The sequence below is a fragment of the Macrobrachium nipponense genome, chromosome 21, assembly GCF_015104395.2.
Source record: "Macrobrachium nipponense isolate FS-2020 chromosome 21, ASM1510439v2, whole genome shotgun sequence".
Taxonomy (NCBI): domain Eukaryota; kingdom Metazoa; phylum Arthropoda; class Malacostraca; order Decapoda; family Palaemonidae; genus Macrobrachium; species Macrobrachium nipponense.
Window position 1 is genome coordinate 64,920,700 of NC_087212.1, and position 72,089 is coordinate 64,992,788.

Below are 72,089 nucleotides of genomic sequence, written 5' to 3' on the forward strand. Positions count from 1 at the left end.
TATTGTAACCTTTCAGTCTCTATTCCGATTCAATGCATTATGCTTTTACCTTATACAATAGAAGTTAAAGTTAAATTCTTCAGAAGAGTTTATCCTATTCAGAACGAATGCTGTTCCGTTTTCTGTAAAAGTATTGCGCGTTATAGAACATTTGCATGGTAAACAAAAATATATTTCATCAACATTGTTACTTTATTGCTCTCAAAAATATAGCTAATCGCATGTTATTGTGACAATTAGCGATACCTATGATAAAAATAAAAAAATTACTTTCAGATTTTTCTTATATTTAGATTGGAAATTTCATCATTCCAACTAGAAATTTCTTGGCATGATTTATGTGACAGACTAAGTTTTAGGTAAAGCTTTATAGGTACCTAGTACTACTAGGTAGTACCTATACTCTGTTTTTTTCCATCTGTCCACCAGCCTGTGTTGTTTGCGTATGGTAACACTGCGTCCCGGGCTTTAGATAGTTACACTATGTGTAAGTTTTAGGTAAATAAAAGGATATCTGGGTGTACATTTGCAACTGAAAAGTGTTTTAATAATTTACGGTGTGCGAATTACACCGTTAATTCGAAATAGGATATTGTTATCATTGTTGAATGTAAGCTGAATGTAACTATCAAAAGCCCGGGACGCAGTGTTACCATACGCAAACACCACAGGCGGGTGGACAGATGGAAAAAAACAGAGTACCTATAGGCTATACGAATACGATCACTCCAGTCTAAGGCTTATTGCAGTACGCCATTACAATATAAAGAGGTTCATGGAGGTATCAGATCTTCATAAATATGGTAAAAAGACAGAAAGTTTTGTCTATTGTTAAACGAAAATTATAAATGAACTGCATGAGTGCTCTGGGTGACTATTTGTATGATATAGTTTTATGCATAAGTGAGTATTTTAGTAGTCTCAATTGTGCATTATTAATCAGTCTCCATTAACGGTCAATTTCCATGATTCGCGTGCTCCTCACGAGTTGCACTGTAGGCATTACTAAGTGGTGTATGCAGCGTCCCTTTGCCCACTAGATGGTCCCACTTATTAGCCTGTATATACGTATATCTCGGTTCCTGCTTCTTTACTTCCAGTTTGCTCTGCCTCCTCATCTAGTGCTGCTTCGTGCAAATGTCTGGGTTTCTCCCAGTTCCCCCTTTAGAACCTTGTACCTCATTTTTATCTCTTTATCTTACTGTTCAACCACTCCAACTCCATTTCCACACCGTCTTCAACGTTGAATGGCCAGAATTTCCCAGTTGCTTTGGTTGACAACCTAAATTTCATAAAACCAAATCAAACTATCAGTACTATGCATTAGACTACTTTATATTACCAGCCCGCGTGCCTCTTTGCTTACGGGCCAGCAGACTCTGTCCGTGGAAGAGCACAGAACTGACGCTTATAAGGTTAGGCTACACGCATGATTTCGCTGGCACTTTGGAATCGTTTCAAGCTCGAAATCTATCAATCCCTTACATTCAGTTTTGATTATTCTATGAAATAGAGTTTCTCGGTCATTCCTCCCACTTCAACCATTACTTATCATAAGTCCAAGTTTGATCTTTAGCAACTACATCCGCAATTCGGTCAAGAAAATCATGCCACTATGACCCAGGATCCAATCCAAATAAAAAGTTCTTATATTTCGTGAAACCATTTCAACCGCATCGGTCTTACCAAGTACTGCATTGAGAGAGAGAAAAAAAAACTGAATTTCTTGGCAGAGATATGTAATTTAGAAAATATCAAATTGAACAAACGCCAGAGTCAACATTTCTACATATCCCGTCCTGTATAGTAAGGTGGTGCTCTTTGTTGGTGGGCACCACCGGGTTCTTTGCAGCGTCCCTTCTGCCCTTAGCGGATCTCACTTTTAGCCTAGTGCTTTACCTCATTCCCTCTTACATTCCAGCTTCCCCTTTTCTCTGTCTTAAGCTTTATAGGCTAATTCCTGCAAATCAAAACTTTTCTACATTTAATGAGATATAGGATCAAATCGTGTCCAGACTTGCATATATCACATAAAGAAGCAAATAGTGTCAGGTTTTTGAAGCAGTGTTCAAGGTTACTGAAGAAGGTTTTAGAACATTTGACGACATATCATCTCCAATTATTATTGTATGCTCAGTTATAATTTTTGTTTCCACCCGAATTTCCAAATGTTATATGAGTCAATATCCCATTAAGATAATACTCTATTAAATTACGTAGGCGCGTTGAAAATGACAACGCAGAGTTGGAAACCTCATATATCTGAGGAGTTACTAGTTTCGAGACGTATTTTCTCTAAAGCTGTCGCCTACATGATACGGCTTCACGTTCACCATTTTACTCAGCATTAAGTACTATAGTTAGACATGCGTGCGTCGCGTCGTCACATTTCAGAGTCGCGTCATTTTAATTTCCAGGAGTGGAATGAAATATGAAATTTAGGCCAAACGCCGGGACTTATAAGGTCATTCAACGCTAAAAAGGAAATTGAAAGTAAAATGGTTTGAAAGGTGTAACAGGATGAACACCTCACAGTTGCATTTTGAACATTTGTTAGGAGAGGGTGGAAAGTAAGATGAAAGATAATATGATAAGAGGTACAGCAAAAGAAAAGAAATGAAAGTGGTTACGGCTCGGGGCCGAAGGGACGCTGCAAAAAGCCTCAAGTAGTCAGTCCTTCAGCCGCGCGAGGTGCACTGGCGGAACTAAGCGTCACCTTCCCCCCCCCCCCCCCCCCCCACCCCCCCCCCCCCCCCCTTTACGGGCCCCATTCCATCAAGAGTATGCAATGGATATCAGCACATCAATATGGATCAATACTTTCTCCTAAGAGGTGTGAAACGTAATGAACAACCGAATTAAAAGAACCATTATCCAAATTGATTTTTGTGATGCTGAAAGAAGTGTGCAATTTGTATGAACAGGGCAGCATAAATCTACTTCTAAATATTCCCTCTTATGATTTTAATATAATCTTCATAGTCTCGGAGATCGGATGGAAGTGTAAAATAAATAAATATATACTGCTGTGACTTTTGGAAAAAATTTATTTTACTCATTTTATTGGTTTTATGTTATATATATATATATATATATATATATATATATATATATATATATATATATATATATATATATATATATATTGTAAGTCGTGGCATCTGCAGCGCCGAAAATTTATCAGGAATAAAATGGAGAATGGTCTGTGTAGCATTTTTAGTTTATTGGCCATTTTTCGAAATATTATCAAATCTCATTAGTATTGCTGTAAGATGGTAAATAATATACAAAAATAAAGTAGAAGCAATGTGATGGTGCTCTTTACTTTGGTTGAAATCACAGATATATTAGATTAATGAAAAATAAATGTAGATGGAAGCAAGACTTGTAACCAAACTTTGATATAGTAGCTGTACACCGAGTGATATCTCTTTTTAAACTTAGGTTGATAGAATATAAGTATATAGTATATAATATATAACTATATAACACTATTTGTATGTATGTCTGTGTATGCTTTTTATTACATAAACAAGTATCTACATGTGTATGCATACACACACACACACACACACACACACACACACACACACATATATATATATATATATATATATATTATATAATTATATCTATATATATAAATATTATAATATATATAATAGATCGGTAGATAGATAGACACGAGAGTTTGTTACAAAGTAAAATTGCAAAACCGTGAGCAATTCTTAAGTGGCGGCATTTTTGGAATACTTTGACAATGCAAGGGTTATCGATAATGGGAATGGCGTTGTTTCGACACACTCTTAATTCCGTTGTCAGGATGTCTTGAGCAATTGGGATAAACAGCAGGAACGCGGTGAATCAATATTTTCATGAAAATGTCCGATAGGATTTCAGCAGAGAATCAAGCCAGTCGAGAAGGTGCCAAATGATATTTGCATTTTTCAAAAGGACGGTACAAGAAAAGAGACATTTATGACCATTTTGAAAATAGAAACATTAAGAACTTTTACACTTATGTGAATATCATATGCAAAGATTAGAGTGTATTAAAAGGAAATATTGTAGTATTATGAAAAAAAAGATGGCTCTCTGGCAGACTTTGGCAAGAAACGGTAGAGCGCATGCGCAGTCTGTCTGCATAAGCACTCTGCCTCTCGCTGCCTCTTTAGACTTTGCCGTTGAACAGCGTTTGTGGACTCTAAAATTTTTCGTGTTGTGTACTAGTGATGTCGGACTCGGAGATGTTAAGTGTGCCTGTAAGTATCTCAAAGAGTACCGTTGTGCGTTTGATGTGCTTATGGCTAATCAATGATATCCGTAGGGCCTGAAAATGTGATAATTATACTTGTGTTTTTCGTTGCTTTGGTGAGTTTGAGGGAGATATAAGATGGCTGCTGCTCTGTGGGGCCCGGAGACTAAGTCCATTGAACCCGTTTCCTGTCTTATGTAGAGCAGCATTTGTTATATAAATATGTATGTTTAGTTAGCTTAATGTTCATACTATGGAACAGACTTGTAATAAATGTCTTATTCTTTGTTCCAGAGCGGTGGAGTGGATGGGTTGACGAATGGTGAGTGTAATTGGTGTTCAGGGGGAAAATGAAGCGTCCAGAAACAAAGTCCCCGAGTTGGCTGCCTCGTGCAAGGGACTTTGTTCTCAGACCCGCTCTCTCCTCACTCCCTTCTCACTTTACATGTTTTATCTTTGATACATACTCCTATTTTAGCTTCATTTGTATGTATTTTGTATTCCCTGAGGTCGTTAGATTGCAGAATTCGAAATTCAGCATTTAAATGCCATTGTCGGAGCTTTAAATCGGAAATGCCGGGTCTATTCTTGGACTTTTAACTGTGAATGTAGGGTACTTAAGGTAAAGTCTGACTAGATTAGAAACTCGGTTCGCATCATTACGTAATTCTACATACTGAGAATTGAACTAGTGAAGGTAGTTTTACCCGTAGATAGTTTTTATTTCCCGGCATTTAGACAATTGAGAGCCAAGTTGGGTCCATTGGGTGTCAGTCATGCAGCGCTGGTGTATATCATCCGTTTATTAATAGCCTTATATGGTGCAACGTATTATTGAGTGAAATCAGGATGTTGTAGGACTTGCAAGTTTACTCTAATAAAGTTGTAATCTAAATTGGAAGGGGCCAGTCTAGAGGAGGTAATGATTTTATAGCTAGAGATCGCGTGGCTTGCCCAGACTAAGCATTCCCTCCCTCCCTCCCTGTCCTTGGTGACTTGGTCCCTCCCTACCGAGCCATCGCACGCCGATGTTTAAACCTTTCGCTTTACTGAGAATTTGGTTTTTGTGCTGCTTCTGGATTTATTGATTTTTAAGGGTCACGGTATGCTGGTCCTCCTCGATGAGTTGTAGGGCTTTTCTTGAGGATGTGGTCGTTAATTCTCTTGGTCTCCGATTGTCAGTCTGTCAGTGTCCTGGTTGGATTAGCAGGCGTCATTGTATTTGTCCCAACCAACCCCCCCGGCCCCCCCCCCCCCGGTCCTCTAGTCTTCCCCCGTTATCTCCGGTGCACGGCACCACAACGTGAAGCAGTGTTTGGAACCAAGTCTCAATTCGTGGGAGCCCTACGTTTTAAATGGCTTAATTATTTTTTTTCTGTACCTATCATCGCGTAGCGTAGTTTAGCTTTTAAGCAGACACTGTGCCTGATGAAAAAGATTAATTTTTAAAAGATTAGATGTGAATTTTTTGCCTAACTATTATCAATTTAAAATAATGACTTTTGTTCTCTCTCGAGTTAGCGTCTGCAACACTTGTGGCAACCCACATATGTAGCCGGTGCTGTTATTACGATTTATTAAATATATAGTTATTGGCTTACCGCTGTCAGGCCTTGGCCATCGGTGTGTCGTCACTCTGACGCACATGGTGTCTGGTATAATGAATTAAAAAAAAAAATAAGTCCATTTAACCTTCCTTTGGATATCGTTTCTCCCACGTGTTGTGTATCTGGTACCTGTATGGAGGCAGATTTCCCTCGCAAGTCATTGCGGATCTTCTGTGATTCATCCTTCTTCCTCTTCTATCCCCCCCCCTCCCCTTACCCTACCTGTACCTCGACCTTTTTCTTCACCTCTGGCCCACCTCCACCTCCCGCCGACCCCGGGTAGCGTGCAACTTGAAGTCTTGGCGTGTCGCCCATATTGCCAATTCCTTCCCCCTCCCCCTCCCGTCATTCCCGCTCCGTGGTCGTTGTGGGTGGTGTGCTCTCATGCATCCCACCCCCTCCCCTCCCATCCCATCCCACAACACCGCACCCTACCCCATTCGTATCCCTCACCCAGTCTGCTACTGTCTGCAACTAGGATCGCGGCACTGATAAAATGGAAATATGACTCTCTCTCTCTCTCTCTCTCTCTCTCTCTCTCTCTCTCTCTCTCTCTCTCTCTCTCTCTCTCTCTATATATCTATATATCTTATATTATATATATATGGTTTTGTAATCTTAGGTTTTAATAGTTGTATACCTATCTATTGTAGATTGCATAGAGAATCTTTGTTTTTTTTTTTAATACATTGAACAGTGTATTTTATACACATATATGTGCACAAAGTAAATTTCAATAGAACATAGCGTTCAACACATTTAACCTATACCACCTGGATACCGGTTGGAATGAAAATGAATCATGTGATGTAGTTGTGTGTTCGTTACTCGGACACATCCCCTTGCTGCTCGTGTTCACCATTGCCCGCCGCCGAGCTGCCCGACAGCTCAAGTCGACGTTATGATTTTATTCAGTTGGGGAGGTAACGAGTTACCGTCGCCGTGACATGAAAACTAAAACTATAATATATTGTCCGTGACTGCAACCTTATTTTAGATGTATTGATGACTGTGGTAATTGACATTGGCCATTGTTGCATATTTTGAAACTGAACGATGATTGTGTACAAATACAAATTTCATCGAGCCATTATTTTGTGCGATAAACAAGCTTGAGAAAATTCCCACTTACATATTATAATAGTTCACTGGTATTCATGTTCCTATAAAGTTATTTTTATATATAACGCTGGATCTAAAAGCCTCTTGACTTACAAAGTTCTTTTGAGTGACGCCTATTCTTTACCTTGAGCAACCGGAAAGTGAGACGAGGTGAGTCAGGAAACTAGTCATTGGCCATCCGTAGGAAGCTTCGCCATCATGCCGGCTTTTGTACTGTTCAAGTCTCTTGTCAGACGCGCATAAAATTTGGTTACAGTATTTAAAGGAAAATCTACCGTCTCTGAAGGTGTTCAGTTTACGTTTTGTCGCAAATAAAGTTTTAGTTGGCAACTGTTCGTGAATACTCGGTAATGGCTCGTCGTCGCTTGGCTGGCAAGAATAAATAGTACTAATTATGCCGTGCTTCTGGTGTTCATGTATTTAATGTATTTTGATAGGTCGAAATGTATCTTTATTTGAATAGTTTGCTTATAATGCCGAAAACGTAGAAAGTTTAGTACAGTATAAGTAGTAGTTCGTCCTGTGATAGTGCAATGTATGTGTAAATTGCAGAATTCATTTGTATATGATTTAATAGTGTCGCTCTCCATTAATTATCTGGCAGGTGCACACGAACATAGCTCATGTCGTTGAGTCATTGCGTAATATCGCTGGCGCAAAGCGCGCCATGCCCCATTATTTATAGTGCGGCCTTTTAATTGAGTTCCGACAATGAAAATGCACACGTGGAATTTGGCAGTGGTTCTGAAGTCTGCTGCAGAATCCGGTAGCTGCCGCTCTCTCGATCCTCTTGAGTTACTTCCTTGGGGAATGCCCAGGTCCGCGCTTGAATACGTTGGACCATTTTCTACAAAGCATCGTGGTTGTTATTGTGTAGAGATGACTTGGCATTCGAATGCGTTCACTAATTTACTTTGATTATACTAACGCAGTTGTGAGAGTGGCAAGGGCCAAGCTTTCTTACCCTTACCAACAGAATACTAGTATAGCATTCCCAAACCATATTGTCGTTTTGGGCAGGGCAGGGGTAGGGAGTGGCGCTGCCATATCAAACATTGTTAATGAGTTTGGCTAGTGGCTGAATGCAATACAGACCTAAAACGTAGATAATGATAAGTGCTACATTTTCTTTTTATCATATTGAGACCCTGAGTAATATTTTACACTAGATGAAGAATTAAGTAATGCTTTTTTTTTTTTTCCTTAAACGTGGCTCAGATTCAGAGCTACCCGGCCAGTTCTCTTGAAGGACTCTTGTCCAAGCAAAGCTGCCCTTGGGGCGTGTAGAGGTCGGATTGAGATATAAGGAAATGAAGAGTGTGAGAATAAAAAAAAATCTCCAAATGAAAATATTACAGGGTTGTGTCAAGTATTCTAGACAACGAAATCACGTAGAGAGTGAACTGTGGATACTTTCATTTTTGTGGGAGAGTTAAATACCCTCAGAAACGTCGAAGGTCTGGACGACACAACGCGAGAAGAAGAAAAATCTTTAGTCTCGCCTTCGTAACGACAAGAAGGATTGGAAATAGTTACAGCAGTAGATTATGAATAGTGCATTGGCTTTTTTTTTTTACTTTGGAATAGGGAAGTTCCTGGCAGCTGCTGAGTTTTAAATGTCTTGATCTGTATATTTTTTTGCCACATTCCTATGATTTAGTGTGTAACTCCGAGGTTTTCGGTTTTCCTCCTGTTACACCTGTCAGACCTTTTACTGTCGATATCCGTTTCAGCGCTGAATGACCACAGGTGTCTCGGTGTTTGGCTCTCTCTCTCTCTCTGAGCAACATCTGACATCTGTTAGTTGTGTATCTTATTCATGCAAATCCTCATATCTTCTCACGTCATTTGTTTCTCATTCCGTCCAATCCGTTTGTAATAGCATTGGCTCCCTGCTGACTCTGTGATCCCATTTGTGAATTTTGCATACTCCTTCAGCCACTGGTTGCTAGACTACTGAGAGTTAGATTTGATAGAACTTTGTCCGGTTTATACTTGAATGGGCTGTCACCAGGAAAGACCAGATAGATACCCTAGTTCAAAATTCCCCCAAAAATCCAGAAATAGCCTTGAAGTAGGAAGTAAACTTAGCCATTGGCTTAGGAACTTGTTCTTAAAGCACTGGGTGGAATCTCTCTCTCTCTCTCTCTCTCTCTCTCTCTCTCTCTCTCTCTCTCTCTCTCTCTCTCTCTCTCTCTCTCTCTCTCGTTATGAAGAGAGTAACGATTGTGCGTCTCCTAAAATTCAAGTATGACTGTATTAACCAAAGCAACCTTAAGCAATACGTGTATGTATGTATTTTGTATATTGATATTTTATTACGTATATATCAAGTCTAAATCACTAAGAGTCAAAGAAAGAATGTTGTAGGAAGTGTAGCATTGCTCACGACAGCAGTCTTCTATAGGAGTAGGGGCTAAAGGGAAAGTTTAGAAATCTTGGGTAATTACTGGATCCTGCTGTTAAGCTCAAGTTTTCCTCTTGACGTACATCGGTTCGTTGTGACTGATTCTGGGATGTACGTAAACTCCGCGGACAAACGCGCTTTTATTAGAATTGTCGGTAAACATGCGAGATATATATTAGGGAAAACTGTAGTGGAATGACGTGATATAGATAGACAGCTGGCAGCCTGGCTTAGAGTTCATGGTGACATACTTGTGTATAGCCAACCCACTAAGGGAAATCAGTATGATAGTGCGTGAATTTTTGTTTTTATTTTGATATGATTTAGATTTCGTTCCTCATTTATTCTCTTCGTTGGTGTAGGTTGTGGAATTATATCTGCCTATTTATGCTTGGTAATACTTAGTTTCATTTGAAAGTCAAGTTAACGAAAGAGATTTCCAGAAGTGAAGCGAGGCCGACCGCTCTGTAACAGTGCCAGGCAAAGAGATGATGACGCATCAAAATTGAGTGGCAATCTTGTTTGATAGACGATTGATTACTTTCTGTAATTAGGTTACTGAATAGTCCGTGTGGACCGTGTTGTGCATCTTGTAATTAGGTTACTGAATAGTAGTATGGACCGTCTTCTGCATCAAGTACTACGCGTCAAACCTTTAAGGACGTCATACAAAACTGTTTAATGTACGTATGTTCCGTGGTCGTTAACACAAACTTGTGCGGGTCGCTCCCTCATTCCCGAAATACGATATTTTCGAATCCAAATCAAGTCGGTAGTCTCTTCGGACTCTCGAAGGTACTTAAAAGGATTTTTCCCTGGTTAAAAGTCATGTTGGTCGAGTCATGGTCATAATCTGTGGTCGGACGTACTGATGCCAAGTAGAATGGGAAGGGGAACCGATGAAGGGGTTTAAAGGGACCAACCGTTCCTTCAACACCAACGCCCTCTTTCTTCGCTGTCAAGAACCACTTTAATCAACCCTCTTCCTGTTACCCGTTTTTTTCTCTCCACAGGTTAGAGCTGCTGCTTTGTTATTTATTTATTTTTTTTATGTTGGGTACCACTTGTGTAATCTTTACATTAATGCTGTATGCTTGTGTGCGTGTTGATGTGCAGGGAAGAAAAACGTAACGTTAAATGTCAAGCACAACACTCCCAAATACTTCTCTTCTCGAGCCTTCCAAATTCTAACTCCCCTGATCAGACGATCCAATTCTCTTGGAGCGACAAAACATGTCGTTTATTTGCGTTTTTGTTCTCTCTTGGGATTTCCATTTCTCCCCACGAACACTTCTTACTGCCACAAGTATGGATTTGTTCAGCTAACTGTTGTTTAAACAACTGCAACCCTTTGCGCGTCTGTCCCACAATTTTACCCGAGTTTGTTTCCCCTTGCTCACAATAATTATCACTTCTCTCATTCTTCTTTCATCCGTAACATTATCTCCCTTGTGTATAAGAAGAGAGTATAGTTATTCTTTCACCATCCATACAGATTCACTCGCCCCTGAAATCCATTTGCTGTGAAAGCCTTACTCTTGCGCACATTGTTTGTTTTTAAACTTTCTCTTTGACAAACATTCACTTCTGTTTTTAAACCTTCTCTTTGACAAACATTCACTTCTGACTTTCGTCCCTTCCACTCCTTTCATCCTTATCGGTCCGCATTGGATCTTTTCATTTCGATCGTGAGCTCCGCTGTCTTAATGAACGTGAATTTGAACCTCACCACATCCTCATCTCCGCCCTCATTGTTCTTAAAAAATCTTTAGATGGGCCAAGACATAGCGCAGATTAAGCAATCACTGATTTGATATCGTGTGTCTGCGGTGGGGTGGTTGTTTTATCGGTTAGACCAGGCTCTCGAGTGTGTGTGTGTGTACTTGTGTGTGTGAGAGAGAGAGAGAGAGAGAGAGAGAGAGAGAGAGAGAGAGAGAGAGAGAGAGAGAGAGAGAGACTCTCCAATATATCACTAGGCCAAGTATTGTGGTTATACTGCCGAAACGTCATTAATTGAAGGCTTTTGTGCATATTTGCTTCTGCTTGGAATTCGTTTTGAAATTGCCTAAATACACATTGGCGTTAAGAAGTGTGAGTGTGCATTCAAGATCTCACCCACTGCTATGTTCTAAGGGCAATAGACCTGAATTTGTCTTTTTTCTCTCTCGTAGGAAAGTGTTTGGGATTCTATAAAATGAATCACATTTGTTACAAGTTGGTGCATTTCCGTATCCATTGGAGTTAACATACCTCTACTTCTCCCAGAAATTCGTTAGTAAGACTTCTTGTTTTTGTTGTTAGGCCAACAATAAAAAATTTTGAAGACATGGACATCAGCCATGGTCTTGTCAGTGATCACAGCTCCGCCATGTCATCCAGCTAGTGTGCAACTTGCAAAGAAGTCTCCGACTAGTAAGACTAAGATCATCTTATATTAATAAGCTCCTTTTCGATGGCGAAAGATACCGAATATTTGTTAGTAAGCCAGAAATAATTTAGATTGAGAAATACAGTAATTGCGTTTATATCTTCTGAGGAGCATTATGATGCACTTAATGATTGCCGTGTGTGGTGCATGATGGTCTATTTCTTAACCTGATCAAGAGATTAAGAAATAGATATAAATACCTCGGTATTCAACTTGAGTTCTAACCAACGAATGCATCACGCTCTTTTTCATTTTAATCGTAAAGCAATGTACGACCAGAGGCAAATTATCTAACTTTTTCCGTTTTATGGAAATCGGTCAGTCGATTTTGTTTGCGCAACAGCAATGCCGAAATTAATGTCCTCCAGTTGAGTAACTGAAATTGCCCTGTAAATATAATCATAACATCTTTCATTTCAGCGTAGATAAAAAAGAAAATGCTCGTTACAGTCTGCTAAGTATGACGACGTTATCGAAAGTATATCCATACGTAACAGTAAACTGTCGGTTTGAGAAACTTTGGAAGTGACACGCACGGTGATACGCACTGAAGTATTTACCGTGAGCAAGCGAACCCAGCACAACGTTTGTTTCCAACATGTAAGCTATTTGGAAAGGAGCCAGTTTTGAGGCGCTTGGCTTCGGTTTCTCCTAACTTCATCCCCATGTGGTCGTGTTTGCACAGCCAGTGGCCGCCAACTTTTAATTTTATTTCTTCTTATTTCATACATATATTTCACTCACTACTAACAATTCTATAGCATATATTTTTCAAATTAAATATTACATGCCACTTGTTATTGTATGATTACGTCGGTATTTGCATTTAAAAAAATTAGATTGTACAGTTTTCATATATAAACGGCCGCCAGGTCTAGACCTTTGGACTGGTGGTCGGTGGTGCCGACTGCTTGTGTCGTTTTTTCTTCTCAGATTGCTGTTAGGATAACGAATTGTCATCTTTAGAAGCGACAGGTTCACGGTAATAAGAGTACTCGAAGTCGAAATTAAATAAACTCGCAATGAAATTGGTAAACCCCCTGATATGCTTGTGATTGCAGAGGTGACAAAATGAAACTACAATCCCCCCCCCCATCTCTCTCTCTCTCTCTCTCCTACCTTTCTCCTCTATCTCTCTCTCTCATCAATCTCTCTCTCTCTCTCTCTCTCTCACACCAGCAGCAGCTGCTGCTAATATACTGTATTCATTTCCTTCATTCCAAAACGTTTCAGTACTAGGGTTTTATGGCGATTTCGTTAACAAAACGTTGATATAAGTAGTTTTGACACAATTCTAACGCGTTATTCCATTTTTATTTTTCGACATTATTATTTTTCAAAGTTTCTCTTGTTTTGGGTGGTGGTTTCGATTTGATCTGACAGACGAAAACCCTCAATTTAATATTTTAATTTCCACTTGAAGTTTAATTAAATGCAGGTATACTTTTGTAAATACTGCACTGCTAGTGGGCTTGAAATCAAGAGTATTTGCCGCCATTTACATTTGTAAACGGTAACAAATTGTTGTCATTTTAATAGCAAAGACCAGTTCCCGGGACGTCAACAATTCTGTAACCTGTTTCAGCGCAGGCCTGAAGAAAGCAAAGGATGAATGAGGAAGTAGGGAAATGTTCAACAGCAAAGTAGGGTGAATGTGCTTATCTCTCCCTGTAGGGGGATAATGCCGTCAGTGCACCTCATTCGGTGCAATGTAGGCGTTACTTTCATTCCTTTTAATGTACCTCTGTTCATATTCTCTTTCTTTCATCTTACTGTCCACCCTCTTCTAACAATTGTTTCACAATGCAACTGCTTTGAGGTTTCCCTCCTGTTACACCTTTCAAACCTTTTTCTGTCAATTTCTGTTTAAGCGCTGAATGGCCTTAGTTGTCCCAGTGCTTGGCATAATGCCAAAAATCTATATAAATCAAATAAAAAATGTCTCACTCTTGAAAGATGGGACCAGAAAAACAGAAGCAGGAAGCAAATTCCCCAGCTTCAACCTTAAAAATGAGGCATTCACTGAAGCATTTAATTTAATGGTTGCAAATTTCCAGAGTAGTTGTAGGATGAAGTTAGAACTGTAACTGAAATAACTCAACATTTTAGAGAATGCAATAACTAGTCTCTTTAGGGTGGGGGAAAAGATAATTGATTAATGAGATGAGTAGAAATATTGATAAAATGAATGTCCTGTCAAGGAGGAAATTTAAAGAAATTTCCTTCAATTATGAGAATAATCCCTGTGCTTTAGACTAGGGATGAATCTGTTTAAAATAATGTACTGCAATTAAACTATAAGTCCATATTTTTGGAGGCATCTTTAGCAGGTGGGGCAATTTAATCTCTTGAAGATTGTAATTGAATGCAACTTTTATTTCTAGACTACTGATAGAAATAAAAATTTTCACATAAATTTTCATCAAAATGATCTAAAGTCTGGCTGGGAGAGAGAGAAATTTCCACTTGACTGTCCTTTTTATGGCGTGCTTATGCCTCTTGCAAATTAGTAATCAGGAAATGAAGAATAACAGTTTAGTATTCTAGTAGTATTTGAATTTTTCACTATTTGTATTTAGTATAATATGTGAGAACTTGAAGTCTGATATGAATGCATATTATTTAGTGAAATTATTGTTGCTCATTACAGTAAAAAGTCTTCAGTTTTTAAGGTAATTTAGTACATGTCTCTTATTCCCTCATTTTTTCAACTGAAGTCTTACACTGGACTATCATTTTCTTGGAATGTATACCTCCCCCACCTTTTTGAAACCTAAAGTTATACACCCTTTCTCTCATTCAGTTTTCATTCTTGAAGCCGGTTGCTTAGTGGTATATCTGTCACCCTCTCGCCCCATTTGTGTTAGTTGCTTATTCATACCCTGATTTTTTTTTTTTTAAACCTTCATTGGAAAAATAAAAGAACATTTCCCTGAGTGGGGCTGCCATCTGTTTAGTTTTCTTCATACTATCAAAGCGTAAACTTGTGCCCTACATACAGTACATTACAATTTCAGAGTAATTCTTATTAGTATTGAGTTCATCTATGATTGAGGTGATTTTAGGAAAAGAACAGTGCAGTTTCCAGCATGAAATTAAAGCTTCAGTAAATGTGATACTTAAAAATGTTTAAACTGAAATGTTTAAGATTTATTTTTTTTTTTTTCTTCCCTTTGCAGGAATCAGCAATGGAATATCTAACGATACCTCAGAACACAGAGAGCATAAAGAGCACAAGCACAAACACAAGGACAAAGATCGAGATAGGGAAAAGGATCGGCATCGTGACAAAGACAGGCACAAAAGTTCCCACAAGGATAAAGATAGGGACAAGGACAGAGAAAGGTCTAGTCACAAAAGCTCCCACAAGGACAAGGAACATAAAGACAGAGATGACAAGCACCGCGACCGTGATAAGGACAAAGACAAGCACAGGGATTCAGACCGTGACAAACACAAACACAGAGAAAGCAGTGATAAGGACAAGGAGAGGAGACGTGAGAAAGAAAAAGAACGAGAAAGGAGTGACAAAGACAAACACAGGGACAAAGACAAAAGCCGAGAAAAAAGTGACCGGGACAAGGAGCGCTCCGACAAAGATAAATCAAAACATCGGGATGAAAAACGCCACAGCAGTAGTAATGAGGAGAGGAAGGATAGGGATAAAGATCGCCATTCTAGCAGTCACAAGAGTTCGCACAAAGATAGACACAGAGATAAGGATCGTGATAAAGACCGTCACAGAGATAAGGAGAGGAATCATGAGAGAGAAAAGGTAAGATTGATTAATATGATTGTAAAGTTCTAGTGGACAATATTTTAATTTTTTTTTTTTTTTCTACAAAATTTGGTATAGTACGTACTGATTCTTTTACCATATTTTTTTTCATTCTTGTCACAAAAAATGAAAACAATAGTTGCAAGAAATTCAACTGACAACTTGAACGTTTTACACAATTAACTGACAACTTAGACGTGTTACACAAGTAATTATCTGCTAAGTAACTTTAAGGGAAATTTTTTATAATAGTTTGGTTAATTCAGCACAAGAAGTTTGAAAAATGTATTTAGTGAACAGAGTTGCAATAATATACCAGCAACCCTCGAGAAGATGAAACATTTTTGGTCTCACATGGAAAAACCAGTTTATTTCCTTTTTATTCCTTTTCTGTAAAGTTTATCAACAGGATATAACCAAACCAAAAAAATGTTCTGGTAGTAAACAGATTTTTGATATTGTTTGCCTTACTGGTTCATACTGTTGCCACATGGTTTAAAATACTTTCATTGAAGGAATGCTCTGTTTAATGTTCTTTATGAATTGGTCATAAATTACACTGTCTTTGGTATTAACACCCAGAAAATTCCCTGTAAGACTCATTGCATAGAAAATGTTTATAATTCATCCTGTAGCTATTTGTAGCGAGGTGCAGTATGTTAAATGAAGCTTCTGTTGCAGACCATTTCATTGGATGTATAGAGATAACATTGATTCCTCAGTATACTAAAAAATCTTGTACATCATTGTGTCAGGTAAAGGCAGAGGTTAAAGAAGAACCAGCAGAAATGGAACTCCCCACAGAGGCTCCACCGCCAATGGAGGATGTAATTGTGAAGGAAGAACCTATGGAGTCTGAGGAGGAAGACAAGCTAGTGATCAATGAGCCAGTCAAGGAAGAGCCCCAGGAAGAGGATGAGGAGGAAGATGACATTCCGCTGGTGAGTAGGGTTAAGCAAGAACAGCACGAAGATGAGGGAGGAGAGGATGAGGATGAGGAGGATGATGATGATGTCCCATTGGTGAGTGACTTGTCTTAATCAGTGTAGGTACTTTATTGCTTCTAGATGGATGATGGCTGTACTGCTCATATCTTGGAAGTTTGTGGCATGCATATGAAGAAAAAACTTTTGTATAGTTTGATCCTCACTATCAGTTGCCTTTCTGGTATAATCTTTCATTTGCCCACATCTGATGGTGAATTTTGTGAATGCTGTAGCATATTTATTCTGATGTAATGATGTTCAGATTGGTGCTTTCTGTAAAATTATGTAGAATTCTACTTTCTCTTAGACTCCTAGACTCCAATTTTGTATACTTGTAAAAATGTAGTGATTAGGACCAGTTATCCATTTTATTTAATAAATGTAGGATAAGGAATTAAGGCTGTTAGGGAGGTTTGATGTTGGTTATTAGTTCTTCATTATGTTTTAAGGCCAACATGTTTATGTTGTTTTTTTTTATATAAATTTTTTTATGCCATTGCTCTGTTTTAGAAATGTCTTTATGAACTAGTTTTGCCTGAAATTTCAGTCTGCTTCTTCAGGACAGCCATGCATGAAAATACTGGGTTGGGAGGGGGGAAGAAGGAATTATTGAAAGTAATTATAAGAATATTGTTAAGAATTGGTCATATTTCATGGGAAGCAGTGTATGAAAAACTTGCCAGAGCTGTAGATTGCTTTGGTTGATATTCTTTGAAGGCACACAGTGGGATATGAAGTATGCCTAATTTGATTAGATATGAAAAACCCTCTGTATTTTGGGATTAAGACAGGCATGTATTTTGGGATTAAGACAGGCAATTTGTTTACTTAAATAGTTTAGCCATATATAGCTTGTACCTAATATGCTTGTACAATGATTGCTATGATTATTTAAAAGCATAAGTAGCTTGTCAAAAGATAATAGGACCAACTGTTAGGAAATAAGCAGAGATTTTAATAATAATTGGTGATATAACAAAGGTAATGTGAATAAATTTAAAGTATATTTACTTTGCAAAGGAGAAGTTTGGTAGAAATTTGAGTAAATGTGCCAGGAATGCACTGTGGAAAGGAGAAATTTGTGGAAAATTTGAACAGCTTTAAGGGAACTCACTCTGGAAAGGTGGTGTAGGTGAACATTGTATACATACTGTTTAGTTTTTCGTGCATAAATGCAAACATTCAGTCTTTACATTGAATTTAGCGAGTGGACGCAAGCTAAATCCTCTGTAAAGACCTTTTAGGTTTGAAAATTAGGAAAAGTACAAATTACTTTTAAAAATTTGCTATTTTAAATTCATGACGTACTGTCTTAGTTGAGTTTTCATTTTGAAAACCTTATTTATTTTGTAGTGCATTTGAATGTAGTAGTGTGGTAAGAAATGGTATTCAGAATGCAAATAGCATGACCTATTATGATATTGAATGTTACTCTTGTTTTATTTATTTTTAAGTATATAATGATGTCTTTAATATTTTTGTTTAATTTGCATGGTAGCTCTTCGGCATACGTTTTTGTTTTGAAGTTTACATCGTATCTCTTTCCTTTTGTATAATTTAGTGTTTTGATATTTGATCAAAATAAGGTTTTTTTTTTTTTTTTTTTTTTTTTTTTTTTTTTTTTTTTTTTTTTTTGGGGGGGGGGGGGGGGATCATCATAGTAGGAAATCTTGATTTCAATGTTTAGAAGTATTCATGTTTGAAGGTTAAAGGTGTAACTGAGGGTGTTCATGCCCAGTTTTATATGGTGCATAATGCATGTTTTCCTTGCGGTAGATTGTGTGAATTGTATAGCAGTGGTTATGTAGTCTATAAAGAAAGTAGGAAATTTGGTTAGTTATTTCTGTATGTAGATGGTTTCCCATAATTTTTAATGTTGATTGATATTGTGAAATAGTGAATACTAACTTAACATTTTGTGTTTTTCTTTTTCATTCTAAACTTCTCATTACATATTACAGTCAGCTAGGAAGCGTATGAGACAAGAGGTAGATGATGATGACGAAGATGACAAACCTCTTTCATTTAGAATAAAAGGGAAGAAGCCAGACGCAAAGGAGAAGAAGAGAAAAAAGAATAGGGAGGAGGATGACGATGATGAGGACTTTAAACCAGTAAGCGTGGGAAAATTTACATGTTTTTGTGTTAAGGAAAAATTGCAAGAACAGATTTTCTTCTAGGTCTTATCTGTTCCAACTCATTTTAAACCCTTGTAATATTTTTGTGATATAAATGTTTTTCTAATAGTGGTGTTATGTTGTATTGTCTCTAAATATGGTAATTGTATAGATAAGTGATGAATGTGTTGGAATTCATTCTGTTGATGTAATTGTTTGCCATAAAACATGGAGCACGAAAGCAGTTGAGAGAGAGAGAGAGGAGAGAGAGAGAGAGAGAGAGAGAGAGAGAGAGAGAGAGAGAGAGAGAGAGAGAGAGAGAGAGAGGATGGAATCACAGAAATATACACTTGGGATTATGTTTTTGCCCAGGAAAAGAAGAAAGTGAAGAAAGAAAAAGAGAAGAAGCCCAAGAAACCCAAAGCCACCAAAATGTTAGCATCCCCTGTTAAATCAGAATCTCCTACTAAGAAGCCGAAGAAAGAAGAGGAACCTGTCTGGAGATGGTAAGCTTGCAGTTCTTTATATTGTTGAAAAACAGTTTGACATGAGTCAAGATATTCCTGTGTACATTTTTCTGTGAGGAACAAAACATTCTTGGGTGTTGTAATGTGTCCCCTGTATTGTTCAAAAGCTCCCTCCATATTTAGTTCGAGGAATCCACCACCAGATGTCACTACTAGCAACACTCAGCTGTTTCAAAATGGCTGCCTCCATGGTTGCTCTGAGTCGGATGTATTGTTTTGGTGTGAATATTGTGTATTGTAGAGGATCCTCAGTGTTTTTAGTCAATAGCATGAGAAAAAATAGAAACATGGTTGTTGTGGAGAAATATAGACAAAGCACTTTAGGGTGTTGAAAGATGAATGTACCGGCAAATTGAGATGAGTTGTTTTTGAGGCCAGCCTAGCCCACATTTAGCTAACATTGGAAAACAACATATTAACGGAGCAGTTATGCAGTTGTTAGGTTATGGCAGGTGTTTACTTGCCAAGGGCATCTTCCAGGAGTTTTCTACCTTTCCTCCATTGTCAGTTGTGGCCCACCATCTCCGGAATGCCAACTCCTATTCCAGAAAGCGTAAGCATTTGAAGAAGTGAGTTTCGTTGTATACCTATGCTAGCCTATGCTTTCATGTACGGCATAGTTTCCGGTGTATAGTGATCAGTTTAGTGAAAAATATGCCAAGTTTTTCTCTCTCTAGATAGGAAAAATTTACGACTGCTTAACCTACCTTTTGAAGCGCTTACCCGGGGGTGAAGCAGCTGGCGGTAGGCTAGGAATGTTTTTTGTTTTATTATTTATTTATGCGCTGTGACTATTTCTTCGAGACTTGTGGATAAATCTTTGATATTTCTACAGAAGCAATCTGCGGTGGCTTAGACTATGTCAATTGACCTTTTCCTGTTATTTTACCCACTGAACAAAAATTTAAAGTAATATTTATTCGGACGACTGTAATTAACTCCCAAGGGCCAGTGCTAAACATGGTGACTCGACCACCGACCGAAATCGGCGGAAGAACACCAAAACCAATATGGCGGCGATACCAAAACAACAACAAACAAAGTAGGGAGCGACTACATATCAGCGACGATCAATTTATGTGTGCTGTCAGTAAGGCCGTAGCGGAACGGCGCTTCCCGTTTTATCCGCATATTTAAAGATTCTTGGCAAGCATGGTAAGTGTGGCAAGAGGTAATGTTGCGCTGCACGCGCTAGCCACAGGGGTTAAGTAAGGCTACTTACCGTGGCGGATCACACCTAAAGGCGTTCCTGTTGTAGTCGATCCGTAGTAGCTCCACAACACTCGTGGTTTTTTTGCTTTAAAATGAAATTATGTCTTTGAGCATATTCAATCACAACTTCTTTACCACCACTAGACAAATAATGATAAAATTCACCGTAACCCACATTGCACTGCAAACAGTTGGTAGGAAATCAAAGGTCTGTCAAAATTAATGCCAGAAGGGCCAGCCACTGACTCTGCCATAGGTACAGGAAGACAAAATGCCATTTTTTGCTTCATTATTCGAGTATTCAGTCAAACAAGGATACCAGTGGACACTGGACAGGTAACTTTATTACTCCGCTGAAATCCTAGTGAAACTTAGTTTTCGACTAAAGTCGTTCGTAATTGGTTATGAAACCCATGACGTCATAACGATGTCACACCTCTCGGCCAATAATGAGTAACGAACTGCTTTTGTTTGCGTAAGAAAGTAAGTTAGAGGGCTCATTAAAAGTAAACATTACAGTAGAGGAAACACCTCTCCCGACTTGGGAAAAATTTGAGGTAAAAACTTATCAAGCTCATTTAATTCCACCATGTTCAATCTCTCATATAATGACTATACTTTTTATATTGCTTTTCACATGCTCTTTCCATGTAGGTGATTATTTATTTTAATATCAAGTGCGGAGTGCTTCTGAAATATTACCTTTAGTACTGGCCCCTTGGGGTTAATTAGAGTCGTCCGAATAAATATTACTTGAAATTCTTGTTCAGGAGGTAAAACTGCATAGAAAAACCGCAACTGCCATACTTTGGGCCGCCACGGATAGGTACACTAGATCTACCAAATCTTGTACGAGAGATTGTTTACGATGAAGTGAATAAAGCCAGGCCTTATTCACTCGATATTTAATTGGCGAAACAAGAATTCTATTACAACTTTAAGCATATTCAAAAGATTAAAGATTGTTAACATAATGTGATATATGAAAGCCCCATACGAACTAAAATAAGCATGTGAGCTCTTCGTAAAATATGTTTTCAAGGCAGTTTTGAAATCCAATATTTGAACAATGTTAGCGTATATATGTAACTTTTATTGATCTTACTCAAGATTGTAATTATATATTCACACTTGGCCCCAGTGCCTGGGCTTTAGCCCTAAATATCATACATCCATCCTATACACATTTTGTTCATAATTAACTCCACATTTCACTTGAACCACGTTGCGGTTCCTGGTTCTTAAGTACTCACTCCGCAAACACAGTTACGAGCAGCAGACGACAACACTGATTATGAGGTGCAAAGCTTTATTCCCTTAATTGTGTACTTTACTCATCATTTAGTTCAACTTTACTTCTAAACGTTTATTTAATTCATGTCTATTATCCCTTTCTTCTAAACGTTTATTTAATTCATGTCTATTATCCCTTTTTTGCAACCAAATTAACCCCGAAAAGTTACAAATATTTTGGATGCATACTTACAAGCAGACGACACGAGGAAAAATTACTCATCGTTGCCAATCTAGTGGATCGTCACACATACGCCGATGCATTTACAAACTGTTTCCATGAATTCTAATTGTATATAGTAATGCATTAATGATAAAATGTATATATACTACAAGTAGGTACGCTAAAAATAGATACACTAATATCACTTATTTTCCCGGTTTTGTGTAAGTTATACCCAGTTTGGAGGGTAAACACATGCCAGTTGTCAACACTGATAAACAATTGAAGAGCAAAAAATGCCGTAGTCCCCTTCGATAAGTACGTAGTCCCCCTCCATAAAAGTGCTGGTTAGAGGTGGGGTGTACGATTGTTGTGATGAAAGTGTCCCAGTGTGTATGGATACAAGTGGTGTGCGGATTTACCACAGGAAACGGGAAGTTTTTGACGCAAGCGACTCCGCAAACATCGAGATGACATCAATCTTTTTAAGTGTTTTAATTGTGAGTAAAAATTTTGAAAGCATTTTGGGGTTGTGGATACAGTGGACCCCCCGTATTCGCGTTCTCCAGATTCGCGGACTCACACATTCGCGGATTTCTCTGGGGAACGTTTCCCTGCATTATTCGCGGAAAATTCACGCATTCGCGGTATTTTTATATGATAAATATCCACAAATTCCGGGTTTTTTGATGAATTTCATCATAAAATGCACTTTTTGTGATAAAACTATTAAAAAAACCAAGTATGAAAATTTTTAGTGGGTTTTCTTCAGTTTTAACTAACAAAATAGGCTGTTTTTAGCATTTTCATAGGGGTTCCAAACATTCGCGGGTTCTAACTATTCACGGGGGGGTCTGGTACGCATCCCCCGCAAATACGGGGGGGACCACTGTACTGCGTTGGCCACTTTTTTCATTACCCTCTGTTTAAATCTTAAAATATGCCCTTAATTTCAAACTTTGGAGAAAATACTTACTTCGAAAGGAGAGTAGAGGTCTTGCGCTCCTGTTACCACCACCAACAACTCATGACTGATGACCTTCTCCTGAGGGTGGCCAAAACCTCGGTAGTCGGTGTGTTGGCCAGTCCGCTTGGTTGTTTGCCCTATCTGGCACATGCACAGTAGCTGGTGGGCAAAAGCGAACAATAGGTAGTAGATGATGCTCTCATCTAATTTAACTTTTATCGAGTGTTTTGTGCACACTGTACATGTATGGCAGGGTAAGGATTCTTTCTTGCTTATTACGTTGTATACTGTATATACGTACTCGTGTATCACCCGACTTTTAAAAACCTAAATTTGGAGCTAATTTTAAGGTAGGCGCATCGTACACAAGATATAAGATTAGAGTATGTAATAATCACATATTAGTATTGTATGATAAAATACAAACAATGAATATGCATTTGTTCCATGGATCTTTTAAAAATTTATGCTTTACCTCAATGCATCCAATAGTTTTATGTATTTTCATATTACTATTTGTTTTGTTCATGAAACTTACCTGTCAGATATATATATAGCTGTATTCTCCGAAGTCCGACAGAATTTCAAAACTCCCGGCACACGCAGTGGGCGGCCAGGTGGTTAGTACCCATTCCCGCCGCTGGGAGGCGGATATCAGGAATCATTCCCATTTTCTATTCAGATTTTTCTCTGTCGCGGTAGTGAAAACACCTGTTTCCATTACCTCCGCCTAGGATTTTGAAACTTCATTAGCCGCTTAAGTATCCTACTTATTTTTTTGAATGATTGACTTGGATTTGTGGCTAGGCATACGCTATCATAAATTAATTAAAATTTTTTCATTGCATATGATGTCTGAATCTAGTTAGCCTAGTTTCAGATTTTGTTGTCTGCAACGGGTAAGGGGAGGCTACCGAAACCTTCGGTAGACACTCGTTTAGTATACATGACGTTTACATGTTTTCTTTGTTGAGAGATCAATGTAATTAGTGTAATGTTGACTGATTCCGAAAGAGACGTATGATTCGTATGTACGCAAATTAGAGCGTGATAGAATCAGGAGGTCTTCCTCCACAGTAACAGAAGTTAGGATAATGAACCTACTAACCTCCAGTAGACTTTATTTTGCCTAACCCTGTGGTATGGCTTACGGGCCTAGAGGAAGTTCTGTGAGAAGTAATGCCCTTTCTATTATTGTGGATTACATCAAGTAAGCTTGAAAAAGTGCTTGCTCTCCAATCAGTGTTGTGAGTGTAGTGATGTTGATTTTGTCCCTAGTGTTGTGGAGGGGGCGTCAGATCGGTCCTATAACGCCTCTAGGTCTAAACCTCTGTCGGACTCCCAGGACCAGGGAGGGGGCAAGTTGAAAACCGAAGGAGGGTTACGGGAACCCCCCCACCAGATCTGGCGTCCCTTCGGCAGGATAAGGCTGCCAAAGATCGTGCACGTGCACGAATCATGAAAGATTGCGTCTCGTCCTCCGAGGCGTCCTCCCCGCAAGGTTGGAGCTCTCGGAAGGACTCGCGCCCTCTAAGAAGCTTTAGAGAAGAGGACGCTTCACGTCCTCTCTCTCGTCAGGAGGGAACGTCAGATCCGCCCCATAACGCCTCTAGGCCTGGACCTCTGTCGGACTCCCAGGACTAGGGAGAGGGCATGTCGAAAGCCGAAGGAGGGTTACGGGGAACCCACATCGATCTGGCGTCCCTTCGGCTTGACTTAATATCGATAAGCGTGACAAAGACGCAAAATGTCGCACAGGCGGCTGTCGTCTTGGTCAAGAGATTAAAAATGTCCTTAAGGCAGGACCCTCACAAGGACGCCTTTCGAGACATTCAACGCTCTATCGAGAGGAAGGAACGTCTTTACTCTTGTAGCGAGGATTGTTTTCTTGCTTTCCAAGACGCTCCACCTTCACAATTTGCCTCATCGAAGGCCAGGAAGGCCCCTGGCTTCGTTAAGATGGCCACTTCGCTCTCTGCGAAGAGAGCGTTTGAGAGAGTCCAGGATTGGATGGATTCAAGGAAGGTTAAAGGGAAGACCTTCGTTTGCACTTCCTCCATCTAGACTGAAAGGGAGAGCTGGATCTGGTACGAAACAGGAGAAGAAGCAGGATTGAAAGCACCGTCTTCTTCTCAAGGAGATTTCGCCAATTTGGTGGACGCTCCAAGGAGGTCTTATTTGTCATCGGCTAAGGTTTCCTCCTCCCCTCATGGCGCTATGTATACGTTATGTGACGTTCGCTTTACTACGAAACGGGATATTGTTCAAGCTCATAAGATTGACGTCCGGCAAGCTGATTTGCATAGTCAAGACGCATCTTACTCGTCCCTAAGGGACGCTCTGTCAGCGGACAGAGATGACACTGGACAGACTATCCTAGTTTTCGACAGGAGAAGGGCAAAGAATTCCTCATACCCAAGAACACACAGGCGTCCTTTTAAATGCCCTTCTGCAGTGTCGATGAGCGTGACAAAGACGCAAGATGTCGCACAGCCGGCCGTCGTTTTTGTCAAGAGTGGCGAACGTCCTTAAGACTCGTCCTGATGACGATCACCGTACTTATGCTTAGGACGCTCGCGTTTCATGAGCGGCTCTCCCCTCGCCAGGAAGCCTCTCAAATTACTCGTGTTGACGCACGTCATTCACTATGACGCTTCCCTTGATGTTCGTCGCTCTTCTATTCCGGACGCTCTTCAAGACGCTCAAAGAATGCAATCAGGACGTTCGGCAAGCACCACGCGACGATGCCTTTCGGAACGCTCGGCGTTCCTTTTTTGAGAGCGTGTCTGGTATGTTCATTTGCATTACTAAGACGCAAAATGTTGCACAGGCGGCCACCGTCTTTGTTAGAAGGTAACGAAAGTCTTTAAGGCCGTCTTGGAGACGATAGCCTTACGTCTTCCTATAGTGCTCTCACACTTCAGGAGCAGTGTGCGGCTCTCCAGGACGCTTTTTGGGTGGCCTTTCAGAAGACGCTCGACGTCATAAACATTGATAAGCTTTTTGGAAGACGCTCGATGTCTTACACATCTGGACGCTCGCCAGGACGCTAGCGAGGACGCTTTTGAAGACGCTCGGCATCCTACACGTCATGACGCTCGGTAGAGCACTTGCCAGGACGTTCTTCAGAACGATAGGCGTCCTACGCATCAAGACGTTCGGCAGGATTCCTGCAAGAACGCTCTTCAAGAGGGCGTCGTCGAAGTAGAGGAAGGAGTTTGGTCTCGTCAAGATGTCTACTTCGCTTTCTACGAAGGGAGCGTTCAATAGAATCCATCACTTGATGAATTCCAGGAAAACTGTAAGCAGATTTCGGTGTCATAAACGCCTCGTCTGCTTTCGGGATTGCGCTGCCGAAGGGGAACATTAAGGTCCTTCCTGTCGTAAGCCCAGTCTCTAATCAGGAATCCTGCCCCTTCCTCGATTTCTGCGGGAATCGGGAAGGCTATATGCTCGAATTCCATGGATTACTTTCCGTCATGCAATTGGGTTAGTTCTCATTGACAAAGTTCTTAATAACATTTTATCGCATAAGCGGATAAGTAACAAAATTTCGAAAGAGCTCTCATTCATTAGTCAGAGGCTCATCCAGGAAAAAGACTTATAGACTACGTCCATGAAGTCTTATGTCAAATATCATAAGAAGCTTGAACTTTCCTTTTCGATCTTCGGTTCTCACTTGAGGATTTCCATTTGAATAATATTATTCCTTTTCTTGGCAAAGAGAATGAAGACAGTCGATTTCCATTCTCTCTCTCTTCCTCGTCGAGGAAAGAATGTAGTAGAGAATTAGATGTTCAAGTGACTGCAATACTTAGGTATTTTATCTTCGCGTCATATTACTAATGTAAAGTTCAAGTCATATACGCATATCGTGGTTACCTCTACAGATGGCAACCGAAAGGACTGTTATTTTAAGTGTATTTAATCGGTCCTTCCTGCAAACTTCCAGGAGTTTCCGGTGTAAGGACAATGCTTGAAGGTATTGTTACAACAACACCAACTCAGCTTCTGCATGTAGCGAATTATGTTTCGCTTAAATATGCCTGCTATTCCTACGTAGAAGAGAGTAGCTGGTAACTCAGGCAGAATAGTGCGAAACGAGAGGTTGCTGTCATTGTGGATGACGCAGTATATTTAATCGGTACTCCCGGCAACTTTCCAGGAGTTTCCGATTTAACATTTGGTTAATAAGCGTAATGTTACGACAACACAAAATCAGCTTCTGTATTGAGCGAATTCTGTTTCGCTTAGATATGCCAACTTGAGAGTTTCTGTTCAAATAATGGAAAATCTATTCCTTAGATGAATAGAATAGCTGGCAACTCGGCATAAGACTGCGAGAAGGTGAACATAAGCTGCTGCCTGTAACTGTCACAGTGTCTCACACTGTCACCAACTCAGTGTTAGGTAGCTCGTTGTACTGCTCATTCGGTTACGTCTCTCTCTCCCGCGGGATTGATTTACGAACCGTATCTCTGCCCTACAATCATGACTTCGCCTCGGGTTGAGGGGATTTCTGGTAATCATGAATAAACGACTTCCTTTTGCTAAGAAATTTTCAACAGAGATATCTCTTAGACATGTTCGGCGCTGCTTACCGCACTGTAACAGAATTCTGTACGAGTCTACCGCAGCATAGCACTATAATAAGCTCTCCTGCTTATGCAAAGCGCAGCCTTATTAGGGAAGGAAGCATGCTTAGTGAGGGAATGGATGAGTCTGCTGTGGGGACCATTTCCTCGCTGGAGAAGCTTGTTTCCACCCTGAATAGACTGCAATTCAGACCTCTACAGTTTTTCCTACAGGAGAACTGAAATAACATCAAAAGATCTAGAGATAATTCTAAACTCTCTCAATGGGTTAAGGATCACCTCAGGTGATAATGAGAGGGAGCCAGGCATCCGGACAGAGGTCCTGGCACATAATCTAAAAGAATTGGAAGCAATTTGGTTGGCTCTCCAGTTCCTCGAAGAGTGAGGTTTTGGTCGAGTGGTCCAAATCATCTCAGATAATTCCGCAGCTCTCTCATATCCCAAGAAAAGAGAGATGGTTATCGGCATAGGCACGGAACGTAACGATCCTTAAGAGGTTCGTTACACGATTGCACGTCCGTGCGGATCTTCTCGATCGACGGCAGCAACTACTGACGTTTGACTTTTGAGTAATCCTCGCTTAGAAGTATATCGAGAGTTGTGGAGACTTTGGGGACGTCCTTTCGTAGATTTTGCAATATTGAAGACGAAGAAGCTTCCTCTACGTTGCGCCCTTATTCTCGATCCGAGAGCGGTAGCAATAGACCCCATCCTATAGTATGGAATGGGGATAGTTGGTTAGCCCTTTTCCCCTATTCAAAAGCTTAGGAAATGTAATAAGATAATCGCTGGCGTCAGAGGGAGTGAGAAAGACGCTGATCGCCCCATGTTGGCCTTCGAGAGGCTGGATTCACAGAGGTCACGGCCTTCAGAGAGCACTTTCCAAGGACCCTTCCCGAGAGAATCGGTCTACTCTAACAGCCTCACTTCGAGAGGTACCTAAAATCTCTCCGCTCTGAGTCTGAATGCGTTCAGACTGTCAAGAAGCGAGAGGATCTTCAAGATTAATTGCAAGTCTCATTGCCAAAGCAAAGCAGTGCTGCATATTTTGCAGTGTACCATTCGGAGTGGGCCGTTTCTGGACATAGGGCAGGAAGAATGACTGTTCCTCCACCTCTGACCTCTGTGAATTACTTTACCGCCTTCCCATTCCGTCTGAAGTATGGGATAAGCTAGCGGTCCCCAACTATTGTAGAATACGGAAATATGTTGACGGCCTCTAGGCTCAGAGATTCGGATCTGTCAAACAACAAAGCCCTTCACGATCTTTGAGGTCTGTGGAAATCTTGAAATTTTTTAGATCGAAGCTTCCGGCATGGAACATAGATGTAGTCTGAAGTTCCTGATGTCAAAGCATTTCGAACCTCTCCTTTCTGTAAACTTAATACACGTAACCAGAAAGGCTAATTTTCTAACCACTCTAGCTGCGGCAAAGATGGTTAGTGAGGTTTTAGCCATCATCAGAGGTTTTTGGCTTTAGAGGACATAATTCGGTGTCCTCTAAGCCTTCCGTTCTTGCTAAGAACGAAAACCCGTCTAACCCTTGGCCCAGAGACCTGGAGATCAAGGGGATGGCACAAATTTTTGGGCAAGAGCCACAGAGAGTCCTGTGCCCTGTCGGGACTCTCAAGTTTTATCTTGATAAAACTAAAGAAAGTCGAGGTCATTCGGACAATCTGCGGTGTTCCGTAAAAAGACCAGACTTGCCCATGTCGAAGAACGCCCTGGCGTTATTTTTAAGGAGTCTTTCTAAGAGGCTCATTCGTCATGTTTGAACAAAGATTTGAAACCTTTTTAAGTAAATGCTCACGAGGTGAGGGCGCGGCCTCGGAAGCATTTCAACAGAGCATGACACTCGGTAATATCCTGAGTGCCACGTTTGAGCGAAGCAACTCTGTGTTCGCTTCACACTCCCGACGGATGTGAAGACGACATATGAGATCTGCGAGTCGCTAGGACCATACATATCCGTAGAAATATTATTGGAGGCAGGAAGCAGCACGAATCCTATCCTATAGAAAAGGGATAGGTGTGCTTTTAACTTTGAAGGGTTGGTCGCTTGAGGCGCTTTCTCTTTCGTTAGCCTAGAAGTTATGGGACTAACTTCGATAGGTTAGGTCAGGTGGTGGTTTTAGCTTCGTTGCCCTCACAGTATGGTCAATATGGTCTAGTCACATGTGGATCACGCTCCGTTGACAGATCATCTAGAGCGCACCAACTACACAGGTCACTACCTTGTTGGCAACTCTAGTAAAGCAAAAGCAGACTTCGGTGACAGTAATCAAGAAGTCAGCTATGCTAACAGGTAAGGAATCAAGATGTCAATCATCTGCACTTGAGGTGTTTCCTAATCCTTCTATTCTGTCCCTTCCCACCTCCAATGGTGGTGGGATTCAGCTATATATATCTGACAGGTAAGTTTCATGAACAAAATGTTATTGTTATGATACAATAAAGTTTGTTCATACTTACCTGGCAGATATATATAATTAAAGTACCCACCCACCTCCCCTCAGGGCGCACGTGGTATGAAAAATAAACTCTGAATAGAAAAGAAATGGGAATGATTTCCTGCATATCCTCGCCTCCCAGCGGCGGGAATGGGTACTAACCACCTGGCCGCCCACTGCGTGTGCCGGGAGTTTTGAAATTCTGTCGGACTTCGGAGAATACAGCTATATATATATCTGCCAGGTAAGTATGAACAAACTTTATTGTATCATAACAATAACATATTAATGAAAAAATACAAACAGCAATCAATGTTTTGTTTTGGAAATCAGCTAAGGGTGATTGTGAGTAAGTTTGTATTGCATTATTGAACTCAAATCAAGAGTGACTTTCTTGTTTATAGTTATTGCAAATAAATTTCGAAATACTCTATGGGACAAGATTATTTTACGCTATACTAAGTGTTTTCAATTTGAAATATCACTGGAATACATATTGTTTGTGAACAAAATTTTATTATTTTATTCGTTAGTAGATGGTGCTGAGGGCATGTTTATTCCATAAAAAAAATTCAACAGATTCCATTCAATATTTTCACTTTATCTCACAGAATACTATGAGCTTTACATATTTATCTTTAATTGTAGTGAAAAGTGAAATTTGTTCTTTCATGCCCAGTAATTTTGATTAAAACATGTTTCTCTCAAATTTTGTTGTCATTCGAGTTTGATGGTACTATACCAAAGCTTGCGAGAGTTTCATTCACATTGCTGATGCACGATAATAGTCGTTAGCAGATCAACATTCTTTCCTCAGCTTCAGCTAAAACTTACAGCTTAAGTTTAGCAGTATGTGCCCTTACAAATCTTTTCGCCAAAGCGAGTAAGGATAAGTAATGTAAAAGTGTATTAGCCCTAATCTCCTTAACATCATTTGTAACATAACTACAAAAAAAAATTTTTTACTATCGTATGATGGTTGAAATGGAAGCAAAACCGCTGTTGTTATCGGACTCGGTTGTTCATGGCAAATCAGCTGTTACTGGCTGTATGCGTGTACACAAATGATATTACTAACGATACCTTTGGCATTCTCTTTTACCTTTTAAAACTTAACCAGAAGATGGGATAGATAAAGAGATGGAGGAAAAGTGGATAGCTTAACTAAAAAATCGTAAATTTAACTCGCATAAGGGTGAAAATTTGGGGTCGCATGATATGTGAGACCTTGTTACATGAGTATATACGTTATGTATTTTTGTGTAGTTGCTGTTTAGCTTTCCTTGTCACTCTCGCTGGGAATACGATGCCAGGATACTAGGCTTCCCTTTCCCCACCTATTAGTGCATCATACAACAACACACGACTGAACCATTGCTTAGAAATAAGGTGCAGATTAACTTGAAAGGTCAACGTTCCTCTGATACATTAGTGGAGCGGAAGAGCTTTTTGCCCACCAGCTGTGTTATTGTTTGGGAAAGACGTGTTTGATGACTCCTGTAGCTAGCGCTTATAACATGGTAGGAGACGCTATGAGGGGTCACGGCATGATTTGGGTCAGGGCTCAGGGAGGGCAAAGCCTCCTGGCCAGGTTAGAGCAGTGTTTGAGGTTAGGTTTGCTTGATGTGAGTCTGGTTGGGTCATATTCCTGCTGACAAGTCTACCTTAGTAATGCTTTCTATGCCTAAAGTAGTTTGGAAGTCACGTAAAACCGTTGGTCCCATTGCTGAATAACCACTGGTTCCATGCAACGTAAAAACACTATACAAACAAAACAACAGTAAATTTCTCAAATCGCCTCGCCTGTGCTGCACTTTATATAGTTTTCTATATTGTAAAAAAGAACTAAATCTTTGTGCAGCCATCTTCTTTACTTTTACAGAGCTTTCTTCAAACATGTCACAGTATTTTGATTAAGTTTTGTTTGATAAAAATTGTTGATATTTTTGGCAGTATTTTGATTAAGTTTTGTTTGATAAAAATTGTTGATATTTTTGGCCAATTTTGACCTCCATTATCCACTGTTGGGTATCTCAAGAAAGATGGCATATGGCGGGGGTCTGAGTTTGGTCAATGACCCAACATCCCAATATGCACGAGTTGCCAGATGCCACAGATTCGTTGTTTTACAATCTTTGATAGTTTTTACCTGTTTCCAGCTAGCGCTAGAAGATTATCCTATTGTTAAGATCCCATTGTATAACATGGATTCCCCCCCCCCCCCCCCCCTGGGGAAATTTATGAAAATGTCAAATAATGTGATCGTGAACCTCATTACTACATTGAAAACTTTTATTTATGGATGGTGGTTAATAGGGCAGAAGCTTAAGTACTTATGTGTGTGTTAAGTATTAACCTACGGGTATAGAGGTTCTGTGGCAATCTCCATTATTTTTTTTTTTTAGTGTATTCCATACAATCACTTAGCCTATTTCCATACAGTGTGAATTAATGCTTGTCTAAAATTGATGGACTTCCCTGCAATAATTGATGGTGATGATTTCATGGCAGTGCTCCTTGAAAATCCACCTTTAATTAATAGTGCTGTAAGAGAATTTTTGTTATTTGATAAATGCAATTAGGAATTCATCAATGAATCGCCAGTTTTTACAGAATTATAGGCTATAATTTTGGTTTATACCAAGAGATGCTGTATGCTTGTAGATACCTTACACATGGGCTTCCAGTAAAGACCTGGATCCATATGGTGATTTGAGGTAAAGTATAGATAAATCATGGATATAAATCTTTTCTTAACACCAGGTTGAAGATTGAGTGTATTCTTAGTTCTTACCATCAAAAATCTCCTTTCAGGTGGGAGGAAACTAAAAGAGATGACGATCTCAAATGGACATTCCTTGAGCATAGGGGACCAAAGATGGCTGACGATTATGAACCAGTACCCAGTAATGTTAGATTATATTATGAAGGCCAACCTTTAGACTTGTCAGACACTACAGAGGAAATTGCTGGGTTCTATGCAAGAATGTTGGATCATGAGTACACAACTAAAGAGGTTTTCAACACCAACTTCTTCAAAGATTGGAGAAAGGTAAGATTCTAATAAATGTATGGCTTTACAAAGTGTGTTACATTCTTGAAGTGGTGTAAAGTACCAGGTATTTTTATAATTTAATTAGTTAATTTTAAAGTTTTTAAGAATTCAATGAAGTTAAGTCCCTATCACCCAAGTACCTCATGACACGAGGTTGGTTTACAGAATGTAGATTATTATTGATTAAATTAATTTTCCCCGATTATTATCTGAACATTTTTTTATTCATTTGAACTCCAGCATTTGTTAAATCAGTAGGCAAGTATATTTATTGTAAATTATTGAAACTCAGCCTTTGTATGCAGCTGCTTATGATAGCTATTACTGTACACCAATTAAGAGGACTTGCTCAAACTCAGCTTATTAGATAGTGTTACAGTATTTGTTATGATAACTAACCACTTAGACAGGTACCACACAGAATTATGAAAGTTGCAGTTGGAGGTTGAGATAATTCTATGAAATTGTATGTGTTGAATTAGTTGGATACTGGATAAATGGGACTTCAACACTATCTTCAAGTAGTGCAAGCATTTTAGTTTGACTAGTAATGTTCTGATTATATCTTCTGTGTATAGTAAGAACACAATTTATATTGGTTTTATATTAATGTAATTTATTTAATCCTTAGAGCATGACGCCACAGGAAAAAGAAATTATAACAGACTTGAAGAAATGTGATTTTAGAAGATTACATGCATATTATGTGCAAAAGAATGAGGAGAGAAAGAATAGAACTAAGGAAGAGAAGAAAGCTCTCAAAGAGAAAAATGAAGAAATTGTGAAAGAATATGGTTGGTGTACTATTGACGGTCACAGGCAACGTATTGGAAACTTCAAAGTAGAGCCGCCAGGTCTTTTCCGAGGTCGAGGAGAGCACCCTAAACAGGGTATGGTGAAGAGACGAACAATGCCCGAAGATATTATCATTAACTGCTCAAAAGACTCTGTGATACCCAGGCCACCAGATGGGCACAAATGGAAGGAGGTATGATGATGTCCAATCCAATCCACTTTAATGATGTCTCTGGTCCTTGTGTGACATGGGAATTTTTCTTTGGTGGGCTCCAATTTTTCAAGGTGTTTATGTATGAATCTGGGCTGCTCTATTTTGTAGTTATTTTAAGCTGTGTCTACTGTAGTACTTGAATTTGTGCTCTCTCTCTCTCTCTCTCTCTCTCTCTCTCTCTCTCTCTCTCTCTCTCTCTCTCTCTCTCTCTCTCTCTCTCTCTCTCTCTCTCTCTCTCTCTCAGTTGAAGTAGCTGCCATTTTGTTCAGAAAATTTTTTATTTATATTTTTTTTTTCCTTTCTCAAACTAAGTAGCATATGGAATATAAAGGGAAATACAATACAAATGATCATGCTTGCAATTTGATGTAATTTTTGTAATTTGATTGTTGTTTATTTACAAAATACTGGAGTTTAACATGTAGGGCTCACCCACACGTGTTTTTAGTAAGGGTTAAAAATGTAAGTTGACCAAAAGGAATGGTTGAAAACTAATTGCCTTACACAGAAAACGCAAGGACTTGTGTTCATCTGAAGTGTTTGGGCATCGTAAGCAGAAAAAGGTGATTAAATAAAAATGTTGATCAGAGTAAAACTTAAAAAAATATATATTTTATTTTTTGGAAACTGAAAACCCCTTGAAAGTAACTTTATTAGCTATAATGGAATAACTGTTGAACTACATGCACTGAAGGTTTAAACTGGGGATCAGGTGTTAATTGAGGTATATTTAACCATGTCATCTTTTCTGCAGGTACGTTGTGATCCAAAAGTTACTTGGTTGGCATGTTGGGTGGAAAATATTCAAGGACAAACCAAGTATGTTATGCTTAATGCTGCTTCCAAGCTAAAAGGAGAGAAAGATTGGCAAAAATATGAAACTGCGCGAAGATTGCACCAAATTGTAGATAGGATTCGAGAACAGTACCGATTAGACTTCAAGAGTAAAGAAATGAAAGTACGACAGCGAGCTGTGGCTCTTTACTTCATAGATAAGGTAATTATTTCTTGTACATCTTTTGGAAATTGGTTTGTGGGAAGTAAATCTAGTAGCACCTCAACATGACATTAATATCCATAATTACATGCTGAAGTAATTATGATATAATGAATTATTTCTTCAGAAATACTTAGGTTTCAGTGATGAATGATAATACTAATGGGTACACTGATCAGTTGATATTTCTTATTGCAGCTTGCCCTTCGAGCTGGTAATGAAAAAGATGAGGATCAGGCAGATACAGTAGGTTGTTGTTCATTGCGTGTTGAGCATATAACACTACATGAAGAAAAGGATGGAAAAGAATACGTGGTGGCTTTTGATTTCCTTGGTAAAGATTCTATTCGTTATTTGAATGAAGTAGCAGTTGAAAAAAGAGTGTTCAAGAATTTGCAACTCTTCATGGAAAACAAACAGGATGGAGATGACCTTTTTGACAGGTTAAATGTAAGTGCGAGTCTTGTTTGTAGTTCATATTATAATTTGTTCATGAAACTTACCTGTCAGATATATATATAGCTGTATTTTTCCGAATCCGACAGAAATTTAAACACTTACGACACACGCAGTGGGAGTCAGGTGGTTAGTACCCATTCCCGCCGCTGGGAGGCGGGTATCAGGAATCATTCCCATTTTCTATTCATAATTTTTCTGTCGCCGGTGCTGAAAACACCTGTTTTCCGTACCTCCGTCTTAGGATTTTGGAAACTTCATTGCCGCTAAGTATCCTAATTGTCTTTTGATTTATTCACTTGGATTTGTGGCTAGGCATACGCTATCTTAAATTGATTTGAATTTGATTCATTTTTGCATAAAATATCTGAATCTAGTTAGGCTAGTTTCAGACGGGGTTGTCTGCAAAGATAGGGTGTGGCTACCGTAAGCTTCGGTAGATTCGCACTTGGTATGTACGAGGGGTATGGGTCTTGCTTCTTTGTTGAGATTTGTCATGTAAGGAGTGTGAGACTTTGTCTATTCCGTAAGGAAGACGTATGATTCGTATGTACGCAATTAACAGTAACATGTTAATTCCGTAAGGAAGACGTATGATTCGTATGTACGCAATTAATCAGTAACAAAAGTCAGGGTAGTGAACCTGCTAACCTTCCTGTAGACTTTATTTTGCATAACCCTGTAGTATGGCCTACGGGCTATGTATATGTCTACGAGAGGTGCTCGCTCTCCTTCATTGCTGTGAAGTGCTACTTCTGTAATTGTTACTCCTAACCCTGCAGTGTTGCCTTCGGGCCCTAAGCAGTGTCTGTAGAGTAATTGCCCTTTCTCTGATACTCCTTCGATTCGTAACTTAGAATCGAAAGTGCTTGCTTTAGAGAGTAAAAGTGAAGTGCAGTGATACCCCTTGTGTAGTGGAGGGTGCGTCAGATCGGCCTCGTTTCGCCTCTAGGCCGGGACCTCTGCTTGACTCCCAGAACCAGTGAGAGAGCATGTCGAAAGCCGAAGGAGGGTTACGAGGAACCCCCACCGATCTGGCGTGCCTTCGGCAGTTTCTGATGAAAATCCCCAGACTGCCTAAGTGCGTGCACGTGCACGAATCCTGAAGGATTGCTTCTCGTCCTCCGAAGCGTCCTCCCCGCGCAGGAGTTGGAGCTTTCGGATGGACTCGCGCCCTCTAAATAGAAGCTTTATAGAAGAGGACGCTTCACGTCTCTCTCTCTCTCTCGTTATGCGTTTCAGTGAGAAGTAAGAAGGCGAACGTCGCCTGAACTCGTGTCCGTCTTTCCACCGAGAAATACGTAAAAGAAGTCATAGTAGCAGTAAGCTTTTGAGAGCGGACGCCCAAGCCAGGGGCGCGCGGGTGCACGCCAAGCGCGCGCCAGTGGACGCCGCGTGCGCGCCAGTGGACGCCGAGCGCTGGCTCCAATGGACGCCGAGCGCGCTCCAGTGGACGCCGAGCGTGCACCAGCGCACGCCAGGTGTGTCGCCTGGCTGAACGTTTCTGTTGAACTCTTCAAGCTCTTGTTTCAGATTTGGGCTTAAAGAATTTTTACCTCTACCTTCGATGATACCTTCTACCTCACCTGCAAAGAATGTGAAGTAGGCAGTGCTTCGGAGTAAGCTTAAAGTGAACAGACAACTTCTTCGAAACCCAGCAAGACATCGGGTTTCGTGAATTCAAGAGGTCTCTGTCAATTAATATTGCTTTTCGCATAGGTGGATGGAGTTAAGGAAAGCTCAAGGGAAGTTCTCGTTTGCTCTACCGCAAGCTTTGCCATTCTGCCAATAAATTTAAGTTGCCACTACCGCAGTCAAGACTTTGCGATAAGGCAGTTACGGGTTATAAAGGCTCGATGTCCTGCACGTCAGGACTCTCGGCAACGTTCAGTAGGATTCTTGCAAAGGCACTCATCAAAAGTACGCTCTTCAGGAAAGCGCAAGACAGGACTGCCTTTGCCATACTGCCAATAAATTTTAAGCTTTAGCAGGCATTAGTTGTGATACGGGAGAGGAAGCTGGTTGGAGAGTTTCTTCCTCTTCCCAGGATAATTTTGCCAGCTTTTTAGCCCATCTGAAAGGGCTTTTCAGATGATAGATTTTGTTAGTTCCTAGTCGGGACTACGCTGCCGAATTGAACATCGTCGTAATGCCTGACGTAAGCCCAGTCTCTTAACAGGATTCTTGCCCCTTCCTCGTTTGAGACGGGAATCGGAAAATAAAATGCTCGACTTCCTGGATTACGTTTTGTCAATTCAGTGACTTTCCCCCATTGACAATATATTAGGGCTTGTGCCTTGTATGATAAGGCGCCCTATGAGGTAATGTTAGACTAGCGATAATCTATACGCTAAGTCGGTTGGTATTGCACTTCCATCTTCAATGGAGTGTCTGGGGTTTTGTAGATCACTTACGAAGTCGGTATTATCTTTACGACGATGTGTTAAACTCATGGTTCGGTGAGGTTCTTGTAGAAAACACAAGGTATAAAAATAGTATATTCTTCTGAAGTTTTACATGATGAAGATCAGGTATGATCGTACAAGTCTTCTATGACGATAGCTTGATCGCTTCTGCCAATGATGATGGCTAATCCTATTCCTCTACATGATAAAGCTTAGGTAAAGAGGTACAGGTCTTCTAATGACGATAGCTAACTCTGTTCTGCCCGTCTACCATCTCTGTTACAAGTTATGAAGGAACAGACAGTAGTTCGAACATATGAACATGCATACAATGACATAGTTTCATACGAACACACAATCAAATGAGACACGCTAGAGATCACGTAGGCCGTTTGAATAATAGGTCGGGGTAGTTGTCTCAAGCAGGGAGCTTGGACTGTTTCAAAACAAATGAATGACCACAGATGACGGCATGTTATCTTAGCCTACATACTTATTGTATACGTCATCTTTAGCGTCTCTAGTCTGATCACATTCCTGCAAGCAATCTGGTTGACCTCTTTAGTTTTAGACTTTTATGTATATGGACTAACATTCCATATTTTTATTATGTAAACACTTACATTAGCTCGGTCAGCTACCAAAACCAGCTACTGAATATTACTCAAACTTGACTTGCATCTGACTTATAGGAGTGTGATACAGACACTATGTGAATATATATATATATAAGTAAATAAAAATTCATTGTGTACATGAATTGATTCAAGTAATAAAATATAAAACAATGATATTGGTAAATAATAGTGATCACATGATATATATAATGATACAGTTTTTCACTTCATCTCTTTAAGAATACTTTTATGCTACAGAAAATACTAATGTACTCTGATAATTGCATAGAATGAAGATTAACATGATAAAAATCATATTTTAACTGATAAAAAATATCATATATGAATTGATAAAATTATTAATGTTTATTCTGATTGATTCGTTGATTTTCATGCTAAATGTTATATATCTGATTCATTAATTCATATACTAACTCATAAATAACTGCAGATAATGGTAAGATATAAGGTAACAGATTGATTATAGGCTACCTGATTTGTTTATACATATGTATATGGATTCATATAATTATGATTAATATATGTGCACTTTAAATAGATTCCTATTGCGTACACGCAAAGATATATTTAGATTCTGTTATTTATGATCATCTATATAAGAGATTCCTATTGCGTACACGCAAAGATATATTTAGATTCTGTTATTTATGATCATTTATATATATAGGATACATGACCGAGGTTATACTACTTCACATTTAACTAGCTTTCGAACCACTTTTCGTCCATTACACAGTTGTCCAGACACAACCACCTATAGCCAATTGAAACGGCCTTTTTCAATGGTTAAAACAAGGGGAAAATTTGCCTGGGCGGGTCCAACGTTCTATTTTGCGCTCATACTTATTCTCTGCATCCTAAGCTACACGATTCCGTTCGCGATGAATAGATCATCCCAGCACGAGTCCTTCGCCAGCAAAGTAGAGTTGAATATCCTTCGGGTCGTAATTGTCGGAAGTATGTCCCTTTTTGTAGTCGAATTCCGACAGCCGCTGGAGCATTCCGCATTAAAACGAGATTAACGACGAGATACGGTGTCGGTCGAAGAAGTCCATGAAATTCCTTTCACATTGTAGGCGGTTGTTACTTGACTGTAGTCGTCCGCTGCGACGAACGATTTTTTGAAGTTGCTATGTGAAACTCTCGTACTGCAGGATACTGTAACCGGTTCCATTAATCAGCCTGCAAGTGAAATTATACTTGTCACAAGGGCAAAGTAAAATTCAAACGACATCCAAATACAGGGGAGGGAAGAGAGCCATTTATAGACCAGACTTTAACCCACATGAATTCGCTGATATTTTGGAATTCAAAAGGAGTCTGCTGTACAAACTTTTTATCCATGGCATTAACAATGAGTGAACCTATCCAGGTCTATGATGACTGTAAAAATATCCATAATTATAACAAATAAATAGATATCATTACGAATCTCAAAGAAAATTCGATATTACTGGTAGTAAGTTACTAGACAAAGAAGTGGAAAATGGAGCTATTTGTAAGATTGCCAGGCGCATAAGAGTCAAAGAGAATATTAATCATGATTCTATGTGCCCTAACAAAAGTTTCATATTCAATTTTCTCGTGCGCATCCTCTGAGGTTAATTTTTTTTTTAAAACTTTATTAATAGGTAGGAGATGCAACGAAAAAAAAAACCCACTATGTAACTAGTTTCTAAATAAACTTTGGGTTTTTCAAGAAAATGTGACATTTTCCCATGAATGTTTTACTTGAATTGTAATAGGCTAATGTTGCAAGTAAATAATCCATATCCATATCGTGATACTTCTAAATGTCTATGAGGTTCAGAAAAGATTAATTCATTTCGATGTTATAGAAACTCTATTTCCTTATTTTGTTTATTAATTTTTAAAATGATTGCAAAGTCCTTAACTACTTGCATTACACACACGGATAAGAAATATGTTATGTGGCCTGTCATGTGACCTATGAACCACATGTGAAGTTGTCATGAGCTGAAGCATTCCTTTCTCCAGTCAATCTGCTGTTGCAAGCAGAGACGACACACAGATGAAGCCTGTGTAAGCAGATTATTGAGGTTAAAGGAACAAATGCTGATACGGCAATGATGACGTCGTCACTTGGCAGGAGATTGCTCTCAGCCAGCTAAGAGTTACGTTACTTGCTGTAAGAGATACCGACTTTAGTATTTTCAAATGGATCATTTTAGTTGTTTTAAATTCTCCACCCAGCATCGAGAAGAATGTCTGAAAAAAAAAAAAACAACAGTACCAAAATTGAACAATATATTAGTTTCATGTTGGCATTATGTTAAATAAATATTCCTTATTCAAACTATATGAAAAAGGTTTCCATACAAATTCTATATATATTATTAGCCCTGTATAAGATTCATATAGGATTATTCCATAGATAACATTTTCACTTCTAGACTTCCTGACTTTAAAACTCTCTTTTATTTTATTTTATTTATTTTATTTATTATTAGTTTATTTATTTATTTATTTATTTAATTTTTTTTTTTTCATTGACTACGAATATAAATCACCGGGACAGACAATATGTCAGTAGATTTTGGATATGTGTTTGAACTTTTAGCTTATTTGTCATTACTAACGCGTTAAGTTAGAGTTCAAATCTTTACGCATATACATTTAGATATTTAATTAACCTATGGTACGTTTTGCTTATTGATTTTATCGTGATTCCTTTTTTTATTATAATTTGTAACCCTTCCGACTTCTTACGGAGTGTATTATATGACTCCACTTGTATCCATATTTATTTTATATATTTATTTATTTATATATATATATTTTGATAAATTAATGGTTGGCTGAATATGTGGAAAAGTGTTCTAGCGGCGTACCATATAAGGCTACTTGCGGCATCAATTCTATAGATACAAGATATAAATGATAAAGGTATTTAAAACCGCGAGAACCGCTATAATCAGCCGGATCCCAATATCACGAGTTGTAACTCGTAAGACATTGACACATTCCTATTTAATTATCCGTTATTCTACCAAACCGATTGACTCTGGGTGTATCAAACTATATTATTGATTTTCTTAATGGAAAGGAATTCACACAACGTGTTAAGGAGATTATTATTGATTTACACCACCCGAGTCACAGATATTAGTGTTGAATTCCATATTTACTGATTTAGCACTCATAAATATTCCTAACGCACTCAATTGCGGTGTTTGTTTTTAGTGCTATTATTCTTATATAACGTGTCAAGGAACTATTAACACTAAGAAGTGGTTTATTCCCTCTGTCAGACTCGTAATTCTGTTAATAATTCTACGTATATTCTTTCAAGGATTGATTTGGCACAGGATAGGCTCCTAAACTGACAGGTGTCTTAGTGTATCCCATTGTTTTCATGACATGTGTTACAATTAGTTATGTGCTTTTTATATCTGTAAGCATTGTAGGCCAGTAAAATAGTGATTTGGCTTTCTGTGACATACTATGGAACCCTGGATGACGGAATGCAACCAGTTTATGACGATTGGTATGAAAGAGATTATTATTACTACCTGGTCGTTAGTCATCTGCTGTGTTTCTTCGGGTTTTCCTCGTCACGGACCTACATATAATACTACATTTGATTACATTATTCTGATACACATACCTTAAGTATACTTTTGCTTTAGGGTTTCTGCTCGAAGTGTGTATTGTTTTTGCTTCCGCTGACCCTGTTTCCGTTTCGAAGTGTTTATTGTTTGGGTTATGTCTGTTGACGCTTGCTTTGTTCAGTTTGTAACAGTTCTGCGCTTTCCGACCCGATATTCAATGCTCGCGATCTCTTGGGTTAAGGAATTTTCTTGTTTAGATACGGTTTTAACAATAGGCAACGGATGTTTTCTATATCTTTTAGTCTATTAATGGTTCTTTGCGTATGGTGCGGGATTGCGGGATAATGCGTCAGCTATGATAATTGCTTTCCCAGGTAGATATCTTAACTTGGCTCCAAAGACCTGAATGATCATTTGTCACCGAGTTCCTTTTGGACTGTGATTAAAGCCTTTGAAAAACTCGGTAAAGGACTCATGTTCAGTAAGGACTTTATCAGGATAGCCATAGCTTATGAACTTAAAATATACTAGTGCGGTTTAAAGATACCTAGCCCTTCTTGTCCTATTACTGTATATTTACTTTCAGAGGGCTTTAGTTTACGTGAATAAAAAGCTATAGGGAAGAACACTGTTTTATCATATTGCTGAAGTATTATCCCTCTTACCCCTTGGTCTAGAGGCGTCTGTTGCAATAAAAAAAAAAATTCCTTATTTAAATCAGGGCTTTTAAGTTAGGTAAGCTGCATTATTCCGCTTTTAAGATATCGAAGGAACGCCTGTTGATGCTTTTTTTAGCACCATAATCAATCTACGCTCTTCTTCGTTTAAATATTCTGTTAAAGGAGCTGTCATGATTGAAGAGTTACATATTTACATACGATTGTAATACCCACTACAGCGCAAAAGTGCTGTATCCCCTTTTACGTTAATAAGTACCGGAAAGTTATGAATAGCCGACACCTTACCATGGACTACTTTTAAGACCTTGACCAGACATAATTAACCTAGATAAACATGTTCGGTTTTAAAAAACTCACATTTAGATATTTTACTCTGATGATTATCTGTCTTTGTCTCTGTAGCACTAGCTCTACTTTATGTGAATGTCTTCTAAGGTATTAGAAAAGATTACAAGATCATCCATATAGGCATGTAGGGTATCCCCTAAAAATCTCCAAACACTATATTGTAATTGGGTGCAACGTAAGTCGGAGGCATACGTAAAAATTGATAATGTCCCTGAGTGTGCTGAAAAAAACGGTGTATGAGGTACAATCCACTTAGGTAAATGGTATCAGGTAAAACTTTTAAGTAAGTCCAAGTTGGTGAAAAAAATTTATTCTAACCTAACAGAGATAAGATGTCGTCGGTACATCGCACTGGAAACTATCGGAAGTCGTTTCCTTGTTTAAGCGACAGAATCTACGCAGATACGCCAAGTCCGATCTTTTATGGCATGACATTTGAGGGAAAAATTATATGGGCTTATTTGATTTCCTAATGGCTCCTATTACTAACATTTTTCAACTTCGTCATTTATCTCTATTTTGAAATTTCATTGAGAGTCTACACGAAGGTACGTATATAGCTTTATGTTTGTCCTTAGACCGTGTTTTGTTTTCAATGACATCCGTTTTCTCCCAGAAGATCACTCGCTAGTGGAGAAACTTCCTGGTATTCGGTAGTAGAGAATAAAAAAAATTCTGCTGAATCACCTCTGCTTGAATGACTTTACGGATATTACTTTAGATAGATTATCAGAGAGATTCATCCACGACTGGTTGGGCGTGATTAAAAATTAGCAACAATAAAAATGCGATATTTATGACTTCCGTATCCACGATATGTATACTTTTAGGGCTTTGTTCGCGGAAAGAAATCGTTATTATTTCAGAGTTGTCGGGAAGGATTAAAAATTTCATTTCCCAGCAAAGTCTTTTTACACGCACTAAGACATTCGAGGGTGCATGCTTCTCGAGATTTTTGCGTGCAAAGTTACGAACTGTGGGTTGTGGGAGAATTCTGTTGGCGTTCAGTTTTGAACCAATGTTACGATTTATGAAAAAAGACAAATGTATAGTTCCTTTATATACAGTTATTATTTGATTAACTGTCTCAATTTTGTTCAAACGGATTTTAATATGTTTGAAGGTTTATAGGATTTCCTTTGATAAAACAGTCTTATTTTGCAGGATGTAAGATAATATTTTGTATACCCCTAGATGGATCTTACAATTACACTAGATACAGATCAATGTTTTTTATAACTACAGAGGTATCTGTAAGCGCTCGCTTATCCGGACTTCTCATTAGAGAAGTTCGAACACGACGGTGAGTCCGTAAATACAGGATTATACGTGTAGTAAAGGAATAAACAAGATATTCTAATTTTTACGGCGCGTACAGTCGGGCTTAATCCACCAGTATTTATTATAACTTAATGTATTAAAATTAAACGAAAACCTGCTCTGATTACTTATACGGTCGTGTGTTTCATAGGAAAAATCCTTTTTTAATTCAAAAGATATTGGTATGAACCTCATCGCTTTCCCCACTCTGCTAGAGTCGCTTATTGTGTGGAATTTGCTTTGCTTTGAACACTTCGGCAGTTTTTCGACTGACCTTGACCGCTTGACTAGGTTGACACAGTCACCGAGTTTGCTGTTTGATTCTGAACGGGCTACTGTTTCTATTTCTTTTTTTGTAATAAATTAGGATCCTTCTCTTTATTACCATCGGCAACATATTGTGTGTTTTTAGCATTATGTTGCTGGTTACGTATAAAGCAATGAATGATGAACTATTAGGAACTGAGCGATACTAATAAGACAAGTTATCTCTACTGTATTCAATTTTAACTGTTTGTACTTCATTCTTTGCTAAAATTTGAAATAGTGAGGGATCCTGGTCAGCGCGTTTAGCCTGATGAAAGTTTTTTACAGACATGTTATTCCTTGCAATCCAGCCATATTTTTAAAGTTAAGTTGAGTCATTGAGGTTCGATATTTTATATAACTCAAAAAACTCAAGGCTAAAACTGCGATCGGGACTTTGCAAAGGAGCATTTATTGTCATGACCCGAAATAGTGTTACCTCTAATTTATATAGATTTGTACGGGTGTTCCACTTGTTTTTGTGTGTCTAATCACTACGGTGCTTTAACGACCCTATCCATGCATCATGCTATAAATACAGACGTCCACTGCGTAAACGCATATTCACTGTTTAATATGATTTGTTACGTAAGGGATTAATAATCATCCCACTGATGAATAAAATTAACATAGTATATGATTATGATATTTTCAGTAGAACTTCTGGCAAACAGACACTCAAAGATAAAAACTCGCAGTAGCGAAATCTCAATGATATAGATAATTTCTGTAAAAGTAAGATTAAGAATGTCTCGTAACTTCAGCCACAGGAATAACGAAATTCTACCTGTAAAGGAAACACTCAAAGTTACTCCAAATGAATAAAAAATTGTACTAGCTTGCTTTTGTGGGAAGTCACGGTGTTCCGATAACGACACACGGCCTTGGTCCTCCTTCTCTATTTAGCGGACGACCTGGTTTGGCTTCAGTTTCCCCCGTGCGCGTTGTTTCGATGATTCGAGCCCTTGAAAATCCGATGCTGCAGACGCGTTCGGTTTGTTTCTTGCAGTGCCGGAAACGCTCACTAACGATGTTTTCTTGAATGATTCTAATGAGAGACGAAGCTTCTTGAAGTTATTCACTAACGATGATACTAAGTTGCTTGACGAATCTTGTTGTTTCCGAAGTCGCTCACTAATGAGATACTAGGTTGCTTGAAGAATCTGCTGCTTTCGTCGTCGTTGACTTCATGATTTATATTCTGTTTTTTTCTTCGTTAGGACGTTGTAGAGTTCTTCTGGTCCGCTGGCCACCAATTATTAGGGCTTGTGCCTTGTATGATAAGGCGCCCTATGAGGTAATGTTAGACTAGCGATAATCTATACGCTAAGTCGGTTGTATTGCACTTCCATCTTCAATGGAGTGTCTGGGGTTTTGTAGATCACTTACGAACGGCGGTATTATCTTTACGACGATGTGTTAAACTCATGGTTCGGTGAGGTTCTTGTAGAAAACACAAGGTATAAAAATAGTATATTCTTCTGAAGTTTTACATGATGAAGATCAGGTATGATCGTACAAGTCTTCTATGACGATAGCTTGATCGCTTCTGCCAATGATGATGGCTAATCCTATTCCTCTACATGATAAAGCTTAGGTAAAGAGGTACAGGTCTTCTAATGACGATAGCTACTCTGTTCTGCCCGTCTACCATCCTTGTTACAAGTTATGAAGGAACAGACAGTAGTTCGAAACATATGAACATGCATACAATGACATAGTTTCATACGAACACACATCAAATGAGACACGGCTAGAGATCACGTAGGCCGTTTGAATAATAGGTCGGGGTAGTTGTCTCAAGCAGGGAGCTTGGACTGTTTCAAAACAAATGAATGACCACAGATGACGGCATGTTATCTTAGCCTACATACTTATTGTATACGTCATCTTTAGCGTCTCTAGTCTGATCACATTCCTGCAAGCAATCTGGTTGACCTCTTTAGTTTTAGACTTTTATATATATGGACTAACATTCCATATTTTTATTATGTAAACACTTACAAATATACTATCGTTTTGTCAAGTAAGTGGGTATCCCCTCATTGACAAAATATCTCTTTGTCCCGTAAATGGGTTAGTTCTCATTGACAAACATCTCATTAACTTGATATTGCGTAAGCGAATAAGCTCTTATTGACAAGATTCGGAAGAGCTCTCATTCGTCATTCGCAGACTCGTACAAGAAATAGACTTGTAGACTACGTCAATGAACGCTTATGTCCAATAACATAAGAAGCTTGAGCTGACTGCTCGATTCTCCTAAGTTTTGTTCATGAAACTTGCCTGTCAGATATGTATGTAGCTGTATTTCCGAATTCAGCTATATATATGTCTGCCAGGTAAGTATGAACAAACTTTGTGATATAATTTCATATTTTGCCTTGCATTATTTTATTTCTGGTTGGTTCAAGTCATATACGCTTGCTGTAGTTACCTCTTCGGATGGCAACCGAGAGGTCTATGGTCCATTTTAAGGACATTTAATCGTTACTCCCTGCAGCCTTCCAGGAGTTTCCGATTTATCTTTTACCGTTGTATGGTAGTGTTCTGACGACACAAACGCATCTATATATTTAGCGTTTTCTGTTTCGCTTAAATATACCAGCTTGAGAGTCTCTTTATGCTAAAAATAACTAACCTTTTTCTTCATAGAATAGGGTAGCTGGCAACCCAGGCATAAAGTTAAGAGACGACGATGACGGACGATCGTAAGCTGCTGCTGTCACTGTCCTCTGACTCCTCTCCTCCAGTCCAAACGAGCCAGTACCAACTCGTTCGCTGTCATGCCCTGTAGGTTAAGTCTCTCTCTCCTGCGGGATTGACTGACTAACCGTATCTCTGTGCTGGCAGTTACGTCTCTCTCTCTCTCCTGCGGGATTGACTGACGAACTGTATCTCTGCCCTACAATCACGGACTTTAGCCTAAGATTGAGGGGATTTTCTTAACATGAATGAATAAACATTGCATTCGTTTGGCCTTAATATGTTCTACAGAGATATCTTACTCCTTTCGGTGCTCGTTACCGCACGGTATAGGACTACGAGTCTACCACAACATTGCACTATTATATGCTCTCTTGCTTAGGCAAAGCGCAGCCTTATTAGGGAAGTAAACATACTGTGTGAGGGAATGGATGAGCTTGCTGGGGACCATTTCCTTCCTAAAGAAGTTTGTTTCCCTGAATAGACTGCAATTCAGACCTCTACAGTTTTTTCCTACCGGGAAACTGAAATTTTATTAAAGATCTAGGAATGATTCTGAACATCTCTCGGTACGTTAAGTATCTCTTTAGGTGATAGAAAGAAGTTGCCGGACATCTGGAGAGGGTTTCAGATGTCCTGGATCATAATCTGAAAGAAGTGGAAGCAATTCAGTCGTCCCTCCAGTCCTCGAAACGAGTTTTTGGAACCATGGTCCATATCAACTCTGATCTTCCACAGCTCTCTCATATCTTAGGAAGTATTCTTCTCTCGGTCCCGGTTCGGGTTTACGAGAAAGAGCCTATTATAACAACAGGCGTAGAATGGAACGATCCTCTAGAGGTTCGTTACAGGATTGCAAAAGTCCGTTCGAATCGTCTCGATCGAAGGCAGCAACTACTGACTTCCGAGTGGAATCTTTCTTTAGAAGTATGTTGAGAGTTGTGGAGACTTTAGGGACGTCCTTTCATTCATCTCTTCGCTAGGTTGAGGACGAAGAGGCTTCTTCTTCTCTGCTCCCTTTTTCTCGATCCGGGAGCGGTAACATTAAACGCCATCCTATGATATTGAACGGGGATGGATGTTTAGTCTCTTTTCCCCTTTTTCAATCACTTAGGAAATGTAATAAGATGATTTATATCATCACAGGGAGCGACAATGACGCTAATCGCCCCATGTTGGCCTTCAAGACCCTAGATTCACAGAGGTCACGTCCTTCCAAGGACCTTTTCCGAGAGAGTCGGTCTCCTTTAACACGAAAGGTACCTATAACCTCTCCGCTCTGAGTCTGACTACGTTCAGACTATCGAGATGTTGACAGCATAAGATTGCAGTCTTCCCTTTCCGTTTGAAGAATGGGATAAGCTGGCAGTCACAACTATTAAAGAATACGCAAATATGTTGTTGACGGCCTTTGGGCTCAGAGATTTGCTTCTGTCAAACAACAAAGCCCTTCACGATCTTTGAGTTCTGTGAAATCTCGAAACTCGCTCACCATCTACTTTTTGTCTCACCTGTTTTCTCGGAGTCAGACACTCGTGCGAGATCAGGAGACATATAGTAGCCCTGAGTTTCTTGTTGACGAAGTCGGTTGCGTTTATACACCCCCGATGATCGTTTAACATGAGACCAGGTTGGACTGTCAGGCATTCGTCCTTCGGGACTGAATCGCCTTTTTGCTCCTCGCTCCTTTCTCCTGGCACCAGAAGCTCGAGTCAGGAGTGGCTCAGGAGTTGATTCGCTAACGACGTTGGGTTGCGTTGATACACCCCCCAAGGTTTGCTTAGCTTGAATCGCCCAGGCAGTCCAAACACTCATCCTTCAGCGAAGAATAGTGCCTTATGGTCTTCAGGGTACAGCCTTGCTGTCCTTGATTCGTCTGACTGGTCAACTGGTCGGTCACCTGACGTTAGTACAGACGGACTGACTGTGCATGTCCAGATCGAAGCTTTCAATATGGAACTTAGACATAGTCTGAAGTTCTTGATGTCAAAGCATTCGAACATCTCCTACCTGTTAACTTCTTGCATGTGATCAGGAAGGCATTTTTCTAACCACCCTAGATACGACAAAGAGGGTTAGTGAGATTTTAAGCCATCGTCACAAGTTTTGGCTTTAGAGAACACAAGGCGGTGTGCTCTCTAAGCTTTTCGTTATGGCCTAAGAATGGAAACCCGTTTTGTCCTTGGGCCAGGAGCTTGGAAGCAAGGATGGCACAAGTTAGTTGGCAGGAGCCAGAGAGAGTCCTGTGCCCTGTCAGGTCTCTCAAGTTTTATCTACATAAAACTCAAGAAAGTCGAAGTCGTACGGACAATCTGCAGTGTTCCGAAAAGACCAGACTTGCCCATATCGAAGAACACCCTGGCTTTATTGTTAAGGAGGTCTTTTCAAAAAAGCTCCTTCTTTGTGTTTGCACAAATATTTGAAATCTTTTGATTTGAATGCTCACGAGGTGAGGGCGCGGCCTCGGAAGCATTTCAACAGAGCATGGCACTCAGCAACATCCTGAGTACCATGTTTTAGCGAAGCAACTCTGTGTTCAATTCACACTCCCTGCGAGATGTGAAGATGGCATATGAGATCTGCTGCTCGCTAGGGCCATACGTGTCTGCAGACACAATCTTGGGGGCAAGAAGTACCATCATCCTATCCTGTAGAAAATGGTTAGGAAGAGCTCTTAATTTAGTAGTTGAGTCGCCGACAACGGTGACTTCTTAGCTCTTAAGCCTTAGTTAACACACCTTAACTTTGGCTAGGTGGGTCAGGTGGTGATATATATATATATATTTATTTTACTTCTTAGCCCTCATGGTATGGTCAATATGGTCTAGTCACGTCGTGGTCTCGCCCCTGTTGACAGATCATCTGGAGTGCACCAGCTATATAGGTCTCTACCTCGCTGGCAACTCTAGTAGCACAAGCAGACTTACGCGGCAGTAACCACGAAGTCAGCTATGCTAACAGGTAAGGAATCAAGATATCAATTATCTGCATATATATGTTTCCTAAAATCTTCTATTCTGTCTACTCCCACCACCAAAGGTGGGATTCAGCTATATATATATCTGACAGGTAAGTTTCATGAACAAAATGATATTGTAATGATACAATTAAGTTTGTTCATACTTACCTGGCAGATATATATAATCAAGTACCCACCCACCTCCCCTCAGGAGACAGTGGAAATAAAAATTATGAATAGAAAATGGGAATGATTCCTGATACCCGCCTCCCAGCGGCGGGAATGGGTACTAACCACCTGACTCCCACTGCGTGTGTCGTAAGTGTTTAAATTTCTGTCGGATTCGGAAAAATACAGCTATATATATATCTGCCAGGTAAGTATGAACAAACTTAATTGTATCATTACAATATCATGTTATATACAATTTGGCCGTTGTTGTGTAGAATAAGGTATGCAGTTCAGGTGGCATGACTTGAGTTTATGACTAAGGCTTGGCAGTTAATATAACAAGGCTTTTTAGGAAGTTGGTTTTCTTGTGCATTATGCTTTGAGGAGACAAAGTGTCTTGAAATAAATGGACTGGTTTTGACCCAAAATTGAGTAATGAATTTTTTAGAAAAATAAGAAAGGCATAATCCTTATTGATGTTTCTTATCTATGATAGCTTTACTTTAGAAAGTGGTTATAACAAAAAGCATTATAAAATGCCAGTAAAATATAGATTACAGTGACAATGAAAATAGGCAATAATTAAGTTTATTAAGTTCTGAATAGCCAAAGGGGGTTTAACCTTTTGAGTAGTTTGTTGACCAAAAGATATGGAAGTTGAGTAAGTTTTGTCCTTCCATTTAAACATTACTAAATATGCAAAATTGTGAACACTACACCAAAATTAAAATTCTCTTTTAGTAGATTTAAGTTGTTTTATGTGGGTCTTCAATTTTTGAAACATCAAGAACTCTAGGATATCTGGAGTAGACATGAGCAAGATAACCTCATAAATCAATTAATTGGTCACCAGTCAGTAGGTGTGATTTTATCTTAATCACTCATCCTTATGGTTAATGGTTTAAAAATTACAAATATAAATTTTTAAACTGATTAGTACCTATTTGAATCCTATTTTAGTCTACAAATTAACACTTGGGATACATAATTTTGGCATATATGTACAGTAATGCATTATGTACTGAGTATAACAGGCATTTAAGGACAGTACCTGTATACCTTTGCAGCAGTGTCACTCTGTGTATGAGATACATTATATCCACACGCGTCTAAGGCAGTACATCGATTCACTTCTATGTACCATTAGGTGATTGAAATTTTTCAACTGTTGACCTCATGAGCTTCTAGTCTTGAAAGTAGACTGACATTAATTGGAAGAAAGTTAGCTAGCTCATATATATTTAGCTTTAAACTTGTCTGTAAGATTGTATATATAATTTGTAAATTTTTATCGTTTCAGACACAAATTTTGAATAAACACTTGAACGAATTGATGGAAGGCCTTACTGCAAAGGTTTTCCGTACTTACAATGCTTCTCGAACATTACAAGAACAACTGGAAGAAATGACAAACCCTGATGATCCTATCCCTGCTAAGATATTAGCCTATAACAGAGCTAATAGGGCTGTAGCTATCCTTTGTAACCATCAACGTGCTGCTCCCAAGACCTTTGATAAATCAATGGCCAATCTGCAAAAGAAAATTGATGATAAGAGGGAGGTTGTTGACGAGGCTGAAAGGGAACTCAAAAAATTAAAGAAGCAAGCTAAGTCTGGAGGCACACAGAAAGAAAGAATTCTATATGAAAAGAAGAAGAAAGCTGTCGAACGCTTGCGGGAACAATTAGAAAAACTTGAATTGTCAGCCACAGATAAGGAGGAAAACAAGACTATTGCCCTTGGAACCTCCAAGCTAAATTATTTGGATCCACGTATTTCTGTTGCTTGGTGCAAGAAATATAACGTTCCAGTTGAAAAGATTTTCAATAAGACGCATCGTGCCAAATTCCAGTGGGCTATTGACATGGCCACTGCTGAATATAACTTCATGGGAGAGCCCATGGACATATCCAGGACAGGAAATAATGAAGACGAAGAGGAGGAGGAGGAAGAATAAATTATTATTGTTTAACCAGGAATATGTGAATCAAGTGAATGATGAAGGATTTTGTGTGACCAAAGACTGTGATTTTTTTTAAATGTATGAGGGGAAGGTACAGGACATTTATTTCTTTTATATATTTTTCCCGACATGCTGTATCTTCGTGACTTGATGCCTGGTATGGTCGTGATGTGTTTTAAGATTTATGGTGGTGTAAGTTTATCTTGAACTGTAATGTATTTAAATGTATTTTAAGAAGGTTTTCTGGAACCTATGTACCTTAGCTATTATTTATTACATTGAATTTTTTAAAAGATATTTGTATGTAGTTTTGCTAGGCCAAACTATTTTATTCACATAAATTGATTTTTTGTAAATGGAAAGTCAGCTGAGGTGTGCAAGAGTGTATGTGTGTGTGTGCATGAAAATGTTGGTATTATGATATACTGTCATAAGCATTTGTAGAGCTCATGTGAAATGTTAGGAAATTTTTGTGTATATATTTAGACAACACATATATCTCATTAGCCATATTCTGGTGATAGTCCCGGTCTCATCAATGCCTGTAATTTTTTTGTTTTTAGTTGTTGATTATTGTTGTTTTAGACATTTTTCCCACATATGGGAACTGGAAATTGAGATTCATGTACCTCACAAGATAGGTATTTTTTCGATCAAGGTTTGGAATGTGAATCTTATGTAAGTCTGCCAGGTTTGGTAAGCTTTGATGAGCCACTTGTCATACAGTTAACTACAGTATTCATTGTAAAATTATTGTTCTTGCCACTTGAAAATGGTGGTTGATGATTGCATCATGATGTCGTAAAATATTCCTGCTACTCCAGTCAACTTTCATCAGTCACCATTATTAATTGCTTTTTATTATATATTTTTTTTTATAGATAAGTTGCAAGAAAAGTATAACTTCAGTAGTAGATAATATAACATAGCTGCACCATGTGGGTGATAAGACCATAAAGGTCTTGGGTAAAATAGGTAAACATTAAAAATCAGTTGAAGAAAAATATTGTATGTTCAGCTTAAAGTGATAGTTTTTTGCAGTCACAGTGGGGTTAGTGGGACCATTTTTGCTGCCTTTAAGAGAAAATTATGATTTTATTGTTACTAGTCACGTTGTATATGTTTTTGGGTTTGGGACATACATAAAATTTGTTTAGAAGGGAAAGTACAATTTGGTTCTTGTAATGAAAAAGTGATCTTTCTAAGGTTTTGTCGAGTATATTTGTGTATACTTTGGTTTCAGTACCCCTCTTATTCTTCATGTGCAATAGCTGAGTGATGCATTGTGTACTGTTGGGTTTTTTGTTAGGCATGGGTTTCACCTAAAGTCTAGTGGTATTACTGTAATGTTCAGTTTTTCAGAGACCACAAGGGACTACCACCTCCAGATTCATGACTTTTGCGGGTTTTACAAGTCACTGCTGGTGTTAAAATAACAGTTACAATCATGACCCCCCGATGGCTAGTGCTGCAGAAGCTGTTTATAGTATTAGCTAGGTCTTGGCCTGTTTTGCCAACTGTTTGAACATGAGCATATCTCATGTTCATCTGGCCATTCCATACAATAATGTGATATGCACTATGTATATAACTATCACCAATAAATCCTGATCATCATTTTTTAATACTTTTATTAAGTTCTTTTGTCTTCCCAGCAACAGTTATTGTGAATCGGTAGAAGATAAGAGGTTCACTTTTAGTAAACGCGTTCCATGTGTATAATGAACAGAGCACCCCCACCCCTTTTGTATGCAGTACTATTTTCATAAAGGTGGTGATTGTGTGTTAAACAAATAATGTGGGGGAAGGGACATGACTTCATTCTCTAGTATTATACTATAGTAGTATTTCTATTTTTCGATGATGGCTCTTTAGCTTCAAAATGAAGGGCTTTACCAAATTATTTAACATAATTTACATGTGCAGAGGTAGAGGGTGTTATCTTTATTATATGGGTATCAGTTCTGTAAATCACCATTAAAAACAACCTTACTGATGCCAACTCTATCTCTGTTTGGAAACTTGTTTCATTTGTTCCCACAAGATTATGATTTTTAATTTTTAGTAGATGTCCCTCCATGGGTGCCTGCCACTTACTTGACTGTAAGTGTTGTGTGTGTTTTTTTCCTTGGCTAAGCTGAAGATGATGTCTGTCTTGCTAGGTTTTTATCATAGCTTATGCGGATGAATCTGTTTTTCTTCCGGAAGTGACTGGATCATATGGCTTTGTCATTTTCTATAGTTTTGTTTTGATCTCATTTGTGTGTGTGTTGATTTGCCTTTGAGGAAGAATGAATAGTGAGAGTGCCTTTAGTATGGTATGTTGCATGTAGGTTACAAAATAATTAAAAATTTGTCATTTTTGCTTCGGAAAGGTCAGGAATGCATGTCAGTGATGACCTGGGCTGGTTAGTTACCGTCTCTAGAAAAACTGGGGCCAAGAAGAAGAGAACCGCAAAGAATTGGCCAGAGATCCACAAAGAATTGGCCAGAGTTGCTTGTGGGTACCACTCCTGCGACTAATTTCCCTTCAAGGATCTCTTTCTACTCCAACACTAGCTATTCCTGGGCGTTCCCTACTAGCTACAGAGGTCCCTTGGGACCTAGAGGCAGTTCCCGGTTATTGGCGGACTCTTTTAATGGCAATGCGGTTTTATGGTGTTGAAATCAGCGAGTTGACACCATTACGAACTGAGTTCCGGTTATTGGCGCCATAAATCTCCGAGTTTTGTTTAATGGCGGCTTTTGCTTATCAGAATGAAACCCCTGCCGATAACGCTTTAGCTTTATGCTCTGCCTCCATTCCTGCTCCTCAATTCTTCTGTCCAACCTCTCAAATTTGACTTTTTAGTGCAACTGTTGGGTTTTCTCTTGTTTCACTGTAGATTTTGTTTTTTCATAATTTTCTGGTTTTGACTTCTCCAACGCCCTGGTCCAAGGGGGCCCGGGGCAGGGGGAGAATAGTAGAGAAATGTAGACAATCGGTCTGCCAGCCATAATCATGATGGAACATATTGCGGACTTCTGTGAGGTGTCCAACCAAAAACCAGAAATTTACTTGATTTTATGATCTCTTTGGTTGCGTAAGAAGCCTTTCCAGAATGCATTACCATGACAGAGCACGACTCCTACTTCTGTCTACAAAATTGTTAGCTTTGGCTTAAGACACTCCAGCAGCTGCTCCTGTTGCTGCAACTTAAACTTCATGCTACAATTAAATTTTTGGCCATTAAAAAGCCTTGAGCGTTCCTTGGGATAAGAGGTTCAAGAAATTTCCTTACTTGTGTCAAGAGACAAAGAGGAAGCATAAGAAAATAGCTTGGAATACTGCCCCTCGTAAGAATGGGTGTAACCCTTGTCACTGAGATAATTCTTCATTAGATAGGGATGATCACTGTAATTGTTCTTGGGAATGGGTGACCAAGAAGCGAGTGGTTGGCCTAATCACCTTCGTTGTTACTGTGTCAACCATGGATCTTAAGTATGGAGGGTTGTGTATGGATGAGCATTACTGTCATAGCTGTTCCCTTTAGTTTGGTAATGTTCCTGACTTACCACCCTGTTCATTTACCATCTAGTTTGATCTCCTCAGTGGCGTGATCAGTATGGTTTTGGCTTGCCACCTTGGTGCCAGCGAGTTCCATTGAGGAGTCAGAGTTGTGTATTTCTGTTGATAAAGCTCACTCTCGATGCGGTTCGGAATTCACGTAAAGCCGTTGGTCCATGCAACATGAAAACACCATACAAACAAACAAACATCCAGCATGATCAGTGCAGTGCAAGTGTCAGCAAGTATGGTGTTGAAGGCTAAAGGCTGTCTTGTGTAGTTCACCCTAACGTTTGACTGAAGAATATTGATACTGCTGATGCAGGATGTTAAACTCTGCAATCATCTGGAACACACACTCTTACACTTCAATAGTATGTAGGTCCTCAGTCTCTTGTTTATGGAACTGCAGCAAGTTAAGTTGCTGGTTGCTATGGAGAGATCATTTTGGGCTCATTGTGGACGCATTGGCCTTTGGGTAGTGACCAAGGCTTTCTCAAAACACCTAATATTGTTAGTGAAGTGGACCCAGAGGTTCACTTCAGAGGCAGCCCCATCATTCCACCTGCCTTGGTACCAACTTGTGCAGGACATTCTGGAATAAAGTAATTCATGGCTATATGGATCAAAGAAATCTGTGGACTTCAGCTGTTCTTGAAACTTCCTATCCATGTGAGGGGACTCCCATTACTTTGTCAAAATGTTTTTTTTTTTTTTCCTTCTGTGATAACCATCATGATTGGACATGTGGCTCAATGCATTGGCAAGGTTAGCCATTTTTGTCTTTTCAGGAAGACGAGGCTAAGTTTCTAAGTTATTGGTTTTTGGAAAAAGGAGGTTAATCCTTTACCCTTCAAGTACACACACATAGATACGTATATAACCACACATGTATTTTTCGACCATGGTCATTTTAACATTGGCATTAAGGTATGTATGTATGCACTTCATTTTTTCCCACATTCCTGGAAGGTCATTCCACTTAAACACTTCCTCTTCATGCCTGGAGTAGTGTTTAAATCTTACCCAATTTATAAGAATGTCTCCTCTGCCTTTCACACCATTTTCCGTATTGTTCTCTGGTGGTCTGATAAGAGAGAGAAGAACGAAGTAGGAGCTTCAGAAAAGGAAGATGCACAGAAAAATGGATGGTAAACATTGTTTGATGGCAGTTTAGATATCCTTAGGAGATGTGATGTCGTTCACAACCTGTCCTCAAGGGAGGTTTCAATTTAAAGTGTGCTCACTTTGTGGAAAGAATCATTGCTGGGCTGCTGTTGCCACTAATTAGGAAAAACTTGCTCTGCGATTGGTTAATATGTTAGTTTCAAGTGCTGAATTCTGGGTTGTCCGAGTAGTTGGATGTTTGCAGATGAACTTCCAAAAGACTAATCCCCTTCCCCCCACCATTGAATGACCTCATAGGTCCCAGTACTTTGCCTTTTGCCTAAATTTTATGTTAAACTCAATTATAGTCAGTAGCCACTTCCTCCTATAGTACTGCCTATTGTCCAAAGATGTTCCCAGTCTCTCTCTTGTCTGCACACAGGTGTCCTAGGTTGTATGATTAAAAAATGACTGATGTCTGATACTATCATGAACATGATGTTCAGGCTGTATGCAGGTTAATTACTCAATTGAAGTAGGATAAGTCTCAGACGCACTCAGTACAGTAATTGTGATGCTAATTGCTGCTCGTACTGGCACTGGGCCCTGTCTGGCTTGACATCTAGTGCCAGATTGCACAGAATGTTACAGTATTCATCCTTATCCTGCTCATATGGATGAGATCTAATATATTAAAAACGAACCCTTTGGTCCAGTCTTAAAAGAGTATCATATATACGTGTATATATATATATATATATATATATATATATATATATATATTATTAATATATATATATATATATTATATATATATAGATATATATATATATATATATATATAATTATATAAATCTATATATATATATATAGATATAATATATATATATATATATATATATATATATATATATATCAATACAAATGTGTGTTATATACACTATACCACATGTAAAACATATTTACATGTTTACAACTTAAAATTTTTAAAATTTATATAAATATATTATACTATAGGTATGTAATTAAATTCTTCTCTTAAAACAGGATACTTATCAAGTATAAAATCCCCATTAAAATGATGTTTTAAATTTAAGAACTATATTTCGATGGACTTTCTTCCACATTTATTAAGCAGTGAATGACAGAAGGAGTTTCTTTAGAGAATATATATAGTAGGAGATATGCCCTTAGGTGACCCAAGGAGACGTCGCTTATCCATTGTGGCTTCTGTTACTTGTCTTAATCCGTTTCATCGTTACCTTAAGGAAGATGTTATCTATTCGGTCTGAGTCCCAAGATCTGTTGGAAAGGTTAATTTTATTATCTTGTTGTTTTATTAGTGAAGATTCCACCATTTGACATTTGTATCATTAGCTGCTGTTGTATAAAATTCGGGATGAGTTCCAATCCATGGTATGGCTCATGTTATTTATATGATGGAAAATTGCTGAGCTATGTTGTCCATATTTAACTGATCGTTTATGTTGCATTAATCTTTCCGAGAGAGATTTACCAGTAAAACCGAAATATGACTTATCACATTCCTTACAGGGGATTTCGTAAACTCCAATACTTTTGGAAACTGGTTTCTGCTGAACGTTAATTAATGATTTTCGTAGGGTATTCGGATAAGTGAAAATGAAAGGGGTTCGAGGGGCCTAAGGTTTGTGTGATCTCTTGTAAATTGTCCATGTGAGGGATTATGATTTTGTTTGTGTATTTTTCCTTTTCTTTGTTTTCTGTAGGTTTGTAAAAAATTCTCTCTTTCTGTATGGCTTTTTCTATTGTGTGCTTGGGGTAATTTAACAAGATTAATTGATTTCTGATTGTTTCAAATTCTTTGTTAAGAAAATCTGGGGAGCAAATTCTCAGGGCTCTAAGAAATAAGTTACTTGCTATGCCGAGTTTGACTGAAATATCATGATAGCTGTAAAAATGTATGTATGAAAGTGAGAATATCGCTTTCCTATAGACAGTGAATTTATAGTTGTTGTTAGTTCTGATTATTAAGACATCTAGAAAGTGGATTTGGTTATTGTTTTCCCATTCTACTTTAAATTTTATGCACGGGACCAAGGAATTTAATTTTTGTAGAAAGACATCAAAATCGCACACTCGCTTTTCCAATATGTTAAGATGTCGTCTACATAGCGGAGCCAAATCATATCTGCAGGTTTTATAGGGTTTATAATGACGGTTTCAAAATACTCCAGATATAAACTAGAGCCGTTCGCTGACCACTTCCCCATAGAAGTGAATAAAATAGTGCAACTTATAGAGCTCTGCGTCACTAATAACGTCTTTTCCTTTGTTGATAATTTTTACCGTCAAAAATTCAGTTGCAGTTTGGGGAGCCCCCTTAGTCCTGTATTGGCTAACTTATATATGGACTATTATTTTGAAACTGGATCAGCGAGGTCTCCTGGGATCACCTAGTGGCATATCTTCTACTGTATATTTTCTCTAAAGAAACTCCTGTCATTCACTGCTTGATAAGGGTGGAAGAAAGTCCACCGAAATATAGTCCTCAGATTTAAAACATCGTTTAATGGGCCTTTTATAATTGATATCCACACTATACCACCCATATCCTAGAGTACATTTCTAATACTGAAGAGGGCCCTCATATCTGGTGCATTTCCAGACACTAATACTTATTGCTGTTATAGATTACAGTAAGTTTCAAACCAAAATCGGCGCAATCGAGTGTTCTGTACAATGTATAATGAAAGCCACCGAAAACATCTATCTTTCGGTGGTCAGTGTTTAATGCTGTTTGAATCAAGGCCCATGAAACTGTAACCATGGCCCAGTGGTAGCCTGGACGCACTTACGGGTAACTTTAACCTCAAGAAAAAAAAAAAAAAAAAAAAAAAAAAGACAAAGGCTAGAGGGTTGCAATTTGGTGTTTGATGATTTATAGGGTGAATGAGAAATATATATACCAATATGCAGCCATCTAGCCTCATTAGTTTTTAACAAAACCTGAGGGCGAACACAAAAAAAGTGGAGACGCGGAAAACAAAACTGGGATTTTTCGTTTTATATGTGGAACTAGTGCCATTTCCATCTAATATACTAGGTTATGTAACCTTTCGAGTATTAATAATTAATTTTTTCTGATTTGCTAATGTTTGTCTCATAACTACTCTGTAGCGGATTTCTCTCCAGGCTTTTAATTAACAAAAATATACATGTAGAAAATGTCACTCGGAATGTTTAAATTTAGTGAAGAATTAAAATTGACCGTTAAGCCTCAGTAGGGGTTTTAACCTTTAGGTACTTAATTGTGAATAATGTATGATCTTGGAGCTGGGGAAGAGTAGGACATCTAATAGCTTTTTTCTTATGGAAATAATCATGTTCTTCAATCAGAAAATGCCTATGTATAATAGCAGCAACTTTCTCTTTGCATTTATCACCGTGGATTTTCCTCTTTACTGCTGATCGCCATTGATACCATCCTATAACCGTTGTTGTCCCCCACTTCTACCGTAATCTCTCGGCACGTATATTTTTGTAGAGCTACCACTTAAGTCCCAAAGTATGGATGGTGGTGAGGTCTCGGAAGCTTCGCGGATCCTAAAGCCAGATTCCTCTATCTATCACTCTAATATTTTTGTCAACTTAGCTCATTTAGTTTTTGTGTACTTTGCAGCCTATTTTGTTATGTATCAAAAGATTAAATTACCGTAAGGTACTCAATTCCTCTCCTTCTTGGTATTATTATTATTAGTCTGGAAAAAACTCTGCGATAAACTTCGTTGAAAAGAATGCAATGTAAGCCGTTGTGCTCACACTGCGCCCTCTCGACTAGGCATATGAGTTGCTTCGTTTCAGCAGGTAAATTCTAAGCAGCTGTCCGAAGTTCCTGTATTATCCCGACGCTTCGGTTCTCCTCGCTACCATCTAAAAAAGGTGAATTGCACCTGGGGTACATGCAGGTAATATTTATACCCAAAAACTGGTTTACAAAGATGGGAGGTGGCGGGCAGTTTTGGTCATATTAAGGGAGCTCTACTATTGGCTGTGAGTGTGGATGATCGACGGGGCGCTGATTTTATTTACGTTCTTTCCCATGTGTGTGTGTGTGTATGAGTGTATATATATATATATATATGTGTGTGTGTGTGTGTGTGTGTGTGTGTGTAATTATCGCGCTGTCTTCTGGCCGGTTTCGTCTCGCTTGGTTGAAAAATCATTGCTATTATTTGACAGCCAATTTAAAAAAAATGTTCAAGCAACATTCTCGGAATTTGGCGAAAACGTTTGGTTCGTGTTTTAAAGTCCTGTGAGGATCGAGCAGAGACATCGAGAGAACTGTACCTACTGGTTCATGAATTGTTGTTGTTTGAGATAAAGCTGGTCTTATGCCAGCACGGGCTCTTGCTCCTAGAGCAGCCCGAATGTGTTTTATTAAACAGAAACAGATATACAGTATATAAGGATTGTGCTTTCTCGCACATACATATAATTAAGCGATACATATTTTGATTATATATCTATATATATAATATTATAATATATTATATTATAATATATATATTATATATATAATAATTAATGGCGGAAAGGCCCCAAACTGCTCTACATTTTGGTGTATATATAAAAAGGTATGTACAATGGAAGGACGGACATTTCGGCACACAACTCGTCGGAGACTTGGGAACCCGTAGAACATCAACGTCTCGAAGTGATTGATTATGTAATTATCAGTCTCTCTCTCTCTCTCTCTCTCTCTCTCTCTCTCTCTCTCTCTCTCTCTCTCTCTCTCTCTCTCTCTCTCTCTCTCTCTCTCTCTCTCTCTGAGAAAGAGCTATTTAGTTCCTATATTTATAGTTTGCTTCTAACTTCGACGTCACGCGTTAGATCTGCTTCTCGGTTTCTTATGGAATATCTCCGTAGGCTTTTTTTAAAGGATATAACTACCCAAAACAATAGTAAACCTTAAGTAAATTATTCTAATTTCAAAATGACAATTTCCATATTGATGGCAATGTGCCCCGAAGGTATAACATAAAAAATCAGATAATTGACCATTTCAAATGAGATTTTAATATCAAAGTAACTCTGTCTCGCCTCTTCATTGAACAATTTAATTGTTCGACGATATGAGTTGTATGGTTCAAGGCAACATTTAAAAATAATATTTTCCTTTGAACAAAGGTCTTTTTCCCCACAGGGTAGAACAGCTACTTGAACTTTAGCTCAACCAAACTGTGTGAAACTTCAGCGAGCTTCGCGAATGAAATGTCAACTGTGTTACCACGACTTTTGCACTTGCTCATTTATTCATCGTACGCATTGTCAACGATAATGCATATTCCATTACCGATGTATAGCCTACGTTTAGGGAAATCAGACCATAAAACTTTTCGTCTGTTTAAAAAGAGAAATACCTGTTCAAAGCTTTCATGTGTTGTAACTCACAGTAAAATGTCCATATGATGGTGTATGCATTTATATATAGAAACAAGAAGAATTATGCAAGGTAGTCGAATCAAGGTGTAAGTATTCAGACGTGAACAAATTGATTGTGGTGTTTCCCTTAACCTACTTCATGCTTGGTTGTTCAGTGATAAACATTTAATTTTGTCACAGTTTCCAAAATAAAAGAACGCAGATCATTGCCGTTTGCTTATATTTTCAGTATGCTAAGACCTATTATGTTTGGTGCTCATTAGTGATGGTTCGAAGGATTTTAGACTTTGTAATGATACGTCAACGGTCAATGGCAAAGAGGTTAATAAGGGATATAGCATATCACGCCCCAACGTCCCACGCCCCAACTTTCCTTGATGTTGAGAAAAGTATGTAGACGATTAGTATGTAGTGCAGCTGTGTAAGTCTGAGCAGAGACGAATTCAGGTAATGTTATTACGTGCTCAAGAACTCTTGTTTGACCTTTGCGTTTCTTCCCCTGCAAGTTTGATTATACTACAGAACTTTTTAACCATACTAACTACCTTTCAGACGCAGTGCAACTGTTGTCTTTGATCTTTATTATTTCTGAAGTGCCGTCCATTTGCTTAGGTTTCGATGAATTTTGTTTACCACATTAACTTACGCAGTAATATATATATATAATATATATATATATATATATATATATATATATATATATATATATATATATAAAAAGTTTATTAGTCACTTGTGTGTGGTCACACTTCTTTCTTCTATCAACTAAGATATGCTTTTTTACGCATTGTATTCTGTGCTAGAGATACTTGGCCTACTCTTTTAGGCTTAATAATAATAATAATAATAATAATAATAATAATAATAATAATAATAATAATAATAATAATAATAATAATAATAATAATAATAATAGTTAATTTCTGGAATGCCCGGTTGCACGCGCGTACTACTCAGACAAAACTAGACTTCTCGCACATCCCTCGTAAGTGCATGTATATGCACAAAACATGTGCACATGTGTGCGCGCCGCTCGGGCGCCCGCTCAGAAACACACGCACACTCAGGTAAAGGAAAAATTCTTGTTCCTGTTTCATTAATTATACGGAGTTCCCTTCTCCTCTGACAAGCCCGAACAGACACCTGCAGATTTTATATCCAATTATCGATCTGGGCGCAGGGCTGCAACGTCACTTGAACTTTAAAAAAATCTTTTGTCTCGTGTGAGTCATTGTATTAAAAGACTACGTTTACTCACACCATCGCATAGCATTTGAGTCACTTGGTTGCTTGTCCGTCAGACTCAGCGATACTGACCGCACGTGGTCTCAGGCATCGCTCCCTCGATATTCAAATTGAAATTGTGCAGTATTGTAATTGTCGTAAACCGAAATTCAGCTGCTTCTTGCAGAATATTTTAATTTTTCTGCCACTGTGTTTAAAAGGTTTGCATCCATTATTTTTCTTTAGCATTTTAGCATCAGATGACATGCTTCGATATGGATTTTTAAACAAATATCAATACTCGTTATTATAGCGCTAAAGCATAACAAAAGGACTGAATCATTTTAAGATTTTATTGAGCGAGAATCACATTACACATGTTTTCCGACGACTGCCTTGGAGATGACACTAAAAGTGAACACATTTTTTGAAGCGGTAAATGTATCTACGTGAGTCATCCCTTCAAATGATGACTCGTTCGCGTTTTCTTCAATTGGGAGCATCATCATCATCACAGTCGGAAAAACAATATGGCGTCTAGTGTTTATTATTATCATTAAGGAAAAAAACAGTGCGTCTGTGTAGGAAAAACGCGTTGTCGAGAAATAGATTAATCAAGGCACAAAAGAGGTGCACTTCGTTCTGTATATGGACGACTGCGGAAGATGTACAAGTGACATATTCCTATTTGTGCCTTTGGGGCGTTTGCGCTCCTTAGCGGGAAAAACTTAAAAAGTTTTCAAATGTCAAAAGGAGAGAATCGTAAGTCGTGCTAATGAATCCCTTTCGTGCTTCTTGTGGTGCACTTATGGTTTATGAGTGTTGATTTTTGTGTTAATATTGTTTGCTTGAGATTTCGGGGAAAGTAGGTATCAGTCTGTCGTTTGCTTGTGCTGTGGCGTGGACCCTACCTAGCCCCCAACGTTACCTAACATTTGTAGTAACACTTACCATCGCTGGCCTTCATTTGGAGAACGTACTATAAAGGTAGGCGATTTTTACAACGGTTTTCAAGTGCAGGTGTTTCTTATCGGTCTGGTTGTCGGCAGATCTTGATGTGTAGGTAAGCATTATTAGGCCGACCGCAAGGAAACCAGATTCGCCGAACGATAGGCACAGCCTAATTGACCGTAACCAGACGAAGACCAGGGGCTCTAGGCCTACCCTATACAAACAGAAATGATGTAGTCGGCTTAATTTCGGTTAGACGAGACTACTAGCTATGACGCTCCTCTGGTTCGGTAACTACCTACTAGCTACCTAGCCTAGGCTTAGGCTAGCAGTTGACGTGCAGAATGGGCGCAGTGGTTAGTAGGCCTAGGTAGTATAGGCTAGGTAGTAGCCCTTCGGTGATGAACGTGAGAACATAAACAAAAGACTGGAAAAGTCATAAACACTGATAAAAGGTATGACTTGAAAAAAAACATGCAAAATGCAATACCTGTAGCTACCTACTACCTACCTAGTATTTACGATCACCGACCGGCGGGAACCAGTCCATGGTATCTAAGCAGTCTCACCCCACCCCCAAACCAATGACAATTGGCCCTTTTCGGGAGCTCTGCGGAATAGGATTTACTATTTTGCATTGGTAATAATGCTGTAGCCTAGGTTTGCTCTGTAGTACTATGTTTAATATGTTATCCAAAAATGTTTAGCTAGCTACTGTGAAAATAGGTTTAAGAAAAACTTGTGTTGCCCAAACTTGTAGACATGTCAGTTCAGAGAATGTATTTTATGGCGTTGATCGGCTGATTACCACAAATTTTTGTAAATGGCTCAGACTAAGGGAAACTGGAAAAATGTGCAAACTGGCCTACCTAGTATGTATACAAAAGATGGTAATTCTAAGGAGGAGCTTTGCATGAAGATATTTGGTTAATTTTTTTACTTAACAATATAGCTGCATATGGGCCTAATGCAGTACAAGTGAGACAAGTTGAAGAATATACAGAGATAATGAGAAGCCCTGCAGTGCTCTTATTAAACATCGTTGAAGCTCAGCATGACACTATGTTTAGTACAAGCCCCTTGGGGATATAAATGTAAATATGAACAAAAGATGGTAAATTTCTCAAATGATCTCACCTAGGTATAGGCTACAGAATTATATATGTACCCTCTTTTCTATTTTCTTCAGTATAAAAAGTTATTTGAAAAAAAAAGACATTTGTGTGGCCATCTCCTTTATATTTACCAAATTCCCAAATTATATGAAATATTTATTGACTTCATGTCTTAATTTGGCACTGAAAAAAATCCTAAAACAAAGTAGTAAGTCAGAACCTAATTGTTATTTCCAAATTTCATGTAAAGTTCTCCAAGAATTAAGGCCTTATTAAGTCAGTATTTTGGCTTTTAATTAAATCATTAAGTAATTAGAAACAGTTTTGTATAGGGTAATATTTGAAGATAACTAGTAGTCTGTCAGGTGCACTTATTCCAAAGGGGTTGTCCTCCATTATGCAAATATGGCAGCTAAAGACTTCCTTGTGATTCTTTTAGAAAAGACTCTGGTATGTTTGATAAAAATCATCTAATACCTAATTAAGGTTAGTATTATCGTAATTAGAATATTGTTTAAAATAACACAAAAATATTAAGACAGTGTGACGTGTCTTTCCTCATGTATTGCCAATCTATATTTACCTCAAAGGGATGGAGAGAAGAGAGAGAGAGAGAGAGAGAGAGAGAGAGAGAGAAACTGTAAACAAGACCAACAACCTTTACAGTTAATGAAAATGATGCAAATAATATGAAAAAAGACAGTCCAAAATTACGAATTTGCAGGACTTAAAATTGTTATTCCTTAAAGAAGAGAAAGAGTTAGGTAGATCTATATTACTATTTCGTGGTGAGCTAGACTATGCCAGTTGACGTTTGGTAATCACTTATCCAAGAGAAGTATTACATAATGCCATAACCGTGCTGATTATTAGCGAGAAAAAAAACATGAGTATAACAAATCAGATTTGAGGGAAAGGGTTCCCATAGTCATTGAGATACCTTTGAGAAATGGAAATATCTCGATGTTGAAACTGATTAGGACCCCACTATTGTGACTTTGGCAATTTGGCCATAGGGGTTGTTGGACTGTTTAGTAGTAGAATAACAATGAAGCCAATCAATTTTAATATGTAATTGTTTGATACAATTAAAAATAAACTATAATAGTACATACCTGTAATGTTGTGATGCTTGGTGAAGCAGTTGGATGTTTGAAGTGTGGAAATCTCTATTGATTTAGATATGTTGATAATATTTATACAAAGCATATCTAGTAACTACATACACCATTTTTACCCTAAGAAACTCCTTTGCTACTTTTTTTCCCATTTTAAAAAAGATTTCAGAATAGCTGGTACTAACTTGCCCCCCATGAATGAAATTAATATGGTCTGAAGAACTTCAAAAGTGAAATGTTGATAAATATCTTTTGTATGATATACATTTTTCATTTTCATTTTCACAGTTGCCATAAAATCTGTTATTGGTTAGTTTTTAAGACTATAAGATAGTACATGAAAAATAGCCTGTTTAATATCTATTTTATCCAGTTTAAAGTAAAAAAAATTTGGCAAATGCCTGGTTTTTATTGTGGATCATGTGTTTCTTACAGTAAAATGGCACTGTGCCTTGACATTGGAGTATACATTGCCAATGCTCATGGAGTAGTAGTTTGCCGAATTGACAAATCAATGACAGACTAGGGTTTTCGGTTTACTTTAGAATTTGTCTATGGTGCAGTTTGTATTTTGTTTGTTGAAACTTGACTTAAAGATTTGTTAATAAGCATTCCAGTGTTATAACTGTGAAATATTGTGATTAATGAAAATAGTGTATTCAGGAAAAAAATATGATGTATAGCTGTCTGTGCACCTCATGTATTGCTTTGTATGCATTGTACAGTAAGTTCCAGAAGTGAAGCGACAAATCTCAGAATTGATCGTACTTCTTTAGAAACTTGTGGGGTTGCCAGTTAGTATATTTTATTCCAATTATTGTCATCCTATTTATCTGATAATACGTATCAGTGATTAACTGTATAAGCGCACAAAGTATTTCCCCAGTGAATGATCAATGTTAGTTCAGTAATTGTTTATTAATAGAAAAAAAAAAGAATTTCCCCAAAGAAACATCTGCGGCTTCCAAAGTATGATATGAAGTGTTTACCATAGAGTGGCAGCAGGAACCGTGTGCATAAGCATTGGCCTAATGTTTGTAAATTAACTTTCTACTTTTATAGCGTTATATCGAAAGTTATTATGATTTCTTTTGATAAAGTACAGAGAAGTTTAGCATCTGATTAAATGAAATATAAATAAGACAAGTTGGTGTAAAAAAAAAAAAAAAAAAAAAAAAATCCAAGTTATGTGCGCGCTTAGCGTTGGTTACATGGTTAGGCCTATTTCAAGAATTAAGGAAATATATTTTCCAGCTTGTTAGGTAATAATTTCATGGAATTTCTCGATTGTGCAAATTTTTGCATGCTGAATTGCGTTCAGGGTCGCACCAAACAAGTATTTTCGTAGGTTTCCACCCTTTTTTTTTTTTCAGTGCATAAGTGAAACTATTCTTGTCCATACGATCCGGAGTGTGAATATGCTTGGCGAGCATTATTTTAATTCGAGTATCCCCTGTTATGCTCTCTCTCTCTCTCTCTCTCTCTCTCTCTCTCTCTCTCTCTCTCTCTCTCTCTCTCTCTCTCTCTCTCTCTCAGGAAGTTTTTATCTATCAGGAATAACCAGAGGTCTGTTTTAAGAATCGAGCACTAGGCCTATTGGTCATGCTCGGGTGCTATTTATATATATATATATATATATATATATATATATATATATATATATATATATATATATATATATATATCCCCAAAAAACTCATAAATTTCTGTTATGCAATGATACTTGACTGGATCAAACTGATTACTGGTTGTCAGTGGAAATATTAATTTGGGTGATATCACTCCCTTATGATACGCCCACTTACGCAAATTCAGTCTTAAATTTCACGATTTGGATGATTCGAAGATTTGAGGTAATAGGTTGAAGTGAAAAAGGTGGAGTTAGTATTGTGGGCAGAGGTAGAGGTAGAGGGGCGAAGGGGTGGTTGGTGTCTGTCCTCTCCCTACTTAACCAGATGGTGATTTTACGGGTGTTCTGGTTGCTTGCGAACGACTTTCTTATTTTTTATATAGCGAGTCTGTTTCCCAGGTGCAAGGACAGGTCCTGGTGTCGGTCCTGAAGGTTCTATCTTTGCCTAAATAACAGACAGTGGCCCTGCATTGTAAGCCTTGCAATGCCCGGAACTAGGCCTAGTCACCTGAAGGTAGCAGCAGAGGTTAGAGCCTTTCTCGAAGATGGTGTTTTATGCTCGGTCCTAGCAGCTAGAATCAGAACTACCAACCACCCCCAACTTCTCCATTGAATCTAGGTGCATTCATGGTTGATTATGTTTAATGTCGCGGAGATTTTCCCTTCACATTCTATTGATACTTGCATGGTTTTATGCATCTTCGCTAAAATAATTAATAATACACTATAATATTAAATATTTGTTTCCACATTGCTCGAAATATACATTGGTAATGTTGGTAATCCCGTGTTGAACGAGAATTTCAAATTGTTTCGTTTCTATAGTTTGAAGTAATTGTTATACTTTAAAATAATTACTATTACCCAAATTTTTTCTTATGATTGTTATAAATATCATAGATTTGATATTTGTGCATCATATGTTAGCTTTATTTTGCTTGATAGAGCTTTCACTGTAGAAAAAAAAAAATATTTTTCAGCTACGAGTTGTAGTTGCCAGTTAGTGAATTTCGAACGAAATTCTCTGAAATTTGTCGCTTCAGTTTTGGAACTTACTGTACCTAAGGATCTTTGCAGCGTACCTTTGGCCCGTAGCTGCAACCCCTTTTATTCCTTGTACCTTTGTTTTGGTTCTTCCAGTTTACTTTCCACAATCTCCTAACAATTTTTTCATAGTGCAAAGGCAATGTTTTTCTCCTGTTACACCTTTAAAAACTGCATGTACGTGCTCCCAATTTCTCTTTCAGCGCATAATGACCTCATAGGTCCCAGTGCTTGGTCGTTGGCCAAAATTTACTATTCCATTCCATAGTTTCTGAAAACACATGCTAACATATTAAGTAAATTATGTAATGGTGGAATAGTCAAGAGGTTTTTGGTTTGTTTTGACAAATTTAATGTTATGTAATTTTGGAAATCTTTAGTTAACCCATAAATAAAGCTTTATTCTGTAAACCAGGGTACAGTTTACCGCAGGGGGAAAACATAGTCGAAGGGTCAGGGTACTGGAGAAAGGCACAAAAGGGGTACCAAATAACAAAGGCAGATAAGCCAGCAACTGTTGTTTCTCAGTGGTGTATGCATGTATCTTAGCTTTGGTTAGTGGATCCGTCCAGGTTAATGGTAGGTTAATAAGCACCCTTGCATTACTTTGTAATATATGACCTTCTAAGTCGTGTTTGGTATGTTCAGGAGGTCGTGAATTCCTAGTTGTGCAGGATCTGATGCTCTGGGTTAGGTTAGGATGCACTCCTGGATTTCACTAGGTTTTTTTTATTTCCCCACCCAAAGATGCTGGTTTCCAACTGTAGTTCTTCATTGTTGTTAGACTTGTGGAGGGGTGTATAATGTGTTAACCACTCATTTCTTGTGGAATTGAATGTCATATTTGTCAAAAAATATATCCAAAGCTGTGAAAAATAATTTTGCATTCATGATTGATTATAATTCTAAAAGTAATCTTACCAAACTGATAACATTTGATCCTTTCAGATGAAAAAAAAATCGCTAATGCATTCGCTTGACAGATCTAGGTCTATTGTGTGAAATTTGAATGAAAGGACTTAGGCATAACAGGTAAAAAGTTGTTTACATGTATGTTTTCAGGTTTGAAATAGTAAAGTGGTCTCCAATACATCCCATACTTACAGAAATGCAACTTACATGTATTCGTAATCTTGGAGTTATCCTTCATGATTCATGGGAGCATTCCCTTCGCATGTAAAAGAGATGCTCTTCTTTGTTTCCTTCACTGCTACCAATTAACAGGAGATGTTGGTTGATCATGAAGTTTATGGCTGACCTTTTGCCAAGGCTTTTCAAGAGAATGGTAAATTGGTTCCACCTTGTTGGCCATTTACTTGCTACATGTGTTTGTGCAGCCAACTCTTCATGTAAATTCTGAGTTTTTAGCTAGGTCTGTCAATTGATATGGAATGATTTTATTTTTCTTACTATGTTGATATATTCTTTTTATTTTTGCTATTACAATGTATATAATTTTATATAATTAATTTTTTAAATGCAGATGGAGTGATGCAGAATCTTTAAGAAGGAACGAAGAGCAAGATGCCAACTCCTGGAAGAGGTAAGTCAGATATGGACCCCAAAATAGAAAGTGCCAATAGGTCAGTTTGAGAAGAATCAGTTACTAAGAAATATTTTAATAATTTTATCCAAATTTTTGTCTCTAGATTGATTGCTACATGTTCACCAGTGGATTGATTTTCTTGTTATTCTCTTTCTAAATAGGACCAGGTCGACCTCCCAAGAATCCACGTACTTGTACCTGGTGTTCAGAAGTCAAGTCCCAGCTGAAGTACGTCTTTCCAACAAGTTCAGGAAAAAGGGAATTCTGTTCAGAGATGTGTCTTTCTGAATATAGGAAAGCCCTTATGAAGGTTAGGAATTTTTTTATTATAAATGTATAGTACATTAATTGTGCATTGTTATGTATGGCTATTTTTTATATATAACCGAATTTCTTATTAAGCATCAAATAATAAAAGCTTTTGAATGCCTGGCTTAGCTACTATAAATATCAGAGGTTAAGTTGTAAGTGAATTCCATATTCTTACAGTCAGGAACATTACTCATGGTTACTCAATAACTTTTTAAGATATGAAAATATCTTCTGAAGAAACAACAAATGCTCTTGAATAACTCTGGTTCCCAAAATTAATGATCAGAATCAGTTTTTGCAATAAAAAGAAAGTACGTAATGTAAGAATCTCTATGCATTGGTTGCTTACATAAGTAAGCATGGCTATGCAATGGAGGAGGAACCTCCATGATAAAAAACTCAACAAGCACCACAATTGAAGATAAGGTTACTTCAGTTAACATAATATGGCAGAGGATGATGATGATTAATCCAGCCCTTAACCTGAGAGAATGTGGCTGACCATGATGACAATTTACTGTGTCATATGGGTAAACATACCACACTCAAGTTTTTTGAATGGCAAGTGTTTAGTGTAAG

General features: G+C 38.4%; 2 protein-coding genes across 8 annotated transcripts in view; both read left to right on the top strand.

Annotated features, from left to right (window-relative positions):
* Positions 1–4,133: 4,133 nt before the first annotated feature.
* On the top strand, positions 4,134–54,112 carry LOC135198092 (DNA topoisomerase I, mitochondrial-like). Of its 2 annotated transcripts, none has more exons than XM_064225531.1 (11): positions 4,134–4,262; positions 4,550–4,577; positions 14,999–15,594; positions 16,353–16,619; positions 18,545–18,697; positions 19,073–19,206; positions 32,722–32,959; positions 33,594–33,950; positions 34,726–34,968; positions 35,167–35,418; positions 51,830–54,112. In XM_064225531.1, the coding sequence occupies exons 1-11, from the start codon at positions 4,233–4,235 to the stop codon at positions 52,484–52,486; spliced, it is 2,955 nt and encodes a 984-aa protein (XP_064081601.1). In that variant the 5' UTR covers positions 4,134–4,232; the 3' UTR covers positions 52,487–54,112. The 2 variants fall into 2 exon arrangements, with proteins under 2 accessions (XP_064081601.1, XP_064081602.1); XM_064225532.1 differs by having other exon boundaries at positions 16,353–16,538.
* A 10,160-nt stretch (positions 54,113–64,272) lies between these two features.
* LOC135198093 (polycomb protein SCMH1-like) overlaps positions 64,273–72,089 on the top strand; it is a 166,524-nt gene continuing 158,707 nt past the window's right edge. For 3 of the 6 annotated variants that reach the window (XM_064225533.1, XM_064225537.1, XM_064225536.1), the window contains exons 1-3: positions 64,274–64,556; positions 71,136–71,195; positions 71,360–71,508. In XM_064225533.1, the coding sequence (XP_064081603.1) occupies positions 71,177–71,195; positions 71,360–71,508 (168 nt within the window). In that variant the 5' untranslated portion in view covers positions 64,274–64,556; positions 71,136–71,176. Of the gene's footprint in view, positions 64,557–64,629; positions 64,782–65,181; positions 65,201–71,135; positions 71,196–71,359; positions 71,509–72,089 lie in introns of those variants that run through there. The other 3 variants (XM_064225538.1, XM_064225534.1, XM_064225535.1) reach the window with 3 other exon arrangements.

Coding starts and splice junctions, on each gene's coding strand:
- LOC135198092 (XM_064225531.1), top strand. CDS start 4,233: ATGTCGGACTCGGAGATGTTAAGTGTGCCT. Junction 16,620..18,544: donor ATGATGATGATGTCCCATTG/GTGAGTGACTTG, acceptor TACATATTACAG/TCAGCTAGGAAGCGTATGAG. Junction 35,419..51,829: donor ACCTTTTTGACAGGTTAAAT/GTAAGTGCGAGT, acceptor TTATCGTTTCAG/ACACAAATTTTGAATAAACA.